The sequence below is a fragment of the Rhineura floridana genome, chromosome 3 (assembly GCF_030035675.1).
Source record: "Rhineura floridana isolate rRhiFlo1 chromosome 3, rRhiFlo1.hap2, whole genome shotgun sequence".
Classification (NCBI taxonomy): domain Eukaryota; kingdom Metazoa; phylum Chordata; class Lepidosauria; order Squamata; family Rhineuridae; genus Rhineura; species Rhineura floridana.
Window position 1 is genome coordinate 104563121 of NC_084482.1, and position 72089 is coordinate 104635209.

The window sequence follows — 72089 nt, forward strand, 5'->3', positions numbered from 1 at the left end:
TATGTTTAATGTGGAACTTCAGCTTAGAGCATTTCATCAATCAGTTTACAGGTTACACAGCATTTTGTATCACTATACAGCAGTACGGAGCATGACTACTCAAGCTAAGACTTGTTGCAACAACTAGACATGCTCCATGACACTCTTTAAGAAGGCTCAGGGCAGGCTCTCTATTTGCGTGAGAAAGGTGTCTCTGAATGGGATTGAGTTAGCAAGCTGGCACTCCTATGAACAGGGAAAAGAGTGGGTGCTAACTGCCTGTCTGCACATCAGCCAATGTGTCCTTGGTGATGGCTGGCAGAGGCAGCTCAGGCCGATCTTCCTGAGACACTGTCTGTGGTCCACCCTCTGATTCCCCCCACCCCAAGCAGAGGTGGTGGCAGCTGGTGCAACAAAGTAGGGGAAAGAGGAGGAAAAGGGGTCAGCTCATTGTCAGACATCAGCATTTCTTCAGCTGGAATTGAAACTAATAGGTCAGAGCAGTCAGTGTTTAAAGTGCTGAAGCCTTCTCCTATTTCAGCCTCCTGCCTCTGAAACCCCCTGGATTCCTCCCCTGGGTCCCAGATGTCCATTCCTGTGGAAAGACCACTCCAGGAACTCTAGGAATGTTCACTCTAGGAGCACTCCACAGAGCCCATGACACAAGCTACCCAAAAAGCTTTTTGGATAGGTTTAGCTTTGCAGCTCTTTGTCAGAAGACATTGTATTTAAATTCATACGGCCGTCAATATACACCAGACTCATTTCTGGAATTCGCTGTAGCATGGAAGAACTCAAACACAGCAGCAGCACTTATGGGCAACATTTCAAAAGATAAGCAATCTAATTTTTAGAACTCAGAGGGTTAATACAATGCTAAATTGTTCAGGGTTGTTAAAGCAAAAAGGGATTGTGAAGAGCTCCAAAAAGACCTCTCCAAACTGAGTGAATGGGCGGAAAAATGGCAAATGCAATTCAATATAAAAAAGTGTAAAATTATGCATATTGGAGCAAAAAATCTGAATTTCACATATACGCTCATGGGGTCTGAACTGGCGGTGACCGACCAGGAGAGAGATCTCGGGGTTGTAGTGGACAGCACGATGAAAACGTCAACCCAGTGTGTGGCAGCTGTGAAAAAGGCAAATTCCATGCTAGCGATAATTAGGAAAGGTATTGAAAATAAAACAGCCGATATCATAATGCCGTTGTATAAATCTATGGTGCGGCCGCATTTGGAATACTGTGTACAGTTCTGGTCGCCTCATCTCAAAAAGGATATTATAGAGTTGGAAAAGGTTCAGAAGAGGGCAACCAGAATGATCAAGGGGATGGAGCGACTCCCTTATGAGGAAAGGTTGCAGCATTTGGGGCTTTTTAGTTTAGAGAAAAGGCGGGTCAGAGGAGACATGATAGAAGTGTATAAAATTATGCATGGCATTGAGAAAGTGGATAGAGAAAATTTTTTCTCCCTCTCTCATAATACTAGAACTCGTGGACATTCCAAGAAGCTGAATGTTGGAAGATTCAGGACAGACAAAAGGAAGTACTTCTTTACTCAGCGCATAGTTAAACTATGGAATTTGCTCCCATAGGACGCAGTAATGGCCACCAGCTTGGATGGCTTTAAAAGAAGATTAGACAAATTCATGGAGGACAGGGCTATCAATGGCTACTAGCCGTGATGGCTGTGCTCTGCCACGCTAGTCAGAGGCAGCATGCTTCTGAAAACCAGTTGCCAGAAGCCTCAGGAGGGGAGAACGTTCTTGCACTCAGGTCCTGCTTGCGGGCTTCCCCCAGGCACCTGGTTGGCCACTGTGAGAACAGGATGCTGGACTAGATGGGCCACTGGCCTGATCCAGCAGGCTCTTCTTGTGTTCTTATGTTCTTGTAATGACCACTGTTAACTTTGTAATAACAATTCATACAAACCATTGAATGATTTATGTGCACGCTTGCCTAAAAATATAACAGGATCTATTGTTACATGAGAACCAGTGTAGTGTAGTGGTTAAGGTGTTGGACTACGACGTGGGAGACCAGGTTCGAATCCCCACACAGCCATGAAGCACACTGGGTGACCTTGGGCCAGTCACTGCCTCTCAGCCTCAGAGGAAGGCAATGGTAAACCCCTTCTGAATACGGCTTACCGTGAAAACCCTATTCATAGGGTCGCTTTAAGTGGGAATCGACTTGAAGGCAGACCATCCATCTATCATCTATTGTTACTGTGATTTATAGATTGAAGGAAGGGTTGTCCAAAACCATTAGCACACACTGTTAGTACTCTTAGATTGTGGAATTTACTTTACTAGGCCAATATGCAATCTTTACACTCTCCATATAAGAGCCAGCTGGGTTGTCCAGAATTCTTTGTCGCTGTTTGCAGGCAGTGGGGTGGGGATGCTTGGATGGTATTCTTGGTTATCAAAGGCACGTACAAAGACCTATCACCATTCATCTGATCCAGTTCATTCTTGGATATGCCAAATGACTGATTACTTCTTAGACTTATCCAATATGCAATAAACAGGTAGAAACCAAAGAGAAGCATCACCACTCTCTTGAAATGTTTTAAGTAGGTAGTACATAATGGTCTGTTCCTTATGCGAACTCCCTGTACATAGCACAAAATATACTCCTTGTACCGGATAACTGACTCATAGCCTGTACGTGATGTTCTTACTTTCATGAAAGGGCTAGAGTTCTAAAACCTTAGTTCTATAGATTGGCTAATGATGATCTAGGATTGTGTGTGCATGGCTAACACTCTTTCATAATAGGAACACTCATATTTTCAGTGTATGGCAGTGGCATATCCAGAATATATATCATCTAATACTCAGGACTGCATACCAACTATACCTATTTTACTGTATGCTATCTGATTTTATCAGAAACTGTATCCTAATTTGGCTAGCATGTACTCAGATTTGAAACTGTATGTTTTAGAAGGTTGGGTGGATGAGATATGACAAATTGTATATGGGATCATAGGAATCAGTCTTGTACTGAATCAGGCCATTGGTCTGTCTAGCTCAGCATTGTCAACACTGACTGGCTGCGGCTCTCCATGGTTTCAGACAGGGGACTCTCCCAGCCTTACCTAAAAATGCTGGGAATTGAACCTGAGACCCTTTGCATATAAAACATGTGCTCTATCACTAAGGCACTCCTTTCCCAATCCTCATCCATATGTATGATATGACCCATGGAGACAAGGACAAGCCACAAGCCAAGTATTATAGCCTGCAGGATAACCTCCCCTATTTTTTTTCAGTCCTAAGCAAGCAGAAGATTATAAGTAGGACTACCTATTCAGAATAAACAGTAGGCTGTTCCATTTTGTTCACAGTATATCATGGAGAGTAGAAAAAAGATAAATTGCACAGAAAACCTAGCTTCTTGATCTTCTGTCAGTGTGTGTAAGAGGTCATGGTGGCTAAAACATTGTCTTAACACTTACTTGATGTGTTAAAGGCTTCATCTTCATGGTGATGTAATGAAATATTAGTCCTGCTAATTTTGTTAATGGAAGTTCAGTATTGTGGTACTTTAATTCATTGTACCATCTGCTTTTTATTTCTGCCAGGAGAGCTTTGAAATATTCTAATGGTTTTGCATTGTCCTTCACTAATTCATTATAAACGTTTTTGCAAGGAGGAATGTAATCATTCATTACAGAGTTATTTAACTCCAACCTTAAGATCAAAACTTCTCTTATTGTCCCAGAGGGCTCTTCCAGCATTCTTTCAGATGACCCATTTCTCACCTCTTTCCCACAAATACTCACCTGAAGGCTAATATATCTCTGTATCCTCTTTCTCAAGATTGATGCTTCCTGAAGCCAGCAGGTGTTCACCAGTACCATCTGAACCCAATTAGCCCATCTGAACCCAATTAGCCCAGGCAATAAATGAAAGTGCTCTCATACTATCACTTGAGGATAAACTGGACCAAGTCTACCTGACCATCATCTAAGGTTTTTCCACCAACTCTAAAAAAAACTCCAACCCAGGGTCATCCAATGAAGCTGAATAGGGAGAGACTCATGACAGACCAAAAGGAAGTACTTTACACAGTGCCTAGTTCAGCTATGGAATCTGTTACCACAAGATGTAGTTATGATCACTAGAATAATAGAGTTGGAAGGGGCCTATAAGGCCATTGAGCCAACCCCTGCTCAATGCTGGAATCCAGCTTAAAGTATAGTTGACAGGTGGCTGTCCAGCTGCCTCTTGAATGTCTCCAGTATCAGATAGCTCACCACCTCCCTAAGTAACTGGTTCCATTGTTGTACCGTTATAACAGTTAGGAAGTTTTCCCTGATGTTCAAGCAAAATCCAGCTTCCTATCACTTTAGCCCATCATTCCATGTCCTGCACTCTGGGATGATTGAGAACAGATCCTGGCTCACTGTGAAGGAACTGGACTTTGCTGTCCTGGACTGTTACTATGAACTATGTTTTTTAGGGAAAGCTGTGTATAATATGAGAATGCATGTTTTTACATGTTTGTTCATCAGGGATTATAGGATTAATTTGCTCCAAAGACATGGTCTGGCTGTTCAAATCACCTGGACTTGAGAGACAACTACCCAGGTAGTGTAAACACCACTGCATATGTGTGGAAAGTCACATCTCTGTCTGATGGATTCCTGTGACCTACTGGGGTGGGTGTATGATTGACAAGGTGAATCTATAACTACAGGTGGTCTGTCTGGATTATCTTTAGTTCAAGGTGGGACTCTGAGATAACAAAGCCTTTAGACCAAGGCACATCTCAGTGTGATAAGGAGAAGCTTGGTAAATGTAGGAGGGAGGAAAAACCACGAGGAAAGACTGCCATTTGAGAGTAAGATTCTCTAGAGACCCTGGTGAGTTAAGTGGGTTTTTTAGTTAGGGGAAGTGGATGGTGTTTTTGTCTACTTTATTTTGTGATTTTGCTCCAATGGGGAATATACTGACTTTCTACAATTTAGGAGGTTTGCATTTCTTTCTCCAAACTTTTGCATATCTTAAACTCCACATTTTTTCTGTCTTAATGAGCTTTTAATTTCTTCATAAACCTGGTGTGGTCTCTCATTTTCACCGCTCACATCTAAAGGCATAATGTTGCCCTACCTCAAGAGGCTTCAGAGAAACCTCAGGGAAATTTGGAGGCTATTTTATAAAGGACAGCCTTGTGAAAGTATTTAAATCTTTATCTGGAGGTACCTCAAATGGGATAAGGTAAGTCACAAGAGGGAGGTACACTCTGTTGTGGCAAGATCTGTCTTCCTGAGGCATCCAGGAACCCAGAGTGTCAGGGTGGCTGTCACAGCCACCAGCTTAGATGACTTTAAATGGTTGTAGACAAATACAAAATAGATACGGCTATTTATAGCTGCTAGCAATGATGGCGATGTTGAAGACTGTATGCCTCTGAACACCAGTTCCTGGGAATCTCAAGCAGGGTGAGTGCTATTGTGCTCAGGGCCTGCATTCATGCTTCCCAGAGGCATCTAGTTGGCCACTGTGGGCCTTTGGCCTGATCTATCCAGGCTCTTTTGTTTTAAATTAATGTCTATATCAGCTATGTTCATCTAAATGTACTTTATGAAATTGCTTTCCTACAGATATTACTAATATTTTAATTCATTATCTTAGTATTTCTCACACTGATTATGGTACTACTCTTCTTGTTGGTCTTCCCATTTCTACTCTTAAGCTTCTCCACTCTGCTCTAAATACTCATCTGATATTTTCTGTTTGCCATTTCAGTTATGTTACTCATCTGCTTTCCACTGGCTTCTCCCACTTCTCATCTTCACTGTAAGTTTCTTGTACTTAATTTCAAATATTACCATAGTCTTGCTCCTCTAGATCTAACCATTATCATAAATTCTAGCCACAGTGTACAAGTACAAGTAGAGCATTATTTTGGATAGTGAGCTGTGGCTTGCTTTGGTCCATCACCATTCATATCAACATCCTTGAAAACTTGGATAAACTCATATGCACACTGATTCTACTATCTTATTCTAGAGACATCCTGGACGTTCCTGTGGTTCTCTAGCATTAACCACAACAATTTGGATTCTAGTTGATAATAGTACCTATATGACGTGTGTCACAGCATTCACACCAGTCACGATAATACATACACACTTAAGATATGGAGTTTATTGCTACATAGAAATTATGGTGTGAATAGGCCCTCATCCCACTGAAATTGCTTTAAATTCTAATACATCCATGTAAGTGAGTGGTAATGGCTAATGTTAGTCCTTGCATAGTATCTGGTCGGATCCACAAAGAATGTTTCAGTTGCAGTACATACATTGGGGGAGACCATTTCAAAAGTTATGCACATGCATGAGTCTATCTTGTAGTAGAAAGCACTAGTTTTTTGATAAAATAATGGTTTTCTTCCCTCATTACTATATTTTGTGAGAAGCTTGAAGTATAGATTTCACATAGAAGAAAATTAATGATCTCCCTTCAAAGAGAGATTCATACAAGAACCAATAAAATGAAGCAGATGTTATAGCATGATCTGGGTTTTGTGTATCAAATACAAACTTATATCCATATATTTTAAAATAAGATGATAATAATAGGAGCCTTTGTTTAAAAAAAGGACCTAAGCCAGAAAGGCTGTCACAGCTGGCCAGAGAGAAAGATTTTGCCCATTATTCTGTCCTGAAGAAAAACAGCTGGAAAAAAGTTGATTTACGATAACCATGTTTTAAAAGGAACAAGAGGGCACTTGATATATTTCAATAGGTGCTCCATTCTTCCATGAGTTTTTTTTGGGGGGGGGGTTGCTTCCTGCCAAATGCGTATTTTGTAAATAATTGATGACTTGCTTGTTGTAAGCTGTAGTGGCTGGGAGCTGGGGGGACTTGCAGTCCAACAACATCTGGAGGCTCACACGTTCCCCACCCCCAAGAAAAAGCTATGTGCATGTTCTGTTCTAGATAAAAGGATCAATAATGAAAAGCACACTTTATAAGGTAATGTGACAATCATTACTGATCTTCTCCTATAGTGTGAAGTTATAGGAGTGTTGAGCATATTTAGTTTGTGAAGAATAATAGTGAGGCCATATTGACAGTCCCTGAGAGAAGTCAGGGCAGTCATCAGCAGCTTGCATTCTAGGTCTGCTGAGGTTCGAGGACCCTGGCAAGGATTACCAGCACTGCTGTGTACTGGACAGATGGGTCTGTGAGCAGTCATTTTAATGTACCACAGCATCACTCCAGAGCATTGTGTGAAATTACAATGGTGGTTCCTAGTTGCCCTCAGAATGCTGTTGCTGATACCCCAGCCAGGCAAGCCTGAGAGAAGCCATTGATTTAGGTGGAAGCTCACCAGAAGACATTTTCTCCAAGGCAACCCTCAGACCTGAAGCCAGCCCTGGCAGCCGTACTAAGAATGTACCCAAGAACATGTACCAGAACATTCTGCCACGTATAGGGCTTACATGGCAGACAGATAATGGTTAATTGCCTGATGAATCAGAATAAAAAGTGTCTTATGAGAAATTTGAAAGCTACTGTTGCAGGTTAACGATACCTCATTTATTAATCCTTTCTTAATGTGATTGATGGGCAACCTCCAGCCCATGTGCCTAATTAGGCCTGCAAGGCCTTGGAAGTTGGCCCACCAAGCCATTCTGGGTGAGCCATGCCTGATGTCATGTAATTCAAACTGTGGCTTGAAACTTCAAGCCACAGCTAAAGAAGAACTATCCTTTACATCATCAGCTTCGGTTTAAGCTGGGGATGCGAAGGAAGAATTGGGAGCACACTCTGTGTGTGCTCTTGTTTCTTCCTTTGCAGGCAAAATAGAAGGCTTTTTGAATTTGGTACCTTCTGTCACTTTGGAGGGCACAGAGTCCACCCCAATTCTTTCTCTGCATCCCTAGCTTACGTTCCAACCATTGCAGCTGCCGCTTGAACTTTCAATGACCTGACATAATATGATGTCAGGTGATTGACAGGTAGGTAGCGATGGGGGAGAAATTCAGTTCAGTTCACATTTAAAGCTGAATTTATCAAATCTGCACTTTCCAAAACAATATGAGAACTGAAGCACAGCTGACCTTCAAAACGTGCATTTTCCCAAATTTTGCAGTGCCATTCTCCAACCAAACCATGTTTACATAAATGCATACATTAGGGGGAAATGTACATAAAAATGAATATTAGTGAAAGTTACATACAAAAGTGCATATTAGGAGAAATTGCTTGCAAAAATGTGTACATTAGTCAAAACTGCATGCAAAAATGTGTTTATTAATGACAAATTAGCACTAAAATTTTCATGATGATTTTTTAAATATAAATTTCCAAATTACCACAGAAATGTGGAGAAATTAATTTAATATTGGAAAAAATGAAAATGGAGAGAACTGAAACAGACAAATCTTTCCATCCCTATAAATGGGTGGCCTACCCACCTGTCAAAGTGGCCCACAGAGTGTTGGCCACTACTGGATCAGATCCTCTGGCCCAAGGTGATTCCCTACCCTTGTTTTATATAGTTTATCTTCTAGATTTTCATCCATGTAGTTCTCCCCTGAATATTATTCTAGTCTATTAACATCCTTCTTGAACCTGAGACTAAAAGTGTAGACTAGAAGTACATTTTTTGATCTCACACATTTAGTATCCAAATCTGATTGGAATGGCATGGCAGTGTCTTCAAGTTCATTGCATGATCTTCAGTTAGTCACGATTGCTCTATGAAGGAGGGAAACATTTTAAGATTTTAAACTTTTATGATATTATAATGATTTTAATAATAATAATAATAAAATTTTATTTATGAGTCGCCTATCTGGCCGAATTAACAGCCACTCTAGGCAATGTACATCAATACAATAAAATACAATATAAAACAATGAGAGCCACAATCAATAATTAGACTAAACACTACAATTCTGATTAATAACAGTATTAAAAGCTAACCCACCCCAGGGATCCCATAGGCCTGCCTGAACAGCCAGGTCTTCAAGGCTCGGCGGAAACCTATCAGGGAGGGGGCATGGCGAAGGTCGAAAGGAAGGGAATTCCAGAGGGTGGGGGCCACAATCGAGAATGCCCTCTCTCTAGTCCGCACCAGCCTCGCTATTTTAACTGGTGGGACTGAGAGAAGGTCTTGTGTGGCTGATCTCGTCAGGCGGCATAATTGGTGATGCTGGAGGCGCTCCTTCAGATAAACTGGGCTGAAACCGTATAGGGCTTTATAGGTCAACACCAACACCTTGAATTGGGCCTGGTAAACAACTGGCAGCCAGTGTAGATCTACTAACACCGGAGTGATATGATCACGGCGACGGCTGTTCTTAATCAATCGTGCCGCCGCATTCTGTATCAGTTGTAATTTCCGGACCATTTTCAAGGGTAACCCCATGTAGAGTGCATTACAGTAGTCTAAGCGGGAGGAGACCAGGGCATGTATCACCTGGGGGAGCAGATGGACAGGAAGGTAGGTTTGCAGCCTCCTTATCAGATGTAATTGATACCAAGCTGCCCGGCTCACTGCTGAAACCTGAGCCTCCATGGACAGTTGGGAGTCAAGAATGACCTTGAGGCTGCGGACCTGGTCTTTCAGGGGTAATCTTACCCCATTAAACACCAGGTCTATATCTCCTAACCTTCTCTTGTCTCCCATGAGCAACACCTCGGTGTTATCGGGGTTTAGTTTCAGCCTATTCCTTCCCATCCATCCACTTACGGATTCCAGGCACTTGGAAATGGTGTCCACAGCCAACTCTGGTGAGGACTTAAATGAGAGATAGAGCTGAGTGTCATCCGCATATTGGTGGCACTGCAGCCCAGATCTCCTGATGATGGCCCCCAGCAGCTTTACATAGATGTTGAATAGCATGGGGGAGAGGATAGAACCCCGTGGCACTCCACAATTGAGAGGCCAAGGGTCTGAAACCTCCTCCCCCAATGCCACCCATTGATGTCTGTCTGAGAGATAGGAACGGAGCCACCGTAAAACGGTGCCTCCTATTCCCAATCCCACCAGGCGATCTAAAAGGATACCGTGGTCGACGGTATCGAAAGCCGCTGAGAGATCGAGAAGGACGAGGAAGGTATATTCTCCCCTATCCAATGCCCTCCTCATATCATCCACCAGGGCGACCAAGGCTGTTTCAGTTCCATGTCCAGTCCTGAAGCCCGATTGGAATGGATCTAGATAATCTGCTTCATCCAAGTGTGTCTGTAACTGTTTGGCCACCACTCGTTCAATCACCTTGCCCAAGAATGGTAAATTAGAGACTGGGCAGAAGTTATTTAACTCTTGGGGATCCAAGGAAGACTTTTTCAAGATGGGCTTTATTACTGCTTCCTTGAGGGCTGATGGCATTACACCCTCTTCCAAGGATGCATTTACCACTGCCTTGATCCCTTCACTCAGTCTCTCTTTACAGCTCATAATGAGCCATGAAGGGCAAGGATCCAACAGACAGGTGGTTGGCTTCACAGTAGAGAGCACCTTGTCCATGTCCTCAGAGAGAAGAGGCTGAAACCAATCCCACCGGACCGGAATGCAACTGGCCGACTGGCTCACTTCCTGTGTCCACAGCGTATGGAATCGTGCTCTTCAGGCGCTCGATTTTATCGGCAAAGTGTTTAGCAAGTATGTCACAGGAGGCTTTAGAGTGCTCCATGGGTTCCTGAACAACTGGACCGACCAGGTTTCGGACCACTTGGAACAACCTCCTGGGACAACACTCTGCGGACGCAATAGAGGCAGCAAAAAATTCCCTCTTTGTTGCCTTTGTTGCCACCTGGTAGGCAGCTATTGCTGCTCTAACCAGTGTCCGATCGCCTTCAGAGCGAGATTTCCGCCACCGGCGCTCTAGTCGTCTCACCTCCTGTCTCAGACCCCGGAGCTGTGGTGTATACCAGGGTGCTATCTGAGTTCTATTCAGGGGGAGAGGACGTTTCGGAGCCACCCGGTCTACTGCCCTAGTGATCTCCCTATTCCACTCCACCACCAGGGTTTCGACCAGGCGCCCTTCAGCCGGCTCCAAATCTCCCAGCACATTCAGGAATCCTTTAGGATCCATCAGGCATCTGGGGCGGACCATCCTAATAGGTCCTTGTCCCCTGCGGAGGGTGTGTGGCATTGAGAGGTCTATATTCACCAGGTAGTGATCTAACCATGACACGGGGTTAGAAAGAACAGTCCCCATTTTCAGAGCACTTCCCTCCCCTCCCGAGACAAACACAAGGTCAAGAGCATGACCAACTACATGGGTGGGCCCTCTATTACTAAGGTGCAGTTCCCAGGAAGTCATGGTTTCCATGAAATCCCGAGGGGCTCCAGTGAGGACGGCCTCGGCATGCACGCTGAAGTCCCCCAAAACCAATAGGTTGGGGGAGAGCATCCGTACAGCCGAGACCACCTTGAGCACCTCGGCCAGGGAGTCTGCTGTGCAGCGGGGTGGGCGATACACAAGTAGAATCCCTAAACTGCCCTTAGGGCCCAACCTCCAGTACATGCAGTCAACAAACTTGGTCTCATGGAGAGGAGGTCTGGCAAAAACCAAGGACCCCCGGTAGATGACTGCCACTCCCCCTCCCCGCCTACCAACCCTCGGCTGGTGTGCGTATTGGAAACCGGCTGGACACATGGCCCCCAGTGTAGGCGCTGAGGCCTCATCCAGCCAGGTCTCCATAATACACACCAGGTCTGCGCTCTCATCCAGGATCATATCATGGATGAGCGTTGTCTTTTGCGCCACAGACCTGGCATTACACAACAACAGTCGAAGGTCGGATGGAGTCCTGCATCCCACAGTTATCTTCTGGTTATGGACAGGCCCGGAACAAGGGATGGATATTATGCATCTATCCCTTGTTCCCCTAAACTGGTACGGCCTGCCACCCACACCTTTCCAGGATCTGCCGCCTAGCCTTTTAATATCCTGACTCCCTTTCCCCCCACAGTACCCCCCTCTGGTCTGCACATGCCCCACTCCTAGTCTGCCATTAGGCAGCCCCCCTCCCCTTAAACTACTATCCTCTACAATTCCTGGGTGGCTCCGGGAAGAGGGGGCCGCTCCCCCACGCTAACCACTGGAGCTCTCTGTGGGGCAACCGTAGCCTTTATGGCTCCTCACTGAGCAACAGATGTACTCCACCGGCAATTTTATTGTTCACTGCCTTGATAGTTTTGAGTTGTCAGTTATAAATATTCTTAAAAGTAAATAAATAATCTATCAGAAAGAGCTCATGAGGACTGTATACCTTGTGGTTTTTTCCGGAGAATATTTCTGCATAAATAATTTTGTAAGCTGCCTCTGATCCTGAAACTAGTTTACTTCCAGGTGTTTCCAATCCCCCACCCCAACCAAAATAAAGCCAAAGTATTTCTGCAACTCTCCTTGGACATTGCAAGACGTGCTCACCACTAGCAATTCAGACTTGTCATCAAATTCTCCAGTAAGCCTGGTATCTCACTAAAGTGATCCAGCTTTTTTGAACTGCTCACAGTGATGTTCCAGGATTTGTAATAAAGAACACGATGCCATTCAGAAAACAGACTTGCATTGGGTCCTCATCCATTTGCTGTTGCCGCTTATGTATGTGCATTAGTCTTCATCACCTCAGCCAAGGGCCTTACAGGTAAAGCAAAACGTACTGAGATGCAGATTTGATAAATGCCAGAATATATTGACAGATAATTTGTTTTAAAAAGATGTCAAACTCCTATTTAATTTAATTCATGCAAGTTCCCTCCTCCCCTTTCTAGCATTTTCTGACAGAAATCAGGCAGTTGTCTCCTAGTGCAGAAATCATCTGTTTTCTAGACTTTGATCTTCAGTACTTTGTTCACAACCTGGTTGTTTCTCTTTGATGTTTGACATATGCTTATTTGTAAATTTAAAGAGGGCCACGTGGTTTTAGCCCAAACTAATATCCAGTTTTAGTCAATAGGGAGCTGGGATTTTTCAGCCAGCTGTGAACACAGATGGAATAGCTTGGAATTTATTTCTAAACATAAATCTGGCAGTTACAATGAGAAAAAATGAGACTCTGCTGTTGACCAGGATAATATTAAAGTATTATGTTCTTGCAATGGATTTATTCACATGAAAACTTTTCCACAGACTAGTGAGCCTTTCAGTCACACATGGAACTTCTACATCTGAAAGTTAATGATCAAGTTAATGATCTATACACTAACAACACCATGTAAAGTTTTCTTCCCTCCCAGAAGATTCCGGTCCAGTTGCAGCTTTGAACTGGTTGGACCTTATATGCGATCCAATAAGAATAAAGCTCAAATTGCTGAATGGAGGAGGGAAGCTTTATCTGTCCAACCAATTCAGGGATAGTGCAGAACAGGCGCTGCACAACTGTGCATGAATTGCACTGGCATGATGAATGAGAAGTTGCATATGGTACTCCAGCTGACACCCAGCATTCTTACATAGTGCTATCACTACTTTAAGCATGCACTTCCTGAGGACTGAATATTGCCCACAATCCAATAGACCAGCCTTTCCCAACCTTTGGGTCCCAAGATGTTGATGGACTACAGTTCCTATCATTCCTGACCATTGACCAGTCAGTCAATCAGTCAATGTTATCGCTTGACCCATAGGCCATTGCAAATACAGAACAAAATTGAAGGATACTTGATGGGTCTGGTGGGAATTGTAGTCCAACAACATCTGGGGACTCAAAGACTGGGAAAGACTGTAATAGAAAAAGGTCTACTATACTGAAAATATATTTCTTATAGTTATATCTTAAAATATTGGCCTAATGTCTTTTTCTGAATGTGTTGTGTTTAAGAGTACACTATGCATAACATTGAACATAAGCCAAAAGGCAATGGTTGCTTTTTATTACTTATTTTAAAACATGCACTAGAACAACAGTTTTCAGAGTTCTAGTAAAAACTTTTCTCTTGAACAAACATGTCAAGCACTAGTTCCAGAAAAAATTTTAAGCTTAACTGCACTTTTTACATTGCTGGTGAATGTGGAGTGGTCAGACAAGAGGTGTGTGTGGGGGGAAGGCAATCTTCTGACCTTCTTCTGGCACTCACTGTGGCTGGTCTTGTTAGAATCCTCAGGGAATCTTACTTATGACCTCATCAAAGAGACAGAGCAAACTGCCTCTTTGATGTCATGTTGAATCTTTCTACTGTTCATAGGTCTGTGGTTTGACAGAAGGTAAGATATGAAAAGGAGAAAGCTGAACATATATTTAAATCCCTTAAAAATCTCTCTCTCTCTCTCTCTCTCTCTCTCTCTCTCACACACACACACACACACACACACACACACACACACTTTATTGACATACTTTTGAGGTACATAATTAGGGGTTGTCTAAAGAAATAAAAGAAGCAATATTACCAGAATTCTTCCCCCCCCCAGTGATTCTAGCTTATCTTAAAATGTGTCGACTTTCGCTGCACCCTGTGAAGTCTTTATAGGATGTCCTCAAAGAAGCAGCCCTCAAAGTAGCCCTCAAAGAAACATTTCTTGGAGAACAATAGTTGGCCTGAAAAAGAAGAAGAATCCACTTGGAAGTTGGTGTGGGTGAAAAAAATCTTCAAACACCAGATCAAAAACAGCCCTTACGAAAATGTTACTTTCTTTTTAAGCATTGGTGTATTTTAACTACTGGTGAAATTCATTGTAGTTGTTCAGAACTGTTAAAAAATGAATAGAAGACAATAGAAAAGCTTTCATTTGTTGCAGTGGCGTATTGACAGCGTGTGCCAGCCCTGTGCCCAGTAGGAATAGAACCAGCCGAAAGATATCCACACACAGACCATTACTTGTTAAGAGTCTTTACTGACAGGATTTTCTCTCACAGATACAGACACGAATACTTTCCTAGCTCTTCTAACACCCCACACCCCCACACCTTGAAGTTTCTCTTTCAAGGCTTTATAGATGTTCTGTTTCATGCCAGCTGCAGTCTCTGACCTTGAGCTGCTGCACAGTGTTTGACTCATTACATGTCTTCTTATTTCTGTCTTTCTGGAAAACTAGACACATAGACTCCTCAGCAGCCTACAGCTTCCACCTTTTCCATAAAGACATGAGTACATACATTTCATAGCTTTCCCCCCACAATTACAGTTTGTTTTCGTTACCGTTATGTCAATCTTTATTTAATACATTCGAGGTACAGTGTTTCACCATCATCCATTACTTTGCACCTGTTTGTTTCTTGGCTTGTTACTGTGCCAATCTGAAACCTTTCAGGTGGTTTACCCAGATTTGCTCTTTCAGAGCGTCTTAATGTTACCTGAGGCTCTGTTTCCTCTTTGCCTCTCTCATCCTCACTAGCAAGAGGTCGTTCTTCTTCCTCTTGTTTTATCCCTTGTTCTGGTTCATGTTCTGTGGTTGCATCATGCTCATGTGAATTGCCTAGTTCCGCATACTCAATGTTCTCCCAATCCTGTTCCTGACTTTAATGCTCCTGCTTAGTACCACCCTTCTCTGATTTGGTATCCAGACACGATAGTAAGCATTTTGAAATCCCAGTACATTCCCTTTCTGTGCTCTGGGAGCTAACTTCCCATGTCGTTTTCCTTTGGGAACGTGTACCCAGCACTTTGCTCCAAATCTAACAATATGCTGCAGTCTTGGTTTCTTTCCATTGAGTTTCTCATATGGTGTCATTTGAATTGCTCTATGATACAGCCTATTTTGAATGTAATTGGCATATAACATACACTCTCTCCAAAACGCATTTGGTAACTCAGAGTCCCTTAACATGGCTCTAATTGCATCCTGAAGGGTTCTATTTTTTCTCTCCGCTAATCCATTCTGAAACGGAGAAAATGGGGCAGTGAAATTCTGTTCTATCCCTTTCTTTGACAAATACTGCTCTAACGATTTACCAGTGAACTCTCCCCCTTGATCAGAGCGTATCCTTTGGATTGTGACACCGTGTTGTACTTCAATCTTTTTCACAAACTGTTTCAGTTTCCCCTCTGCTTCGTCTTTTGCATGTAACAAATAAACGGTACAAAACCTGGTATAGTCATCTACAATCACCAGAAAATACTTGGTACCACCTTGTGAACCTTGAAACGGTCCTGCTAAATCAATATGAATCATTTGATATGGTGCATTTGTGCTACTCTCTGCCTCTTTACATACAGGAGCAACCGTGGCTTTGGTTTGATTACATACATCACATTCCACATACTGGTTACACTCTTTCAGTGTCACATCCACATTATTACTGGGTGTTTTCATGATTGTTCCAAAACTAGCGTGACCTAGTTTTCTATGCCATAGATGAATACATCAGTCATGAGGCTTCTTGTTTGCACACATAGTAGCACATCTTGTGGGTTTGAATTGTATGTAAAACAGTGAATTCCTAAGATATCCCTTCATACAGAGTTTGTCCCCTTTCTTTATCTCACATGTCCCTTGCCTAAACGTGACAACATATCCCATTGCATTCAGTTTCTTAACAGACATGATATTGCATTCTAAGCTTGGTACAAACGATACATCAGTCATTATGGTGTTCATTTCGCATAACTTTACAGTTCCCCTCCCCAATACCTGTCTGTGCGTGCCATCTGCAAGCACAACATCCTCTTTCGTGGGAAGTGTAGTTTTGAACAAAGTTATGTCCTTCACCATACTGTGGGTAGCGCCTGAGTCTACCACCCATACAGTACTGTCTCTGTCTTTGCTGCTTTTAGTTTTGCAGTTGTCAGCACTCACCAGCTGCACACATGACGGCTTCCTGCCTCGTCCTTTTCACTTCGCTTCACAGTCTCTTTGAAGATGAGTAGTAGCACCACAGAAGTAACAGGCTTTTAGTCCAAATGATCTTGCTTCTGTGTCTTTGAAGTTTGTCTTTCTGCATTCTCTTTTCTCAGTTCTCTCTCTTCCATCGGCTTCCTTGCGTCTGTCCCACTCCTGGAGCAGTTTGCCCGAAACTTACTCAACTGTCAGACCCTCATCTGGCATAGCTTCCAGCGAGCTCACGATTGGATCCCAAGACGAATTCAGTGAAGAGAGGATGATGTACACTTGCTGCAACTGTGTGTGCTCCACATTCCTTTCTTGCAGCTCTGCAAACAACTTCTTTATTTCCAACAAATGAGCAGACATAGTCCCGTCCTCAGCCAGCTTCATCTGATAGAGTCTTCGTGCTAAGTGAATTTTGCTGCTGGCCGTCTTTCGCACATGCACTTCATTTAATGCAGTCCATATAAGCCTCGCCGTCGGCTTTTGTATAAAGAGCAACTGAGAATCATCAACCGCCAAGATGATTAACGCCTTCACTTTCTCATCCATTCGAATCCACGGAGCCGGTTGCGGATCCGCCGGTGGGTCGGTCACAATTACCTGCCATAAATCTTCCTTGGTAAGGAACGCTTGCATCCTTAATCTCCAACTGGAATAGTTTCGTTCAGTGAGCCTTTCCAAAGGCATCCCGGCTGAAAGTGAAACTGCCATGCCTGCAGCTGCTTCTTCTGCACACGGCTAAACACTATTCCTTCGCCCGACTTGCTTCCACGATTAAGCACTCTTCCTCAGCACTCTGGCAGACTTACTGAGTAGACAGGTCGCTAGGCTGGTAGGCTGGTAGGCTGGTCGTCTTGGCTGGGTTGCTAGGCTGGGCCGCTAGGCTGGACCCATAACCCCTGTTGCAGCGGTGTATTGACAGCGTGTGCCAGCCCTGTGCCCATACATAAAGTTGTTGTGAGCACTGTGGTCTTGCTTGTCCTTCCAGAGCACATGCCTTACACGCAGAAGGTCTCAGGTTCAGCTCTTGACATCTCAAAGCAGCACTGGGAAATAACTATGTTGGAGACCCTGAAGAACAGTTGCTAGTCACGGCAGACAATGCTGAGCTTTATGGACCAATGTTCTGACTCGGTATAAGGCATATATCCTCACACAGACACAAGACACAATCAAATCCAAATCCAGCACTTTCAACATTTTTAGTGAGATCATCAAGAACATGCATAAATTTCTCCCACTGAAATCAATGGGAGTGTTTTAATTTTGACTGGATCACACCCAGTAGTAGGCGACAGGGTGGCAGCACTCCCCTGACTTTTCATCTCCCATGTTGTTGCTACTTACCAGGAGGTAGAGAGGGAGGAAATGATGTGGAGCAAATGCCAGTCACTATTGATTGTGGTAGTCTACCACACACACATTATGTGATTTCCCTGCTTTCCCCTTCAGGATATGTGAAGGTCAGTCCTGGGAATGGGAGCATACAATAATATAGGAAGCACTTGCTATGTCAGGCCAGTGACCCATGTAGTCCAGCATCCTGTTCTCACAAATGCCTATGGGAAGCCCACAAGCAGGATCTGAGTGCAACAGCAAGCTCCCCACTTGTGGTTCCCAGCAACTGATATTCAGAGGCATACTCCCTCTAACAGTGGAGGCAGAACATAGCCATTGTAGCTAGTAACCATTGATAACCTTATCCTCTTATGTGGTTAACTGAACAAACATAGGAAGGGCTATCAAGAGGTATACACGGGCGTTCTGTTCCCTATAGTGGCCTAGTGTGGTGCCTATATTTGTTGATTATGTTTTCACCCCACACTTATTCCCATAGGAACCCATGGTGGCATATACATAGGAAACAACAGCAATCCAGATGTTAAACAACCATACAAAAATACAATTAGAAAAACAGTGTAAATGCACAATATAGCCGGCGAGGAATAATAGCACCAAAAATCTATATGCACAAACAAGTGCATTTTTAACTTGTCTGGCAAAGTGACATCAATGTGCATTTTTTTAAAATGCAGAGAGGGAACAGAAAGAGAAATGTGTTATGCCCTGCTGGGACTGAATTGAGTCATGTTGTCTATATCTCCCAGAGTTAGAACAGGGAAGAGCGGCAACAACAAAAATGGGAAGGTGAAATGAATCCAAAGTTTACCAAGGTTCTACAATCGAGGCTTTTGTTTCACAAAACTAACTAGGACGTAGGGTGATGCAGCTGATAATAACAAATGAGAAAACAAAGTCTGCTCTGGGAAATTAAATGGGTTAAATTTTTTCACTTCTTTTTATATAACATATGAATGATGGAAGATCAGATAAAATAAACAGGCAGCTCAATTAATATAAAAGGAAGAAACTTTTAAAATAGTGCAAAGCGTAGTTGTAAGACTCTTTGTGAAAGGGTGCAGTGAAGCCCCATAGGAAGATGGGGTTCAGAATACAGGCATATCAATTGTTTCCCATCAGGTGGATTGAAAGTACAAAGCAAAAAAAAAAAGCTGTTTGTGCTGAGTTTGGATATGCAAGATCTGGGTTCCAGCTGGATAGGGATTTGGCCATGATTGCCATTGGTTCCATGTGGACCAATCTCTTAGGGCATTTCCAGATGACCTGTTTATTGAGTATTCATCCTGATTTGTTTGCAGGCAGGTTATATGACACTGCATTAAGTGATTATTATCCCATGCTTCCCCGTGCATTTTTCCAGCATTGTTCTTACTGCAAAAAATCCAACTTTTTTTTTTTTTGGAAGGGGGTTTATTACACAAGAGCATCAAATCCACTTTAACTGCACAACCTGAATGTGCCAGTATCCAGCTAAATCCCACCTACAGTGACAATCTGGAAGTCCCCTATAAATCAGCCTAATCTCCTCTACAGTTCCCTTAAAGCTAAAATGAAGGGGGGGTTGTATGTGGTAAAAGTGTCACTCAGAACTAGGTGTAGATTAGATAGCATTACTTCAGTTCATGTGCATCTCATAATGAGCCATCACAGCAACAGACTCCACAGCTGGGGGACAGGGGGTTAACAAGAAGACTTAAGAACTGCTCCAGTAATTAGTCACCAAGCAAAATAGGCGAAGTATTCTGATTTCTTATCTGACCTAGAAGAAATACTAAGCAGCATTTGAATTTCTGTAACCTTTTTTTAGTGTGCAAAGTACTCTGCAAAGTTTCTCACTAACCTTTGCATAGAGATGGATCAATCTGCCAATTTTAGTTTCTCTCAGTTTCTCATCTTTTCCATCTTAAATACAGTTTGCCACATTTTCACATCAATCTTAATTTTTTTTTAAAAGGTGTCATTAAAATTTCTAATATAATGCATTTTTGTATCTTACTTTCATGGATATATGCATTTTTATGCACACTTTCTTCTCAGCTCTTTTTGGAAGGGAGAGCAGGATACAAATTTAATAACTAAATAATCTACATAATTTTATGTCCCTTTTTTGGTTGGAGAGCTGCATCACAGAATTCAGAGAAGTGCACATGCCAAAGGATAGCTGTGTTTCAGTTCATGTGTTGTTTGGGGAAGCACAAAATAATAAACTGGACTGAATTTCTCCCCATCTCTATCCTCACAATAACTCAGAAGCAGATTGGGCCAAAAGACATTATCTTTCTCACGAAAACTAACTCTATATTCCTGATTTGCTTTCTTGAAATAATGCAACATACTTATGAAGGTCTTAGAGTCTTTTGTCATTATTGAGAGACAGAATAAGGATATCCACATGGATGGCCACCATTATCAGTGTCTATACTACCAATTGTAGCATTGCATCCCTGACCTTCCTGCACAATCTTCAGAAAGGCACCAGGGACTAGAGATGGGGGAGGAATTCAATTCAGTTCACATTTAAAGCTGAATTTCCAGAACAGTTTGAGAACTGAAGCACAGCCAGAGCTTGGAAGTAATACGTTACAAATAACGAATTACTTGTAATTCATTACTTTTTTGAGGAAGAAGTGGGCAATTCCTTTACATTTTGATTGTAATATAACTAGGAGTAATTTTATTACTTTTGTGGAGTAATTGTAATGTTTCCAGCATTACTTTGGGGCATTACTTGGGGGGGAAGCAGGGGAAGTCTTCTGCTCCTCTGATTTGTGGATGAAAATCACGTCTCTCAAGCTGGGCTTCTGTGCAGCATGGCTCTTCCCTCATACTCTGTGGGTGGGTAGGAGGCAACGAGGGAGGAGGTGGAGAGCAAGATGGGGTGGAGTGGAGACAACAATTGTTTAAAAAAATGGATGGTGGTGGTGAAGAATGGGATGGAGGGGGAAAGGAGCGAGAGGGAAGAACATGGATAAAGGAGAAGGATGCAGCAGCAGAATGGAGATAAAGAACTGTGGAGGTAAAAGATGACAACGTATGTGTATGCATGTGAATACTGTGTTTGCACTTGGCACACAAAGTGGCCTCCACCACCCTCTCTGGCTACTGTGCTGCATTTGCAGTATTGTAACTTTTTTGCATCTCAGGGGAAAATGTTTGCTTGAGTGAGTTTCCCTTAGTTGGTGGCAGGGCAGGGTCCGGGAGGTGGTTAAGTGAGAGAGATTATGCTTGCTGGCTGGTTGGGGGGGTTGCACTCCGTTTGACATGCAAAGATCTGAGTAGTGGCCTCTGCCTCCCTCCCCACCACCTTTACCAGTGGAGAGACCACCATTGCTATCTTATGGATAAAAAGAATTATTCTACTACCTCTGTATGTTTGTGTTTATTTTTAGGCTACTTAGACATGCAGCAGCCAAGAACAGCACCTTGTAGGCGTTTTTTTAAAAAAGTAACTGAAATTAATTGTAGTGATTACTTTTCAGAAAAAGTAATCAGTTACTTTCAGAGCAATTGTAATTGTAATGGCAATTTACTTTAATTTTAAGTAATTTAATTTACTTTTTTGGCCATGTAATTGTAACTGTAATTTATTAATTTTTAAAAGGTATCTTCCAAGCTCTGAGCCAGCTGTCAGAATGTGCACTTTCTCAAATTTTGCGATGCTGTTCTCCAACCAAAATGCACATAATCGGGGGAAATGTGCATAAAACGAATATATTAGTGATAGTAACATTAAAAAGTGCATTATGTTAGGAGAAATTGCTTGCAAAAATGTATACATTACTCAAAACTGCAAACAAAAATGTTTATTATGAGATATTTGCATGAAAATGCTGAAGAATGTTCATGAGGATTTTTTAAAAAAAATATGTCAAAGTGGAGAACTGAATCTAAGATTGGCAAAATGAGAAACTGAGAGAACTGAAACTGACAGATCCTTCCATCGCTTTGTTGTTGTTATATGCCTTCAAGTCAATTACGATTTGTGGTGACCCTATGAATCAGTGACCTCCAAGAGCATCTGTCATGAACCACCCTGTTCAGATCTTGTAAGTTCAGGTCTGTGGCTTCCTTTATGGAATCAATCCATCTCTTGTTTGGCCTTCTTCTTTTTCTACTTCCTTCTGTTTTTCCCAGCATTATTGTCTTTTCTAATGAATCATGTCTTCTCATTATGTGTCCACAGTATGATAACCTCAGTTTCATCATTTTAGCTTCTAGTGATAGTTCTGGTTGAATTTGTTCTAACACCCAATTATTTGTCTTTTTCGCAGTCCATGGTATGCACAAAACTCTCCTCCAATACCACATTTCAAATGAGTTGATTTTGCTCTTATCCACAGTTTTCACTGTCCAACTCTCACATCCATACATAGAAATCAGGAATACCATGGCGTGAATGATTCTGACTTTAGTGTTCAGTGATACATCTTTACATTTGAGGACCTTTTCTAGTTCTCTCACAGCTGCCCTCCCCAGTCCTAGCCTTCTAATTTCTTGACTATTGTCTCCATTTTGGTTAATGACTGTGCCAAGGTATTGATAATCCTTGACAAGTTCAATGTCCTCAACAAAAATCTTTTCTGCCTTGCTAATAGGCAAATGTGTGTTGCAGCCCCCTGGGAACCACTGAGGGCTGCAGCACTTCTATTACTGCAAACCCAGTGTTTTGCCAAAGGTTTTTTCCCTTCCCTGTGGCAAGAAAGTTCGAGATCTGAATGAACATGAAACACACTGATGAGGAAAGAAAATTTAGTGTTTTATTGAAGCAAAAGCTATTGGTTGCAGCAGGCAGGCGCTAAAACACTTACAGCAACTAATGATGAGCACACCTTTTATCTCACTTTCTCTGTTTTCCCTGATGGAAGCCCCAGTCATCAGACAGGTGGAGATATCTCATGTTACGGCCCTGTTTGGATTTACACCATGCCGCTCTTCCCTGGAGGCTGGTGTCTAGGCTTCTGGCCAATGTTAAGGCTTATCTGCTCAGATTGAGGGTCCTTTATTTATACCCAAATGATCCTCAGGGAGGGGGCATAAGTGGCACCTATACCTGTGAGATTTTCATCTTTCCCAGGGGCAAGTGTCTTTAGATCTCATATTTCTGACAATCGTTTATCTTACAGTGACCTTGAAGTTGTGCTCGCAAGAGCAGAGAACGCAGCTGTGGAACTTTTCTCCTGCCTGATGAGTTCATTGTTTTGACTATTAAGCAGTCTTTGCCAGCCTCTGCTGTCAGCATCGGCCAAGACAAACAAGCTTCTTCCTACACAGGGTCAGCAAGCCTGTAAATTCTTGACCAGAGCTTTGTGCTTGAAGTAGAACTCCAGTACTAGGCAAGCAGTTTACAAAAGCAGTAAGCACCCAATAAATCAGGTGCGAGACAAGAATTATGGGACGGGGAAATGGGGCATGCCACACTAAGCTCCTTGCTTATATGTAGATGTCTTCTGGAATTGTTTTGCCCCTACACCAGGTGATCAAGAAAGTCCTTGCCATGCTTGACTGTCCTCATTTCTTTCCTTGTTGGCTACTAGCCTCTTACCCATCGTATAGACTTGCTAGTTCACTAGAAATACTTCTTAGTGTAATATCCTGACTGTGCTTTTATGGCTATTAGAGTCTGATTTTGGTGTCTAAATTTGTGGAGTACACTGTAAGTTGACTTTTTTTTTGCATGTTTCTGTCTTACAGCTACAGAAGATGAAAAAGGAGGACAATTTAGAAACTAATGTAATCCAGTATGAAAAGAGTTATAAGCAGAAAACATATTGCAGATTAATGAAGAAACAACAGAAAAATGGGATTTCACCCTGGAAGAACACAGGGAAGATAAAGAAAGGGTTACAATCAAATGAGGTATTGCTATTTGTAATTCAGTGACAAAAGTGTGAGCACTCTCCAGAACCTCGCCCTTCCATCTCTCTGTATTGCCAGTTTACCAATCAATATATCAAATCCCAGGCTGCTGATTTCTACACTGCCTTCCGCTTGACTCCTCAAGTACTGCTCAGTCTCACAGGAGCCTTCATCAACCTTTTTGATATGCTCTTCCCATATATGCCCTTTTTCTTAAAAAAAAAAAAAACTATTTGACCCAAGCTATAATCATGGCACGTAATTAATAGATGAACTGTCATGCTAATTTTTGAATAAGGTATTTTAGAGAGAAAAATCTTAAATATTAACTTCTAGCCACTTACAAATTGATGAAAAAATGGAATATTTCAGATAGAAGCTCTACTGTTCTCCGGTTTGTTATGAATATATGTTCAATTCCAGTTTCTCTTCCATCAGTCCTTTTGTATTTGTTTGTATGTATGTATGGTGCTATCGATGCAAATAGTTCTTTATAAGATAGATGCTTGCCTCATTTAGCTTAATCTGAACCAGGGAAATATGTGGCCCTCTAGATGTTGTTGGATGCCAACTCCCTTCAGCCCCTGCCAGCATTGCTAATCACTCCTACTGACCACTCTTAGCCAAAAGAATGTGCTTTTTATATGGGCTCATCCAGGAGTGACTGGCATGGCAAGGCAGTGCTGCACTGTGGCACTGCCACTCTCCCATCACCACTGCCTCATATTGTGATAATCTGGGGATGGTGCAGGTTGGTAGTAATGTCTGGGCTGCTCATATGCACCAGAGGGACCACCAGATTGGCTCCAGCAGTGCTCTGGCACATCTCCAACTTCACTGCTGCCCTGCCCTGCTCCAATATTGTCTAGATAAGCGGCAGCCATTCTTGGGTATGTGACCCAGATTGTCATGTGATATGTGTGTAGGATAAGTTTGGAAGCACAAAAATATGTAATGTATTTTCTATAGATCAGGCCAGTCAAGGAATCCAACAGTCATACATGGATTCAGATTATGAAAATTTCAAAAATTTCTAAAGTTCATTGCTGTCATGTGGAATTTCAGGCCAACATACTCAAGACATTCTAAAATAACAAAGAGCATAAAAAGAGCCCTGCTGGATAGCCCACCTAGTCCAGCATCCTATTCTTACAGTGGCCAACCAGATTCCTAAGGGAAGCCTGCAAAAATAAACAATGTAGTCAGTGAAGTCAGAGGGATATGAAGTGCAGACGGTACAGACTATGCTAATTGCATGATTATTTTACATGTATTGCATTTACAAAGCAGTATTGATAGTGATAACATAAACATCCTAGCATTGGTTAAATTAATTAAAACCTGTAGGAGGATGTAAATTCATACCCGAATTAATAGACCTGACCTTCTTGATAAGTTAAAATTCAGCTGTTTCTTACTTGAGTCTTTCTTTGAATTTCTTCAGGTATGATGTTGAGGTCAGCAACAGAGTGCCCAGTGAGACTGAAATGTTCTCCCACTGGTTTCTGAATATTGCCCTTCCTAATGTCAATTTCAACATCCTTTTATTGTTTTGTGTGGAGACTGACTAGTTTAAGAACATAAGAAGAGCCTGCTGGATCAGGCCAGTGGCCCATCTAGTTCAGCATCCTGTTCTCACAGTGGCCAACCAGGTGCCTGGGGGAAGCTCGCAAACAGGACCTGAGTGCAAGAACACTCTCCCCTCCTGAGGCTTCCAGCAACTGGTTTTCAGAAGCATACTGCCTCTGACTAGGGTAGCAGAGCACAGCCATCATGGCTAGTAGCCATTGATAGCCCTGTCCTCCATGAATTTGTCTAATCTTCTTTTAAAGCCATCCAAGCTGGTGGCCATTACTGCGTCCTATGGGAGCAAATTCCATAGTTTAACTATGCGCTGAGTAAAGAAGTACTTCCTTTTGTCTGTCCTGAATCTTCCAACATTCAGCTTCTTGGAATGTCCACGAGTTCTAGTAATATGAGAGGAGAAAAACTTTTCTCTATCCACTTTCTCAATGCCATGCATAATTTTATACACTTCTATCATGTCTCCTATGACTCGCCTTTTCTCTAAACTAAAAAGCCCCAAATGCTGCAACCTTTCCTCGTAAGGGAGTCATTCCATCCCCTTGATCATTCTGGTTGCCTTCTTCTGAACCTTTTCCAACTCTATAATATCCTTTTTGAGATGAGGCGACTAGAACTGTACACAGTATTCCAAATGCGGCTGCACCATAGATTTATACAACGGCATTATGATATCGGCTGTTTTATTTTCAATTCCTTTCCTAATTATCCCCAGCATGGAATTTGCCTTTCTCACAGCTGCCGCACACTGGGTCGACATTTTCATTGTGCTGTCCAATACAACCCCGAGGTCTCTCTCCTGGTCGGTCACCGCCAGTTCAGACTCCATGAGGATATATGTGAAATTCAGATTTTTTTGCTCCAATATGCATAATTTTACACTTGTTTATATTGAATTGCATTTGCCATTTTTCTGCCCATTCACTCAGTTTGGAGAGGTCTTTTTGGAGCTCTTCGCAATCCCTTTTTGCTTTAACAACCCTGAACAATTTAGTGTCGTCAGCAAACTTGGCCACTTCACTGCTCACTCCTAATTCTAGGTCATTAATGAACAAGTTGAAAAGTACAGGTCCCAATACCGATCCTTGAGGGACTCCACTTTCTACAGTCCTCCATTGGGAGAACTGTCCGTTTATTCCTACTCTCTGCTTTCTGCTTCTTAACCAATTCCTTATCCACAAGAGGACCTCTCCTCTTATTCCATGACTGCTAAGCTTCCTCAGAAGTCTTTGGTGAAGTACCTCGTCAAACGCTTTTTGAAAGTCTAAGTACACTATGTCCACTGGATCACCTCTATCTATATGCTTGTTGACACTCTCAAAGAATTCTAATAGGTTACTGAGACAGGGCTTTCCCTTGCAGAAGCCATGCTGACTCTGCTTCAGCAAGGCTTGTTCTTCTATGTGCCTAGTTAATCTAGCTTTAATAATACTTTCTACTAGTTTTCCAGGAACAGAAGTTAAGCTAACTGGCCTGTAATTTCCAGGATCCCCTCTGGATCCCTTTTTGAAGATTGGCGTTACATTTGCCACTTTCCAGTCCTCAGGCATGGAGGAGGACCTGAGGGACAAGTTACATATTTTAGTTAGCAGATCAGCATTTTCACATTTGAGTTCTTTGAGAACTCTCGGGTGGATGCCATCCAGGCCTGGTAATTTGTCAGTTTTTATAGCCTAGAACTTCCTCTCTCGTTACCACTATTTGTCTCAGTTCCTCAGAATCCCTTCCTGCAACTGTTAGTTCAGGTTCCGGGATCTGCCCTATATCTTCCACTGTGAACACAGATGCAAAAAATTCATTTAGCTTCTCCGCAATCTCCTTATCTTTCTTTAGTACACCTTTGACTCCCTTTTCATCCAAGGGTCCAATAGCCTCCCTAGATGGTCTCCTGCTTTGAATGTATTTATAGAATTTTTTGTTGTTGGCTTTTATGTTCTTAGCAATGTGCTCCTCAAATTCTTTTTTTAGCATCCCTTATTGTTTTCTTGCATTTCTTTTGCCAGAGTTTGTGTTCCTTTTTATTTTCTTCATTCGGACAAGACTTCCATTTTCTGAAGGAAGACTTTTTGCCTCTAAGAGCTTCCTTGACTTTGCTCGTTAACCATGCTGGCATCTTCTTGGCCCTGGCGGTACTTTTTCTGATCTGCGGTATGCACTCCAGTTGAGCTTCTAATATAGTGTTTTTAAAGAACTTCCAAGCATTTTTGAGTGATGTGACCCTCTGGACTTTGTTTTTCAGCTTTCTTTTTACCAATCCCCTCTTTTTTGTGAAGTTTCCTCTTTTGAAGTCAAATGTGACCGTGTTGGATTTTCTTGGCAATTGGCCATTTACATGTATGTTTAATTTAATAGCACTATGGTCACTGCTCCCAATCGGTTCGACAACACTTACATCTCGCACCAGGTCCTGGTCCCCATTGAGGACTAAGTCCAGGGTTGCCGTCCCTCTGGTCGGTTCCATGTCCAACTGGTCTAGGGAATAGTCATTTAGAATATCTAGAAATTTTGCTTCTTTGTTATGACTGGAACACATATACGGCCACTCTATGTCCGGGTAGTTGAAGTCACCCATTACTACCACATTTCCTAGTTTGGATGCTTCCTCAATTTCATATCTCATCTCCAGGTCTCCCTGAGCATTTTGATCAGGGGGATGATAGATCATCCCAGTATTAAATCACTCCTGGGGCATGGTATCACCACCCACAACCATTCTGTGAGGAGTCTGCCACTTCTCTGTTTCGAGCTTGCTGTTGTTTCTTCTATTGTAGAATGCAGAAGGGCATTGCCAGCAAATGATGGCACACATCACATTGGAAGATGAGCAGATAAATGAACCCTTGACATTGTGGCTGACATTATTAGGTCCTGTAGTGTTTCCTGAGTAGATATGGGGAGAGAGTTGGCATGTGAGTTTGTTGCAGAGTCTGGTGCCTTGTGTTTGTGTCTCTGCTAGGTGACTGGTGGTTGGTGGTGAGTACCTGCCACCAAAGATAACATTTCATGCATCTGATGTAGTGGACTGTGGTCTATGAAAGCTTGTGCCATAATAAATTGATTAGTCATTCAGGTGCCACAATTCTCTGCCCTTATTGCAATTGACTAACATAGCTCAGTCTCTCAAAGGAGTTACAGTGAAGACATTCTAGAATCTGTGACTCATGGCTAGGGAGATGGTAGAAAAGCTACCACAGCAATCATCTTTCTTTGAGGCCAGAGTCCATACCAGTGATCAGGCCCAGCATTAGCTCCTGGCATCCTAGGGCAACTAAGAACATAGGCCTGCTGGATCAGGCCAGTGGCCCATCTAGTCCAGCATCCTGTTCTCACAGTGGCCAACCAGATGCCTGTGGGAAACCCGTAAGCAGCACCTGAGTGCAAGAGCACTCTTCCCTCCTGTGGTTTGCAGCAACTAGTATTCAGAAGCAGACTGCCTCTAACTGTGCTCCAGCATGGTCCACAAGTAGTGACACCTGTCCTGAGCCTTCCACACTGGGAAATGAGGTCTGCAGGCCTTCATTTTAATTCCCCAATGCTCCAGAGTGACACTACATGGGACAGTCTAAAACGTGTGGGAAATTAAAATGTCAGCTCTCAGTCACCCTTGGAGCACTGTTCCCCCTACCAAATTCTGAGGGGACCAATCAACATAAGAAGGGGCTAGCAGGATGCACTTTGCCCCAGGCAAAGCTGGAACTACCCCTGCCAGCGAACCAGATAGGCTTACACTTGCAGTGTAAATTAGGTTTGAATCCAGAACTTCAAAATTTGTTATAGGTGCCTTAACTTCTTTTTCACCATGCTTATATCTGGTGCTTGTATGTAAAATCAATCACTGTTATTAGAGGATGGATCATTGGTGTCTGACATCATGATAGTGGACTATTCAGTAGCTTGACCCTTTGTCATTTTTTTCCAGAGCAGCCAACAAAGTTTGGAGGAAAAGAATGAAACTGCATCACCTTTCTCCTGTCGAGAAACCTCCAAGCCCCCATCATTGTCAACTGAAGATAGTGCTGAGGATTTCAATATTGAGCTGACTATTTTTAATGATTTGATGGCCTCAAGTGACCTGATACCCTGTAATGAGTATATACCTTATTATAGGACATATGCAAACCTTGTGGAAAACCCTCTGCAGATAAATACAGAACTGAACCATGAGAACATAGAAAGAGAAGACATTCAAAGCAATGGGTGTGTCTTTAAGCTTAAACATGAAGATGAGCCCCTAAATGACATGGATCTCACCAATGGATATTTCCCATATTATAGAACATATGAGGAGTACTTTGACAGCTCAGATCTTTCCACTGAAGTACACAGCAGAACAGAGAGTGAAGAGGGTGAGACAAATGAAGAGGAAATTGAGAGTAAAATTGACTGTGAAATTGAGGAAGTCTATGAAGATACAGTAAGTTACAACAGAAATTCCAACTTTTACTCACATTGAATGCAATATCATGTGACCACTCCCTTTACATAGAACTTTAAGGATGGCAGAAAACCATTTTGTTCCTCATTTATTCATCATCATCATCATCAATTTCTTTCCCACCCTTCCTCCCAGAATGAGCCCAGGGCAGCAAACAAGGGGCAAAACACTAAAAAAAAAATTCAAAAACAAAACATCTTAAAAATAAAAGTTTTTTTAAAAAAATATTTTAAAATATATTTAAAAGCAAACTAACTATGAAATTTAGGCTCTAACTAAATGTCACATAGAAACACATGTATTAAAATACCAGTATTCTTTTTGAAAAAGAGAAAAACCAATGTAGAAGCGGGCAATTTAGAGCAGTGAGGTGGTGGTGGGAGATAGTTTAAACACACCCTGGGAACTGGAACTCCATTGTATGAATTATCCAGAATTATGTTTTTAACAGATTAATTGCTATTTTGGAATTTATTTTTTTTAAAGTTCAGCATTTGTTACACTGTTGTAATCATTTCAATGTAATGGATATTACAGATCCATAAAAAAAGAGCAGTTTTCTGCCTACATAGATCTAACATCCATAGTTCATAGATCTGATGGATTGATATCCATAGGTTTCTGAAGGAGTCTTCCAAAGTAGTTTGCAGATATCAGGAACTAGCTCTTGGTTCATGCAATCCATATATCCATATACCTGAAAGATCATCTTACCCATTATATACCCAGATGATCACTGCACTCTGCAGGTGAGGGCCTCCTGCAGATACCATCTCATCTCATCAAGAGGTCCATTCTGCACAACATAGAAAACAGACCTTTAATGTTGTGACATCTACCCTTTGAAATTCCCTCCCCTTAAATATTAGATAGGCACCATCTCTGTTGTCTTTTCAGTGCCTATTGAAGACCTTCCTCTTTCAACAAGCCTTTTAAGTAGAGGCCTAATCCCAGTCTGCATCTGTGATGGAATTGTGCTCGATTTTTTAAAAAGATGTTTTAAAGATTTATTCTTAAATATGTTTCAAATATGTTTTTAAAGATATTTTGTTTTTAAGATGTTTTAAATTTGTTTTTAGTATTTTTGTTTGCCACCCTGGGCTCCTTCTGGGAGGAAGGGTGGGATATAATAACAATAATAACAATAATAATAATAATAATAATAAACTTTTGACCAAGTGCCCATTTTTTTCAGGTTACTCAGGAAAATTGGGAAACCAATGAAGATACCAGCCAATACCTTGAGAGTCTTAAGTACACTGAAACCCAGATATTAACTGACTCCATCATTGAGTTCTGTGATTCTGAGATGTCTCTCTTTGATGAAATTTTAAGTCTGAACCAATCACCTTCTGCCAGTGGTTATTTTCCATATTACAGAACATATGGAAAATTGTTTCTCAGCCCAGTAGCCTCAAGTAATGTATTCTATAGCAGTGGAGATGCATTGGAAGTGTTTGGTATGGCAAATGAAGGAACTTTAGAGGGAACTAGGGATTACAGCAATGGCTGTTCAGTGTGCTGACCTCACTGGAATCACAGGCATGGTTTTAAGGACTGTCACCATTACACAGGCCTAGTAATAATTTATATTTAAATCTTTTTATAACAAATTATTATGCATATTAAGTGGATCTGTTGAAAGCACTGGGAGAAATTTCCAACTAGCTCTGGCTTGAACTTGAAGAAACTGAGCATCTCTGGCAGAAGACAATGAGGAAAAAGGAGAAGATGAAAAAGATATCTTTTCTTTATTGCTGACCCTACAGAGCAGATGATCACCAGACCCTCAAACTGCTGTGGGAAAGAAGAACTTTGTCATGATCAAGGCAAGTTCCCAAAATAAGTTTTAATTTTTAAGAAATCTCTATTAAAAACAATAAATTACTAATCAGGGGGTTGAAAACGAACCTTTCTCTACCACAAATATTCAAGTCGTACAAAGCTGGGTTAAGATGTCTTTTTACAACCAAATAGTTCAACAGCAAACTGTGTGGAACTTGGAGACTGCGCCATGGAAGATGATACACTGCAGATAAAAGCTATATGCATGCTATACTTAATTCAATAAGCAATCATATCTGGTTGATATTGCTTATGATGCCCCCTACTGTTGCAGAAGAAAGATAAGGGCAGCCTGGCTGAATCTCCATCCCGGCCAACACCCTAACAAAGATGCAGTATGTAACAGAGGCATCTCTGATCAAGGTCAGTAACCTTCAGTCTGCAAGTCTGAGAGGTGAATTCTTCACTGCAATCTTTATCAACTGATTCTATGGCAGATTTTAGAAAATTCCAGAAGAGAGGGTGGATATGGAGCCACTGAGCATGATTTAGCTAGTAAAAAGTCTTCAGATACTGCTATGAATGCTGATTAAACATCTATCAAGCAATACTATTTTTCTCTGTGATAAAAAATAGACAAAACAATAACAGTTCCTGTATTTTGTTATGTTTCATATCAGTTATGGATAGGAAGGAATTATTTTGTAAAACAAAAACCTTAATAAATAACATCTATATGTTAATGCACACAAGTGTTAAAATGTGTGCCTTGTTTAGTTTTCTTCAAGACTGTTACAAGTAACCACATAGATACAATCAACTACATATAATTCCTCCCAGAATCCAAAGCAGCTTACATATAGCCTTGGACTGTCTTCCATCCAAGCATCTTATAGGACCAGACCTGCTTCAAGTGGCATCATGTGCTGTAAGCAAGTCTCTAGGCATAAACAATAAGCCCAACTGGTTTTGGTGATGCTAAAAAAAAATCCCGTGGTAACTAGAACTACAGGCAGAACTGGGAAAGCATAATGGAATTTGAGTTGGTATTGCCACGCATTCTCTTTCAAATACTGATTCAAAAGTCCTGGCAGCTGTTCCAAAGCCCAACACATTTACAGATCATGAGTACATGAACAAGCATTATATATTTTTACAATATATTTTTACAACTTTTTTGGGCTCAAATATTTGCACTATCGTAATGTGGTAACTATTTTCAGCAACTCGTTGGTGGTCTTGCAATATTTTAATCCTTTCTTATGATATTATTTTTCCTGCAAGCAAAACATGTATGCATGAGAACAACTATTTAGGCAGTCACTAAAATGTATGCATGACAATATTGTGAGTGCTTAAATTGAAGCTATTGAGGATACTGAAGGAAAGATAGCACAGGTGGAACTAGCCAACATTTATTTGCGTTTACTGGAAAATTACTAGAAAACTAGGGCTATGAACTCATGCTTGATGGCAAACAAGTGATCAGGATAGAGTCACACTTCTCAGTTGTAAACCTATGTAGTTATTATGACTAACTGTTTGATTACTACATTTAAATAACAAAACCAGGAGGATTTGGGTAAACTGACCTTCGTCCAGCCATTTTTTACTGCATGCACCAGGGGTAGCCAAAGTGGTGCTCTCCAGAAGTTGTTGGAGTCTCAAGTCCCATCTGTTCCAGCCAGCATGGCCTATGTCCAGTGTTGCTAGGAGCTGTAATCCAACAACCTCTGGAAGGCTTGATGTTGGCTACTCCATGGCAAAACTATAGCAGTGTTTTCCAAACTGGTCAACAAGAAATGGCTATGCTATGAAATAACATTTACACAGACTGTTATACCATCTTAAAAATGTTGGCACTGCTGTTATTGTTGTAAAAACTGCAGTTAAGCCATTGTGATGCTATGCAAGAAGTTTAATGGATTGCAGAGCACCAAGATGTAGATACAGCTTAAGAAAAAGGCAACTGTTTTCCTTGCCCCTGAGGCATGAAGAATTGCAGTGTATCTTATCCTTACCAAATATGTCACCTCTTTGGAGCTTCACAAAGATTTGGCAAACCACATCCCTTTTTCTCTTTTTCTTTTTCTTTTAAAGTTGGCAGACCTCCTTGTTTTCAAAATGTACTTGTGTTTGTCTGGACATTTTCATACTTTTGCTAATCATAATAAGCAATTATGTGGCTGTATCAGTACATACAAGAAACTCTTGAAAAATCTGCAGTTGGATTCATTCTTTTTTGACACACTGATTTGAGAAGGAAGACGTAAAGATTTTTATGAACGCACAGCGAACCATAAAACAAGTTAGCTATAGTGAGTTTACACAAGATAAAAGAGATCCAAAGATCAAGATCTCTCCCTGTTTGACTTCATAGGCATTGAGTTTATATAGCCATAGTTCTCAATATGTGTGTAGTGATGGGGGTTGTTTGCAAAATCTATTAAAAAATTGAGGTTCCTTACAGAAGCAATGTAAAGAGAAGGCTTTATTGAAGTGTTTTTACAAAGCTTGACTCCAAGCCATGGAGGACAGGGAAGAGATTGAAATCAGGCTGCTAGTTTTTACCAATCAGGATAACATGCTGTACATGTTCACAGCTCTCAGTGAACATCCATAAGGAAGTGGAAGTAAAAAAATAGAGGAAGGAGCCTCTCCTATTTCCATCACTATTTTTGTCAGCTGGTATGTCAGATGACAGGACTGATCTTTCTCCTTCTATTCATATAACACTGGCATGACTGTAAATGGCAAAGGATAACTCAATCCCCCATTACTCCAGACTAATAATTCAGGGCTACAATTCAGGGAAGTGGTTTCTGTCATTTTCTTCTGCACAGGATTAAAACCTGTGGCAAGGTGGCACTGTGATGCGCCCTTCCCTGGCTCTCCCTGTCAGGTTCCTACCTGCTCGTGGTTACTGCCTGTCTCTAGGCACCACCAGGGACTCCACCAGTCCGGACCGCACTCTCTTATGGTTTACCTATCCGCTCTAGCACAGATCTCAACAGATCCCCCTGCTAGGCAACCACCAGTAACGTCCCGATACTAGTATTCCCAGAGACTCTGAATACTGGTATTGTTATTCTCTTCACCGCTGCCACCATTTGTTACAGTTCCCCTTCAGCCTTGGTCATTACCTTACCCTCCCTTCTGGTCTGTGAAACCCCAGCCAAGGATCAGGCCTTTGGTAAACCAAATTAAGTATTTATTAAAGATAACAAAGCTAACAAGATTAACAAGATTTCTTCTTAAGGCACATAAGCATATGGTTTTACTCAATACTAATCCCTCCCTCCTTCTTCACGCTCTCCTGTCAAACAACTCTCTAAACCCCACCAAGCAATCCACTCTTTCTCTTCTCCCCCCTGATTCCACTCTCACTCTTCCTTTTATACATTCAGCCATTTTAAACACTGAGCCAATCATCTCGCATTCTACTGCCCATTCACTCCCCCTCCTCTTTCACTCCACTTACCATGTATCTTCTAAAACAACAACACTTACCATATATACATTAATATAGGAACATCACAGGCACCATTGCCCAGAACAGTATCTTCTTTTCCTTTATGTGATATGCCAGTGTTTGAAGATAAGGTATCCAAAGGCTCAGAAATATTTCCCTGCATTGTTCCACAGCTAGAAGGAATAAGGCTGCTGTCTACTGAACAGCCCTGATTGCCCTTGGGACATTGTATCATATTCAAAACAGTACATGTCTAAGATTAGATATACATCCAATTTAAGGTTGATCCAGGTAGGCATAGAAAAACTGGGAGAAATCTAACCTGTAAAATAGACAAAAGAAGGTGGGACCCACATTGAAATGTTGCAGGATATCATTAGTCTCTAACAGGAACTCTCCTGCTTAGGGTTCCAACCAGTCATGCCCTCCCTCTATAAGCTATAAGGGGCTTGAGTGGGCATATCCCCACTTCCTCCAGCTTTCTGCTTTTCTTTTTGAAGAAACACTCAGCCTCCTATAGCACCTGCAGGACAATGAATATGTTCAGTTCTCATTGGGCTGCTTTTGCCACCCTTCGGCTTTCTTGTGGAGTCTTTCCTCTTGTTTCTCAGTGACTCCATTTTGGCTCCAATCCCATCAATACTCAACTACCTGAGTTTCCTATTAGAGGAATTTATGCTGAAGAAATGGACCAAAAACAATGAAGATTATCATGAAGCTTAATTTTTGCATTTCTAGCTTGCATTTCTAAACATTCAAGGGATCAAATAAAGCCCTCATTTCTAGCTATAAGATGTATCTAAAATTAGCTCCTCTATACTGGCTGTTTTGTACGATTTATGTGAAAAGCGTATCTAAGAAATCAAGAATTTTGGCGACAAGTGTGTTACAGGCTTTCTAGATTACAAAGCAAAATCTGAAGCAAAATCATTACTGCACTTCACATTATCAAAGGCCCAATAGAGATAACAAACAAAAATACAAACTGTAGTTTCCTTGGGTATAATGTTTATAATATTTGTTCTATGTGGTCTGTTAACTTCTATGGAGTTAACTTCTAAGGAGAATTAATTTCTCAAAACTTTCTCCATATATCAACATTGCATAGGAAAAGGGCACGGTATAGCTCTTCCCCAAGGAAAATGCCTCATTTGGGAATGACAAATATTTCAGTAAAGGCTTGGCAGACTGGAGCATATTTACTTTTATCTTTCAACTTGAAAATCCGTAATTATTGCTCTGAGACCTCAATATTTCAATATTATTAGTGGTTCTTTCAAGTTTGTAAAACAATCCACAATTACTCAGAAACACACCATGTGGCTTCCATTGATCTCATATAATCCTTTAATCTCATGAATCCACAAAGATGATTTTTAAAAACAAGCCTCAACAAAATGCTTTATTTTAATAATGAAAATTGGAGGGGGTATATTGGTGAATCTTCAGGGACCTCATAAGAGACTGGATCAGCCTCCATTTCAAACTAAATCAAAAAAGCATCCATCATCACACCTTTTGTTTCCCTGTCATGGTTTTGATGGCCACCAAATGTATGGTGGGGCTTTGTTTTGTGTGGCCCAGTTATTATCTCTCAGGCTAGCCTCCAACCTTGAACGGTTTTCAAAGGATACGCTTGTTAGGAAGAAAACAACCTCTGGGCCCACAATGGGCTCGGAGGCACTTGCGAGGCTTTGTGAACCAAAGTTGCAAAGCACGATGGAACACTGAATATCGGGTGGGGAAGCGCAGCTGCTCTAAATTTCGTTTCCTTTCCTGGGAACTTAGCCCTGAAGGTGCCTACCAGTCCACAACAATGTTTTGAGAAGATAAGCACTCGGCTGTCCTTGACTGTTTTACATCAAGTGCCTTGTACTTTATTCACACTAATGCATCTGTCTTGTAAATAATCAAAGGCTTGTATTGCTTTCTGAATTCTCTCTGTATACTCCCTTAGAGAAGTAGTAATAGGATCATAGGGTTACTGATGAGTGACCTTTTTTAGGCTACATGTGTTTTCCTGTGTATATGTTCTCTTGTTTTATGACCCCAAAGTGCCAAAACATCCCCTCTCCCAGGCCCTTATCTTAGAACATATTGCTCATGAGTCCAAATCCAAAGGAAGGACATCCTGACATCTGATATGTAGCAAGTGATATGTGGCCTGGGTCTGTTGCTTGTCTCATATGTTATGTTACATTCTGTTTATTGATGATTATTGATGTTTTGCTTATAGAACCTATATATTGGCATTAGTAAAAATAAACGAGGTCTTTATTTCTCGCCTGGCTGTTGTGCCTGTGTGAGTTTGAGGCCACTTTTTGATCAAGAAGTTGTGTGTGTGTCTTTACTTGGTATCTGGCCGAAATCCCAGCAGCCAATCAGGTTCTCCTCAGCTCGCACTTCCACTCGGGAATTGAGGTGAGCAACACACCGCTTTGGCGGGTGCTAAAAATAGCCTCAACACGCTGAACCCTTCAGACAGAGTAGGAAAGAAATCAAAATTAATAAATCATTCTGCCAGAGGAAGAAACTTTGGGTCCAGGCTGAAAAGTGATGACACAGTAGATATCTACAGACCCAGAGTCAGCAGATTACTCATGAGTAAGGGGTCTACTTGTGAGTAAGCAATCTCTGATACTTCTTCACTGCCATAAGCTGTGGTTAGGGCAGCCTTTCCCAACCAGTATGCCTCCAGATGCTGTTGGACCACAACTCCCATCAGCCTTAGCCAGCATTGCCAATGGTCAGGAAAGATGGTCAGGAAAGATGGTCAGGAAAGATACCCACCGGGGTATTTGGTTCAGCATCATGGCAGATCTGAGGGTCAGGGAGGTGGGGTTGCTGTGGTCTATAAAAGTTCCATCTCACTCACCAAGCACCATGTCCATGCAGTTACGGGTCTGGAGTGTTTGCACCTTGTGTTGGGCCAGAGGGACAGACTGGGAATCCTTTTGGTGTACCGCCCACCTTGCTGCCCAATGGCTTCCCTAACTGAGCTGACGGAAGTGGTCTCGGAGGTATTGTTGAGATCCCCCAGACTATTAGTACTGGGGGATGTCAACATCCATGCCGAGGCTTCTTTGTCTGGGGCAGCTCAGGACTTCATGGACGCCATGACAACCATGGGGCTGTCTCAACGTATTAGTGGCCCAACACATACATCGGGGCATACTCTCGACCTTGTTTTTACTGCTGGACATGGGGATAGTAATCTGGATGTGGGGAGTCTTACATCTCTCCCTTTGTCATGGTCAGATCACTGCTTGCTGAAGTTTAGACTTTCAGTGGCCTTTTCCCTCTGCAAGGGTGGGGGACCTATTAAAATGGTCCGCCCCCGGAGACTAATGAATCCTGATGGTTTTCTAAGGGCTCTGGGGGATTTTCCGGCTGATAGGACTGGCACTCCTGTCGAAGCCCTGGCTAATCTGTGGAATGCAGAGATGACCCAGGCAGTGGACACGATCGCTCCTGCGCGCCCTCTCCTTTGTAGAGCTCATACAGCTCCTTGGTATACTCTGGAGCAAAGAGCGATGAAGCAAGATAGGAGACGGCTTGAGCGGAGTTGGAGACGAACTCCCGACGAATGCAATTATGCGCTGGTTTGTGCTTCTACCAAACGGTATGTAGGAGCGGTGAGGGCGGCGAAGAAACAACATTTTGCCGCCACTATTAAGGCATCTCTCTCCCGCCCAGCGGAGCTTTTTAGAGTTGTCCGAGGGCTACTCCATTCTGGCCACAGGACATGGCAGATACATGGGTAGCCCGCTGTAATGAGTTTGCTGAGCACTTCCAGCATAAGATCTTATGCATTCGTCGGGACCTAGATTCCCATTTTATGACAGCTAGTCCTAATGAGGTGTCTGGAGCACAGTCTAGTCATGTTTTGTTGGATGAGTTTCAGTCGGTTCAGTTCGAGGACGTGGACAAGGTGCTTGGACAGGTACGTGCAACCACTTCGGTACTTGATCCTTGCCCCTCTTGGCTTATAAAAACTAGCAAGGATGGAACAGCCAGCTGGGCCAAGGAAGTGATAAATGCCTCTTTACGAGAGGGAGTGGTCCCTGGCTGTCTGAAAGAAGCGGCGGTGAGACCACTCCTGAAAAAACCTTCGTTGGACCCAGAGGACTTTAACAACTATAGACCAGTGGCAAATGTTCCATTCTTGGGCAGGGTCCTGGAACGAGTGGTTGCTGACCAGCTCCAGGCGCTATTGGATGAAACCGATTATCTAGATCCATTTCAGTCGGGTTTCAGACCCGGTTTCGGCACTGAGACGGCCTTGGTCGCCCTGTGTGATGACCTATGTCGGGAGAGAGACAGAGGGAGTGTAACTCTGTTGATTCTCCTTGATCTCTCAGCGGCTTTTGATACCATCGACCATGGTATCCTTCTGGAGAGGCTTGCGGAGTTGGGTGTTGGAGGCACTGCTTGGCAGTGGTTCCGCTCCTACTTGGTGGGCCGTCTCCAGAAGATAATACTTGGGGAACATTGCTCGACCCCGTGGGTTCTCCAATATGGGGTCCCGCAGGGTTCGGTCTTGTCTCCCATGCTTTTTAACATCTATATGAAGCCGTTAGGTGCGGTCATCCGGAGTTTTGGAGTGCGTTGTCATCAGTACACTGATGACACGCAGCTCTACTTCTCCTTTTCATCTTCTTCAGGTGAGGCGGTCGATGTGCTGAACCCTTGTCTGGACGCGACAATGGACTGGATGAGAACTAACAAACTGAAACTCAATCCTGATAAGACTGAGATGCTGCTGGTGGATGGTTTCTCTGGTCAGATGGTGGATACATACCCTGTCCTGGACGGGGTTACACTCCCCCTAAAGGATCAGGTTCGTAGTTTGGGAGTCGTTTTAGACTCTTCTCTGTCACTTGAGGCCCATGTAGCCTCGGTGGCACGGAATGCGTTCTACCAACTTCGGTTGGTAGCCCAGCTACGTCCCTATCTGAGTAAGGAGGACCTTACATCAGTGGTTCATGCTCTGGTAACCTCACGTTTGGACTACTGCAACGCGCTCTACGTAGGGCTACCTTTGAAGACGGTTCGGAAGCTACAGCTAGTGCAAAATACGGCGGCCAGACTGCTAACAAGAACTAAGCGGTCTGAGCATATAACACCTGTTCTGGCTCGCTTGCACTGGCTTCCAATATGCTACCGGGCCAGATTCAAAGTGTTGGTTTTAACCTATAAAGCCTTATACGGCACGGGACCACGATACCTGCAGTAACGCCTCTCCCGTTACGAACCGGCTCGTACACTACGGTCTACTACGAAGCCCCTCCTCCGGGTCCCGACCCATAGGGAGGCCCGGAGGGTAGTAACAAGATCTAGGGCCTTCTCAGTGGTGGCCCCCAAATTGTGGAATAGTCTCCCCGAGGAGGTACGCCTAGCGCCGACACTATTATCCTTTCGGCGCCAGGTTAAAACTTTTCTCTTCTCTGAGGCATTTTAATCTAAGTTATTTATGTAAATGCTGTAATTTCTATTTTAGATGGTGTATTTTTATATTTGTTATACTGACTTTGTAATTTTATTATTGTATATGTTGCTATGTTTGCCACCCAGAGAGCTGTTTGCTAGTCGGGCGGGATATAAGCTGAATAAATAAAATAAATAAATAAATAAATAAAGGCTGGGTTAGGGTATGAGCTATCCAGTTACTGGAAACAGCATTGATGGCCTTGATTTACCATTAAATCATTTGGAGGTCCACTTTAGGCTGAACTCTGTAAAAATACCTAAGATATCAGTCGTTAGAGCACACCTTTATTTGTTCTGTATCTTACATAGAACTGATTATTGACTATGTGCCATTGTTCTCTCTTTGATTTGTACATGTTCTATATTTGTATCTTTTAAAACTAATAAAAATATTTAAAGAAAAACCTGAGAGCAGCCAGCAGTGGTCTCCAGCTTTGTTCTGTGTGCCTGACTCTAATTAGTCCTTGCTGAAATTGACTAATTAGTCCTGTGAAATTGACCTTGGACTGTGTTTTGAGCTTGCTTCTGGATCAAGTTTTGACATATGGATTGCTTGTGTTTGACCTTGGTTTGTTTGGACTGCGCTGCACCAGGAGCCCTGACAGGCTAATATTTCTGAGACCTTAGCCCCTGAGCCCCCCCCCTCGTGTGACATACGTGTGCCCTCTGGAACATCAGGCCTGGAATCCTTCTCTAAGAGTAGAGGCTCTCCAACACTCTGTTCTCAGACTGTATGCGTTATACTTTTAAAGGCAAGGCAAATGTTTTTCCCCAAAGAATCCTGGTAACTGTACTTCATAAGGGGTGCTGGGGACTGTAGCTCTCTAAGGGGTAAACTCCTGTTTCCAATATTCTTTAGGGGGGAAATGTGTTTTTAAAAGTATGGTATACACTCAGCCTGTCTCTTTTACTCTGCTTTAAATCCAGCTTTAATCCTGGGTTAGAGGCATATAATGTCCATCCATGTCTTGTTTACTCTAGGCATAGTCAATCATACCACAGGTGTGTGAGCTTAAAATGCAAGCTGCATGATATATCACTTGTTTCAACAACTGCCCCAAATGATGTTGTATGTGTAGATGGTTCCCAGTGGATGTGCCAGGAAGCAGGACAGAATAATGACAGGCTGGACCTCGTTGAAAGCAATAAGCCAGACAAGCACTAGGTTTTAAGAGTCACTTTACTGACAAGAAGGTTTTTCTGAATACAAGCAAGCTCTCTTCCATCAAAACTCCTTTTCCCCCACTCTCGACCGGTGACTTCATGCCAAATATATACTGATAAGGCAGCAGCTGCCAGGGCCTTGGTTGCTTGGCAACATGTCCTTGGGATTGGCACGAACACCTACTTTCGCTCTTCTGGCCTTGTAGCTCCCTTATGGAAATTTAACTCTTACCAGAACTTTAACAGCCAACAAATGAATCTCTCTCCTCTTATTGGTTGGTGTGATGCCTGCAAGAAACAACATAACATGTCCACTGCAATGGAATCATGTTCCTCATGACTGATGCATAAAAAGTTAATGGCAAGATTCTTGCTGATACAAGCAGTTTTTGAAACCATCCTCTGCAAGAGCTATTTAGTAAAATAACTGATTGTTTTCCTGGAAGTGTTGGTGCTAGCATCCGTTGCTTCAGTGAGCTTTTCTCAAGCCCCAGTGTTTTAAAAATGAAAGCACAAAGCAAATTGCAGAAAACTACACTAAGGACTAACAGAGTCTATTTTAAGGCAGTTTAGTTGACTAAACAGATACCCTGAAACACATCCCCAATACATCTAAGCTCTTGCCTCTCCCTGTAAATCTGACTTAATAACTTAGCTTTGAACTCCTATTAGAAACTTAAGCTTTTTGGCATGTTACACTTATCACAGAGCAACAGAACTTGACATTCAACAAAAGAGGCAATAGAGTTTTCTCCCTTCCATTTCATATAAAAATGGAAATGATTCTTTATTACGAAGCTGCTATGCTCCCATTCGGATATTCCTGTTGTTGGGGTGGTTTAAAAAGCAGCACCTTGGCCTGGTTGTGCTTTATACACATACAGCACTAAACTAGCTATATCCAGGACATTTCCCCACTATGTGAACTAAGGAGATTTTGACTTGGTCAAAATCTTGGGTTTTGTATAGATCTGTATGTTCACTTGGGGTCTGCATAGATCTGCATGTTCCTCAAAACCTCAACTTATAACTTGATTTGCATTTGAGATTCTGATTCACATGATTTGTTCGAACTTCACAAGTGGAGAGTTGTTGTGGTTCAAGCCAAGCAATTATGTTGCTGAACCATGCCGCAAATTTGGCTGTGGGCACACTAGGTGCTTCAAGTCAGCCAGAATGGTTTTTCTGGCTGTGTTTTGAAGTGACTCTGCTGACCACACCTCTCTTCCCCACTGTCTACTTCAAACCTTTCAGGACCGCCCATAGCAAAGTCAGTCAGTGTCTCTGTCTGAGTCTGCAGCAAAGTGTGCCCACTGATCATACCTGGAAGACAAACTGGTTGATCTACCAATCAGTTATGAAATCTGCCTGAAAATGAATTTTAAAAAACTGAACTGGAGCTGATCCAACCAGGGTTTTGGAGTAAAAAGAGGTGGAGTTTGACTAGTGTCGTGTGCCCCTATTTTCAGAGAAGAGAGGTGGTGACACACTGGAACCAGCAAAACAGTAAAGGTGTCTCTACCCTACATCTGTGTAGGAAACTCTTGTCTAATTCCCAAGGAATTTTTAGAAGATAAAATGGTGATAAAATGAATAAAATGAAAACACATTCAGGTCAAAACAAACACTCAAGGAGGATGCAAAGCAGGGCCAATGAGAGCTGTAGCTTGGGAGGAAAGAATGTAGCTTGAGGTGGTGGTTGAGGGCCAGATAGAGAGTCCTGGAGTCCTGCTTTTGGCTCCTAAGCAGAGCTTAGAAAAGTTACTTTTTTGAACTACAACTCCCATCTCCCCAGCCAGCATGGCCACTGGATTGGGCTGATGGGAGTTGTAGTTCAAAAAAAGTAACTTGCTCTGCTCCTAAGCCTGTGGTTTTCCCTCCCTGTGATAGATGTTACAATTTATTATTTCCCTGGGATGACCAACTGGTGTCCAGTTATGTTATAACTGGTAGCAGCTGAGGAACTTATCTCCCTATATAATATTTTTGTATAATATATAACAGATAATATTTTTGTAAGTGTCACTCTACCACGTTTCTATGCAGACGCAAGCCCACGCAGAAGTGAGGCGAGGAGGAGTGGTGGTGGGGCTGCCGCTCACTTGAGTTGCTGGGTGGCAGCAGCAGGGGCGAGTCACACTGGTTGTGTGGTGGTGGCAATGCCACAGTGAGCAGCTGAGTGAGTGATCTGTTTACCTTTCAAACATGCCTGGTTCTTGGTCAGCTGTCAAACAGAGCATAAGGTCAGCTGTCAAAGAGAGTACAGTAGGGCCCCACTCATACGGCGGGTTATGTTCCAGACCCCTGCTGAAAAGCAAAACCCGCCAAAAACAGAACTCCATCAATAAAATGGCGCCCAACACCCAAAAAACGCCGTAAAAGCGGCACAAGTGCCATATGAGTGGGGCCTTACTCTAATTGAGTCTAACTGAGACCACTGCATTAGCGGAATGCTGAAAAGCGGGCCACCGAAAAGCGGGGCCCTATTGTATAAATAAAGGTTTTGATACAGTATCAATGGTGGCAGAAGAGTTTACCTCAGCAAAACAGTAGCAGGTTAAGGTCACAGCCCAAGGCTGTAATCTTTAAAAAGGCACAAAGACGCAGAGGGGGGTGAGGCTTGCCTGTAAACCTGGTTGTTCATTGCAAGGGCTGAGGGAAAAGCAGAGTCCCTAGTAGTAGGATTGCTATAAGAATGTGTTGGGTAATAACGTGTCCCCCATCTGCTACAGATGGTGTGGTGGCCAGTAAGGGCATGACAGTTTCCAAAAGCATCATCGCTTTATTTCTTCACTAGCCAACTTCTACAAATCTACTTTAATGCAGAATAAGGAATGATGAATTCTCCCCAGTGGAGTGGGAGCCATAGCCCATCACGTGGATCTCTAGGCAGGTCTAAGAAAGACTCCTGTGTGAAACCTTGGAAAGCTGCTGCCTGTCAGTGTGTACCAAGGCCTTATTTAGTGTAAGACAACTTCCTGTGTTTCAAGGCTACAATTTCATACACACTTAACTAGGAGTATGTCCCTCTGAACTCAGTGAGGATTACTTCCAAGCAGAAATATACAAGACTGCACCGTAAAATACACTGTACAAGATATTCTTGATTTTTAAAACTTGGCATCATCTTCTGGCCCTGAGAATAAAGACTTGGATGAAGCAAAATCCTTCTTCCTGAGAGAATGATTGTTCAATATCCACTTTGACTAGTTGCAACAGCTGTTGAGAGGTTCAGAAGTTCTGCCTATGTTGCAGCAGTGCATCTTCCTGTCTTTCAGGACTAGGATATTTCATATCAGACTTGACTTCCAGTGTGATGTGATGGATAGAATGTTGGGTTTCAATGTAGAAAACCCAGGTTCAGATAGAAGATGATGACTGAAGATAGAATCAAATGGGGGGGGGAATACACCAGCCATGGCATAGTTTGGGGAAATTCTACTAAAATTACTTTTTCCTTCATAGGCAAAATGTCAATTTTTAAAAAAATTGGTAATGTCTAGCAGTGGAGAATATAGTATGGCACAGACCAGGGGCCGCCAGCCTTTTTAGTCCCATAGGCACATTTGCAAAGTGCAGAAACTGTAATGGGTACCACTCACACATTGCCACATATTCTATTGGCTACAAAATATAATACTTCTTTCAAGCCTAATTTCAGCAGGGTGACAGTTTTTTGGGGGGAGTAAGAGCCACTGAACTCGATTTCCTTCTGAGTAGACATGTATAGAATTTGCACTGTTACTCCCCTTGAGGATATTTTCTTACCAAAAAAATTATTAGGCTGCAATTGTATTTCCCCTTTCCTGGAGGTAAGCCCCAATGAACTCAATGGGGCTTACCTCTGAGTACATATGTATAAGATTATGCTGTGATGGAATCCCACAAGTGTCTGATTCCAAATGACCTTAGCTAGCATCTGATAGTTTATGATGAGAAATGATTAATGAACTTTACTCTTTCTTCCCTGTTTTCCTTTCATAAATACTTGTATCTGGCAGATGTATTCCCACAGGACTCTTTCAGCTATTAAGTCTTAGTCATCAACGCACAGCTGAAATATTATGCAACAACCTAGAGGACACTTTTCAAAACAGCCACATGTTGTGTGCAATTGTATCTTTACATCATTTTTACAACACTGTTACACAAAAATGTTTTTTACATTCAGTTGTCCAATCTGATAACAATCAAATATTTAAAAAGTATGATGAGTGAACTAAAGATATGACATTGAATGTTTAACTAATTAGCAATTAGGGAGAGCTAGTTACATCACCACACACAGTCAAGACCACAGAATATAATTTAAAGAGCCTTTAAAGTTGATGGGCTTTCGACTTACGGAATTATACAGTTACAAGAGTGGCTGTATACTACAGCCAGTGTGGATTTTTCACATTCCACTATGTTAAATTAAAAATACCCCATGCCATTCTGATGCTTCCCATAAGCTCATTTCAAAACAAAACCTTATGAAATGTATAGTCCTGAACTCAGAAACACTTGCTTAACAATCCTCTCAATTTTCATGGCGATACACAAAACAGTCAGAGAGAATCAAGAGTTCAAAGTTTAAAAAGAGAGAGAAAAAACCCAGAGCCCTTTTGGACTTTTTTCTGTCAGAGTTCTCCTAATCTGTTCAAATTCATTAAAAATCAGCCATGTTCACAGAGTACCTGTAATCCTATTAATGACCTTGCCCCATACCCTGATCTTCATCTTCTGCAGTTTAAAAGTTAAAAAAAATGCTGGCTGATTTTTAATTAATTTAAGAAATTTTACATGGAACTCAATGATAATGTCGGGCATGCTCAGTAAGAACCAAAAGTCAGTGTTCTAAAAGCCAGACTCACAGTTGCTTGGCTTGCCTAGTCAGGGTGCCACACCCACACCAGACTTATTTCACTTTAGACAGTCATGGCTTCCCCCAAAGAATCCTGAGAAGTGTAGTTTGTGAAGGGTGCTGAGAAGAGATTCCTATTCCCCCGACAGAACTCCAGTGGCCAGAGTGATTTAACAGTCAGCTGCTCTGACTGAAGGTCTGTGAGGGGAACAGGGCATCTCCTAGCAACTCTCAGCACTCTTCACTAACTACACTTCTCAGGATTCTTTGGGAGAAGCCATGACTGCCTAAAGTGAAATAAAGGTTTGGTGTGGATGTGGCCAGTGACAGCTTTGGTTTAAATTTGGGTGGGAGGCTACATGTGCCTGCTGTAGAATAAAAAGGTGGGGGAGGCGCTGAAAAGCAATGATACTGTTCACAATGTTTTCCTTCTGGAAAGGAAAGTGTCTTCCCCTCTGCCCAGTGCCCACCCACCCAATATCCTCCCCTCCTGCCCCTCCCGCAGGCCAGTTTCATCTATCCTAAACATGATTAAACAGAAATAAATCCCATTGAACTCAAAAGGTGTGCAAATGATCAAACCCACCCTCCATTGTCCTCCCACCTTCCCACCCCCCTCTTGCCCCTTCCCTCCCCCTTCCCTCCCCCTTCCTTTACCCCTCCCTTCCCCTCCACCCCCTTCCTATCTCCTCCTTTCCCCTCCCCCTTCTCCTCCTCCCCCCATGGTCAGTTTTACCTATCTTAAGCATGATTGCATGGGAATAAATCCCATTGAACTCAAAAAGCATGCAAATAATCAAACCTTCCCTCCCCTCCTCCTTCATCCCATAACCTCCCATTTGCCCCTTCCCTTCCCCTCCCTTTGCCCCTCCCCTTCCAATCCTTCTCCCTCCCTCTCCTTCCGCTCCCCTCTCCCCTCCCTTTCTCCTTCCCCCTCTTCCCTTCCCCTTCTCCCCCACGGTTAGTTTTATCTATCCTAACCATGACTGCATGGGAGTAAATCCATTGAACTCAATAAGCATGCAAATGATCAGACCTGCCTTTCCCCTCTCCTCTCCCTTCCTCCTCCCTTCCCCTATTCCTTCTTCCTCCTGCCCTGCCCACTCCAGCCCTCGCTCCCTCCCCCCAGTCAGTTTTATCTATCCTAAGCATGATTGCATGGGAGTAGATCCCACTGAACTCAATAAACATGCAAATTATCAAACCTGCCCTTCTCCTTCCCTCCCCCTCCTGCCTGCTCCCCTTCCTCCTTCTCCCTTCTGCCCTTCCTCCCCTCCCTCCTCTTCCTCCTCCTCCCCTGTGGTCAGTTTCACCTATCCTAAGCATGATTTCAGGGGAGTAAATCCCAATGAACTCAATAAGCATGCAAATGATCAATCCATTCTCAGCAAACTTGCACAGGATCCCATTTCTTACCTTCCGGATTAAAAAGCGGAGAAATTCACTAATAGGCAAAAAACCTTGTGGTTTAAGAACGTACCTATAGCCCACAGATATTTCTATCAAACTTTAAAAAGCAGGGACATTGGGCAGCTATAGTGAATGCACCAGGGAAGCAGGTCTGACCTCCGCTCTGAGATATTCTACTGCCTTACAAATTTGTAAAAATGCAACCTCAATTTGCATTGGTCTTTCATAGTCCAATCCAGTCCAATCCACTTCCTGTGTAGCTTGGGAGTTTTTGGTAACATGTGCCTCTGAGCATATCGTGAGCGGTGGTCAGAGATATATGTTACCCAATTCTTTTTCTCCTATTCAGCGAATGAATGAATTCCCTCCTGTATTCAGGCAAAATATATTTCTTCACACACACCTCTCACGAGGAGATAATTGGTATGTCTCTGTGTGTATTACACATACATACGTTCTACTGTAATACAGTCTCATGCGCTAAAATTTGGGTCCAAAATGTAGCATGACATTGATACTTCTCGAAAGGTTGTGCTGCCAAGCAATTCAGCAGGAGGTTGAAGCAATAAAATGTCAGTCCCAGACAAAAATGAGCAGTGATCCTTCCTGGCCAAACCTACAGATGCAATATGAATGACCTTGATAGCAGGAGCAGGCATTCGCTCAAACCAAGGGCCAAACTATACCTGTGATGTTCAATGCATCTTTGCATCTTACGTGCAGGTTATTTACGTATAAGAGTTCTGTGCCACCAAGACAAAAAATCTTTATAATGTGACTCACAAAACACAACCAACAATGGAAAATGTGAAACACAACAGCATTCAGACCAGTAGTGATGCAATTAAAATTCTGTCCAATTGAAAAGCTCAGTTTAGAGGGCAGTTTTAAAAGTGCAAGTTTAGAAAAGTTTAGGTTTATAATTAGTCAGAACCCTGCATTCCCTGATGGTCTTCCCTGATGGCCACTCATTGTCCAATTCTCTGTTCATAGGGTTTTCATGGTAAGAGGTATTCAGAGGTGGTTTACCATTGCCTTCCTCTGAGTCTGGATGCACCTTAGTTTGACCATTCTGCCTTGGGTGCCCCTGCTAGGAGTCTAGCCTCTTGGTCTAGACTCCTGACGGCACTGCTCTCAGCTTCTTCGACACTCTGAAACCCCCTCACCACATTAAGGAAGCCACAGACCTGAACTTACAAGATCTGAACAGGGTGGTTTATAACACGTGCTATTGGAGGTCGCCGATTCATAGGGTTGCCAAAGTCAAAATCGACTTGAAGGAACATAACAACAACATTGTCTAATCAACTGGGAGAGGTCACCATTCCCAAAAGTCTCAGCCGACCTACATCCCTCTCTTTAAATTTCCACCCACTGAAGACTGGTGAAGCTTGGTAGTTGATTCATTCCCCCTTATTTTAAACAAGGTCTTCTAAATCTATTTGGCTATAGCAAAAGTTGTGGGAAACTAGCCAGGAGCATATAAATAAGGAAGACTTTCAAAGAAGCCTAGCTTTGTGAGGGCAAAAGGAACCTTAATGCACAAAGCTCCTTTATGGGAGAAAGGCAGAACAGAACTGTAATACATTAAAAGAAATCAATCCATATATAGTATTTGTCCATGTGGTGGGCCATTCACATGTAACAGCTTACCCTTTATGCCACTCCAAAATGGTTTTTGACTTGGGGATAAATCTGTATTTGCAGATATACACCACCAATTAATTATATAGGGTGGTATTCCATACTCAGAGTAGACCCACTGGATTTAATAGACATGACTAACTTTGGTTCAGTGGGTCTACCCGAAGCCTCATTTAAAAAAAGAAAAGAAGAAGTCCACAAGTATGTTCAGTTGATGTTTTAATTACATTAAACAATCAAAACTTAAGGAGGTCATGATTTTAGATCAGGATTTATTTTCTATGTTTGGATCATAAAAAATAATAGGGTTGTGCCCCCCAGCTGGCCCATGGCTCTGATCGGGGAGGGGGCTTCAGGCTGACCCACCCTTGGTTGACCTGGGGACCACCATCTGCCACCCTGCACCAGATCCTGCACGTTTCTTTTAGGAAAGGTACTTGAGGATCATCACCTGCACCCTGAAGAATTGCCAAAGGATTGAACCTGGGGATGGGGGGAGGTGGCATGTAGGCAGAAAGGAAGCTGGACCTACCTTCTCCCTGAAGACACAGTTGTGGAACCAAGGTAGGTCTTGGCCTTTTCATGGGGTTTTCCCACCTTGCCTGGCTCTCCTTCTTCCCTGATACCCCACCCCCTGACAGCCACAGTCTGCTCTGGGTTATTCAAGCCGACTCATAGCTTTCCTTGGCTATCTGAACCTGACTCATCCAATGCCTGAGTACCTCCAAATATTTCATCAACTGAACATACTTGTGGACTTCTTTTTTTTTTAAATGAGGCTTAGGGTAGACCCACTGAACCAAAGTTAGTCATGTCTGTTAAATCCAGTGGGTCTACTCTGAGTAGGACTAGTACAGAATACCACCCTATATAATTAATTGGTGGTGTATATCTGTAAATACAGATTTATCCCCAAGTCAAAAACCATTTTGGAGTGGCATAAAGTGTAAGCTGTTACATGTGAATGGCCCACCACATGGATTTGGCTTGGGCCTTGGCCGAATCCAGTGCAGAGCCCTAAAAAACTATATTTCTAGTAGTGTACTGTATTACATTATTCCTTGTGATCTTGCTCAGTAGTGTTTATTCTCTCAAACTTGCTACTAAAATACTTAGGGTTGGGCACAAACAATCCCCATTCAGCATAACTGCACTATACATGGAGGAATTCTTATATAGGATCAATAGAGTGCTGCTGTGTCTTCATGCCACCTCAAGCTGGAACATTAGAAGCAACCGCCCAGAGAGCTTCGGCTATGGGGCGGTATACAAATGCAATAAATAAATAAATAATAAATAAGCAGGAAACGTTACACAGGTCCCATATCCTTGTCCAGTCTTATCTCATTCTGTCTCTCTCAGGCAAACCAAAGGCCTACCTGGTCCAGTACCCTTTTTTCCACAGTGGCCAACTACATGCTTAAGAGAAGTCCAGGAGTAGGATATGAAGGTCATAGCCCTATACGGCTCTTGTCCCCCAGCAAATAGCATTCAAATGCATGCTGCCTCTGCTTCTGGAAATGCCATACAGTCATCATGAGTGGTAGCCACTTCTGCAATGCACTACTTTTTTGTAGTAAGTTATTTGTACACTGGTTAGAGGCGATTGTAATTAAGTGGTATCTAAATTGTTGCAATAAATAAATGAAATATTCTTCATGAATTTGTCTAATACTGTCTTAAACCATCTAACTTGGTGGCCATCAACACATCTCAAATTCCATAGTTTTAACTATGTGCTGTGTGAAGAGGTACTTCCTTTTGTCTGTCCTGAATCTCCCAACATTCAGTTTCATAGGACACCACTGGGTTCTAGGATTATGAGAGAAGAAAAAGGAACTTCTTTCACAGGCATCTGGCAGGCCAAAGTGAGAATAGGATGTTGGACTAGATAGTCCTTTGATCTGATCCAGCAGGACTCTTAGGTTGTTCTGTTCCTGTACACTGTCTCTACACTACGCATAATTTGATACACCTCTTCCATGGCTCCACTCCTTTGCCTTTTCTTTTTTTCTCAATGAAAACAGCTCAAACATTGTAACATTTCTACATAGGAAAAATGCTCCAGTCCCCTGACCATTTCGGTTGACCTTTCTGCACCTATTCTTACTCAAGATCTGAATCATTTGCATGGATCTTCAGTTTCCCATAATGCTTTGACACACACAGAAGTAGGGGAGCAGGAGAGAGAAACATATAGCCATACAGATGCCTCTGTATTTGCAAGCACTGCTTTGTTTCATGGGAAATAATTTGCTCCTAATCTTCTGAGATCTATAAAACAACGTTTGTTATGGTTTTAGAATCAATGGTTGGTTCAAATTCTTTGCTCTGATCACTTGTACACCAAGAGAACCAAGCATGAGATCAAACTGACTCTCAGTGCAACTTTGGTTTGCATTAGGAAGGCTTGAAGGGGACTTCCCAGGAGGATCCCTCTGCCTGTGCTGCCTCTGAGACGGGCTCCCGTCTTGGATGAAACTTTTTCAGTTTTAAATCCAGTCAGAAGGGGGTTTTTTTGACTGGGGATAATTTCTTCCGGATAAGGAAGAAACGTGAGATTTCCCACACAGCTTTGTTGTGTTTGTTGGAGACTGGAATTAATTAGAATTGTCTGTGAAAGAAGGTCTTCCAGCAGCTCGGACGGAGCTAGGATTTCTAGCTAGCTCAGCTGAATAAGTGAGCCGTTTTTTTTCTTCAAAGAAAAATGGATTAACAGGCAAGTTTTCTCCTGTCTATGCTCATTATTTTGTTATCTATATAGCTAAAGAGATTTGTCAAAGAACCAGCAATTAAGAAAACCTGGGTGAGTCAAAACCTTCTCTTTTACTCACGGAACTAAGGGGGAAGAAAATAAAAATAGCCTATCTTTTTTTTTTATTGCAAAAAACTGGCATGGAAATCAGCATTATAAAGATTACAACGGATGAGGGGTTTCTGATTGGATTTTTTTTTATTTATAAGGCTTTTGTGTAATATATGTCTGGGACTATTTTTTCTGGTCTACTTTTTTTTTGATGAATCTGCTCATTCTTTCTGCTACTAGTTATTTGGATGCTGTGAACTAAAGCTGTTTTTGCACTTCTGGGCATATAAGAGATAAGGAAATCCGTGCTGTTTAGAGTGTGACGTCAGTTGGTTTGAAAGATTAACTCCTTTGTAACTGGATAAAGAAATAAACTGCTCTTTGCTTGGGACATTGAAAATTGAAGGAGTTTTGTTCCTTTGGCTTTAAGAATGACAATTAAGAAGATCATGGATGTACAAGAAGGGACTTTATCTTTAGATATGTTTCAGAAAATAATGAATGGGATTAAGTCAATAAAACAAGAACTGAGAAATAATAGACAAGCGTTGAGAATTGAATTTGACGAAATGAGACAGGAGCTGAAAGAAATTCAGGATTCTATGAGAAAGGAGAATAAAGATAGATCTGGAAAACCAAAAAAGGATGAAAGAAAAATTAAAGGCAAGGTTCAAACTATGGAGATTGGATTAAATATGGACTTGGAAAAAGATTTGGATTTCCTGGCTGTGATGGATCCTGGAGACAAATATTATGGTTTGGAACTCAGCGTTGTCCCTGAAGGAATTGATGAAGAGATTGGAGATAAAGATATTATCGGTTCGAAAAAATTCCTGGACTGGAAGGATTTGATGGAACTTGAAATGGAGAAAGTAAACAGAATTAATCCCTGTTTTGTGTCAATGGAAAAACCTTCAAGAGATGTGCTAGTGTATTCTGTAAAAAAGAGGAACAGAGATGCGACTTTGCAACAATACTTCAGTGATACGTTCGGAATTGATGGCAAGGAAATATCTGTGATAAAGGAAATTCCTATCAGACTCTTATTATATGACTATGACAGCAAGATTACTGGGTGCGTAAAGATGGAAGATGGAACCAACACGGATAATGGAAGAAGAGCGATTTGAAATTACTGGACTTAGTAGACTTGATGAGTTGGATTAATTGACATGTTTATCTAGAAAAAAAATTGATGAACATATAACTCAAGGATTGGAAACTTCTCTTTGACTTTTTGTGGAAGAATAAAATGATATGATGTTAATGAGATTTGATACCAACTAATATAACAGCTGGAGGAAGGTGATTTTATAATCTATTAAGAGACAGGCTTGTTATATATTATAGACTTATAGCTGAACTACGACAAATCGGAAGTCAATATTTTTTTTCTTTTTTTATTGTATTAGTTATTGATTTGTGTTTTTTCTTTTTGTATTGTTTTGGTTTTGAAAATTTGAATAAAAATTAATTGAAAAAAAAAGGAAGGCTTGAAGGACACACTAGTCAGGAAGCTTGACAAGAATTTTATTGTCTTTCTCAATCAAGAGCAGAAAAAAATTGAGGAAACTCCTGTCACTACCCAAGTACAACTAAGTCCAGTGCTACCTAGTAACTAGACTATATAATGGCACTATCCACACAGGAAGAATTAATGATTTAAAGATTAATACAGACTATAGTTAAAATAATACTTTAAAAAAAAGCATCATGTGCCCTTGCTTTTCACTTAATTTGCAGTACATTGTCTCCAAATGCTTTGCACGCAATGCTAAGTGTTTCAGCCTGCAATAATCCTCTGTGCACATGCTATGCACTGCTTTGAGAAATGTCCTTTTGTTTTTGAAACACTCATGGCAGGAGTATTTTCTGTTAGAATTTCACAACAACACAATTAATGGCATGATAGGTAGACTCCTTTACACATCAGCAGCCAGAGAAAAGATACTGTGTCATAGTGATGCACAGCATTAAATAACAAAATAATAGGTGTTTATAGTTTGAGATAACATTGTTACTCTGGTAACAAAGAAGGTATGTGATTATTTGTGGTAATCATCTGTTTCTGTGGATATAGGTGACACACAATTTATGATTGCATAACAACTGTGGCTAAAGGGAAAATTTGGGAGCACCAGTTGAAAGGAAAGGAACATATGAATAGAAAAAGATTTGTAATTAGACATTGAATTTTTTGAGAACTGAACTATGGACTGCTATGGAGGAGGCATTTTGCAAGAAAAATGTTTCCACTTATCTCCTGACTTTTCACTGACGGTTGGTTAATTTGTGAAAGCAATCATGGGCAACATCAGAAGTGTCTCTAAATAATCGGCTACATTCTTCTCCCTCTCTCCTTTTAAAAGAGAGAGCTTTGGCTATGGGGCAGTATATAAATGTAATAAATAAATAAATAAAATTCCAATATGTCAAATCTCACATACTACCACCTTTGCCCTGCGTTCCAACCTGCAGCAGGTGAAAAGATGAATTAAAAAATCAATTTGAGCTGCAGCATGTGGATAATACGAGATACCATTAGAAGGAAAGGTTGCACCTTGGCGACAGAGCACCTGCTTTGCAAGGAAACGGTGCCAGGTTCAGTCCCACTCCACAACATCTCCAGGTAGGACTGGGGGAGACTCCTGTCTGAAACCTGGGAGAGCCTGTGCCCATCAGTATAGTCCAGGGTTGGAAAACCTCCGGCCTGGGGACTGAATACAGCCCTCCAGGCCTTTTTGTATCTTGCCCTCAGGACTCTGCCCTCCCAGTCTACACCACTTACCAGACCTATGCCACATCCTCCTCATGTGGCTTTGCCTTGCTGAAACGTGCCCTTGTCATGCGATCATGCCTCTTGGTTGCCTAGATAGAAAGAGATGTATGGTGTGTGTGTAAAAAACAAAACAAAAACCTCCCTCCCTCTGACCTCTACATAGCTGGAATGTAGTCTACAAAAGTAAGAGTTGCATCCACTGCTCCTCCCACTTTATCTCTGGCCCCACCCACCACTGGCATGCTGCCCCCTCAAAGTCTCCCCAAGAAAATGAGGCTTTCAAACTGAAAAAAGGTTCCCCATTCTGGTGTAGACAATTCTGAGCTAAATGAGCCAATGGTCTGACTTGATATAAAGCAGTTCCCTGCTGCTTATGAAGGCATGGCTAGCTCTATAGTAGACATGCTTCACTTGCCATGGGATGCAAACTGTAGTTAGCACCCTGGAGCACCTTTGTACCTTACAAGTTAACTAGCCTCAAAAATAGTCACTGACTGAGTATTTGCATCTAAACAGCTGCCATTTTAAAAGTGGTGACCATAATTGTACAGTCATTCATTACCATGGTGCAGTAAGACCTGGGAGGCACTAGCTATTCCCTCAAAACAAAATTTACTTTTATGGATCAGGCCCAAGTCCAGTCTAGAAGAGATGCCAAGGGTCAAGTCTGGATATACCACCATCTGATATGAAAGCCCTTTCCCCTAGTATCTGGTATGTGGATTGTTCTCTGATGTTCCTCACTGGCAATGGAAATACACGGCTTCTGCTTATGGGCACTTACTTCATAAGTTCTGCAGCTGAGCCATGGAAAACCCTGAGACAAATTCAGACCCACCTCCAGTTCATTCACTAGAAAAGACAATAATGCTGGGGAAAACAGAAGGGAGTAGAAAAAGAGGAAGTCCAAACAAGAGATGGATTAATTCCATAAAGGAAGCCACAGACCTGAACTTACAAGATCTGAGCAGGGTGGTTCATGAGAGATGCTCTTGGAGGTAGCTGATTCATAGGGTTGCCATAAGTCGTAATCAACTTGAAGGCACATAACAACAACAACAAAACCAGTTCAACAGTGGATAGCCAAGTGACCCTGGCCCAATGATGCATGTTGTATTTGTTACCCACTCTCTGTTTCTCCTCAGCACTGAGAAATTCAACTGGCAGTGGTACTTGGGTTTTGCTTCCCTCTGGAGTAGAGGCAGAACTAGTGATCTGTAGCATTCTCATAATACTTTGTATATCTAGGTGGAATCAAGCAACATACACACACGCATACCAGACAGCAGATTAACTATCCCACATCAGATCTCCACAGAGAAACCTACAAACCCGAGGTGCCTTCAGTTCACACTTCTTCCTCTCTTTCTTCTGACACTGTTGGAGAACTGCTGTTTCTGTGTTCACAATGGGGGAAATTGCCTATATATAATATGCAAGTGGTTGCTCCTGTTTCTTCCCTCCCCATATTTCTCCATGCAGCTGTGTACTGTGGCCATGATCTTATGGAGAGCAATGGCCGCTTCTCTTGAGGCTTCAATCCTATATTCACTTACTTGGGAGGAAGTTCAAGTGAACTCAGTAGGACTCCATTCTGAGTCAGCATGCTTAGGAATTGAAAATGGAGACTTTTTAAAAAATACTTTGAAAAATATTTTGTTTGCAATGATTTGCTTTGGGAATCTTGCAACCTTTTCTTCATTTCCCAAATAAAAAAGGTAACTATAGAAAAGAAAGGGATGTAACTCTGTGAGAAACCAGGGAATTAATGGGGCTGAAATGGGACAGTGGATGTAGAGATGGAGTCATGTCTGAGAATAAATAAGAATAAGACAATGTGAGTTTTTCCCCAAATAGTAATGGCCTTGCTCTGTCTACTTCAGTGTTTCCTTTCTTCATTAAAATTTCTCAGCACTATTCAGGTCTTTTCATAAGTCTCTAGGAAATCTTTTTTTAAAAAAACACACTGCCTTGTGATTTCCCTGTAGCACTGTATTTCCCCCCATTACTGTTTGCCAATATGTCTGTGGGTAAACAGAAACATTTGCCTTTAAAACAAGCCAGCTTCTCCTTCCTAAACTATGACCTCAGGCTGCCATTGAGCCACATGTTGGCACAAACACAATCCCATCCATGGAAAGCAAACAGAGTAAGAAGGGTGGAAGAATGCTTGGAGAGGCAAACATGGATGAAGCTATATTTAGCTCCAACAAATTCCCACAAACCTGTATAGTTCCTCAATGTAATATTTCAACCATTTAAAAATGGGGCTTGCTTTGGTATTTGGAAGGCTTATCTCCTAAGGTTGTGAATATGAAGATACTTTGCCAGCAAAAATCAAGCCCACTTCAGTTTGTTTTTTAACTGAGACACAGCGAGTGCTTCCAGACTCACAGGTGTTAGTGGCACTAGAGTTGCTTCCAGATTACCTGTGTACTGAGTACTCATCCTGATTTATTTCCACAAGGTTTGTGGGGAGGTTAGATGACATCAACTATTTACTGGGCATTCATTTTTGATTTGTTTGTGGGGAAGTTATATGGCACTGTGTCAAGAAATAGTTACCACACTCTTTCCAGGCTATTTTCCCATCACTTTCCATATTGCAAAAAAAAAAAAAAACAGTTTTGAAGGGGGGTGGGCTTATTGCACAAGAGCAGCAAATCACCTTTAACTGAGCAACCTGAATTTGCCAGTATATGATTGCAGCCCACCTGACAATGTAGAAGCACCCCAAACCACTCCTTCAAACCACAAGTAGAATAGCAACTCTGCGCCCAAGCCTACTGCTGGGTAGACAGTGCCTCTTTCCACATCCTCAAATGTGGGGTGGGTTTATTGTTGTCAGAGCCATCATTTGGGAGAAATGGGTTACACACTAAATAACCACTTTCAGTAATATAGTGGCAAATTCAGAAGTGCAGGGTCCCTTTATGATAGTCATCCAGCCATGCCCCTTCTAAGCTTATACAGCCTTCTAAGATGATTGAATGATCTGTCTTGGCTTGAATACTGCTTTTTGCTTCTGTGTCACTATCACCATTTGACTCTCCTTTCTCACTGTCGGAGCTATTGCTTGAATTTTTGAATTCAGTGTCTACGCATTTATCTCCTGCTGCTACCAAACTGCTTGATGATATAGATGGGATGTTGTCCCCAGGATTCACTGTCTCTTCTGCAATTCCAGAATTCTCACTCTCCACAACCTTTCTCGGCTTTTTGAAGCAGGAACTAATAAAGGCTTTCTTGCAATTGACACTCATTGGGGCCTGACTCAGAAAGCTATACAGCAATAGAGAAAAACACCAACTTTTTTAAAAAAAAACTGCTGTGTGCATAGGCTCACCCACTCTTTCTCTGTGGGTTTTTTTTTTGCTGCTGGGGTTAAGGCAAAGCCTGTTTTTCCTAAATGAAGGAATTCACACCCTCAAAGTAGACCAGGCACTCATTTTACATAAGAATTTACAGTATAACCTTTTGAACTTTGCCATCTTCTAGAAGGTAGGAAAGGATTTTTCCACCCCCTTCTCCTATATCCCTGTGTCATCCTTCCACACATACCTAGAATGTTAGAAAATGATAGAGTTTTTAGCCCATTCAGGCAATTTTTAATTCTTCTCCTTCTTCTTCTTAGGACATATGAACATAGAAAGCTGCCTTATACTAATCTAGACTATTGGTCTAACTAGCGCAGTATTGTCTACACTGACTGGCAGTAGCCCTCCAGGATTTTAGACAGGAGACTCTCTCAGCCCTACCCAGAGCACCCAGGGATTGAACTTGGGACCTTTGGCATGCAAGGCAGATGTTCTACCACTGAGCTACGGCCCTTCCTCTTCCTCTTTTATTCTTCTTCTTCTGTTTCTGCTGCTGCTGCTGCTGCAAGGAAAACAACTTTCTTTGCTGAGTGTTCCTTATTGGCTGCCGTAATAAGACTCAGAGTAACTGTATTTGGGCAGAGCTTATGAGTTTTAGGGGGAAACATAAGCATAGAAATCCCTGTTCCTAACCTCTGGTTTTAGCTGCACCACACACACGTTCTTAGATATATTCATTTGCATTTCACCTTACCATGCACAGCATACACACACATATACACAACATCGTTAAAACCTGAAACAGCATCATGCACACAAACATCCTCCCCCTCTCCCCTTGAACATATTTTTTGTCTCTTTTCCTTCCCTACTCCTGGCTTTGGGAGAGAACAAAACCACACATTTCCCCCCTCACCTCTCTTTTTGCTGCTGGGTTGGGAATGAGATCCTTGTTAATGCCTTCTCCCAGAACAACAGATGTCCCTAGGAGCCAGTCAACATGAAAGAAGTGTGTGTTAGCTACTAAAAAGAGTCTTCTCAGCGGCTAACTCACCTCCTTGCACTCTGGTTGGCTCCAATCAGCAGGAAAGGACAAAGGAAGCTTTCACACAGGGGGCTTAATGTGTCAGATTTGCAGATTAAAATAGTGCATTTCTGTTCCAATTTCTAAAAATCCTTTTACACTGCAGTATCTGTTGCATTAAGGAACCAGGGACCCCGGAACTGTTTTCAAGGTGGGAGAGGCTCAAGACTGGTGGGCAGGTCATGTCATGATGCCCTACTTGCAGGTGCATTTTTTACATCTGCTTATTTAATGGGTTAAATAAATAATATGACATCTGTCATATTCTAGCACTGTCACAATCATAAATACACTTGCAAGGTCTTTTGTAAAGCCATAGAAACTTTCCATTTCTTACTGGAACTTCATGTAACACCTTTAAAATAAAGAAGTATGAAATGAAAAATGAAATGGACTGCCTTCAAGTTGATTCTGACTTATGGTGACCCTACAAATAGATTTTCATGGGAAGTGGTATTCAGAGGTGGTTTTACCATTGCCTTCCTCTGAGGCTGAGAGGCAGTGACTGGCCCAAGGTCACCCAGTGAGCTTCATGGCTGTGTGGGGATTCGAAGCCTGGTCTTATTTTATTTTATCTTAAAATAAATTAATTAAAAGTACAATAAATTAAAATAAATAAAAAGATCATAGAATACATTTTAAATTAAAGAACAATAAAATAAATAAAAAGATCTCATAAAATGTAATAAATAAATAAAATAAATATTTTAATATAAATAGTATAGTTGTGTTTCTTGTATTCTGTTATTTATAACATGGATATCATAATAGGCATGTATCATACTTAATAACAACAAACCTTAAAGATAGGTTCAGAAGGGGTAGCCATGTTAGTCTGAGATATGAAAACACAAACAAGGGGTCTGTGGCATCTTAAATTTGTGAGTCTTTAAGTCTTTGTGAGTCTTTAAGGTGCCATAGACTCCTTGTTTGTGTATTAATAAACCATAAACATTACTATGGCACACTTAAGACAAAGGTGGCTTGGCGTTCAGCAGTTCTGGTGATAAATTCATTCATAATGTTTTCCAAAGGAATTTTTGCTTGTGCACGTGAAGAAGAAACAGATGTGTAAGGTGCCTCTGTGTCATGCAATTACGCAGGTATGTCTTTATTCTTCTCAGAGCACTGAAAGAATGTTCTTCTGATGCTGATGATGCAAGTATGGTGTGTAAGAGCTGTACCAGCATAACATGGTCTAAGAGATTTCCGACTGGCTAAGGCGGTCATCTCAACGATTGTGAGATGTCTTCAATAGTCTTTACTTCAGCAGTTGGAATGACTGTTGGAAGGAGTGACAGCTGTGCCAGAAGCCTGTTCAGATCAAAGTCACAGCTGTGAACTCCAAGGGCCTCTCTGAGCTCTTCTGTGCTGCTGAAATGCCTTCCACATGAAGCAGTCACTAAAGCATTTGCCAGGGTCACTAGTTGGTCCATTGCACTTCTGTTTTACTGAGATCAAGATCATGGTTGTTTCATCCTTAACAGTACTTACTGCATCACCAACCATGTCACAGCTGTGGGCAACCTCTTGCAGAGCCAAATCTAGTGAGTGGTTGCTGCAGTGTATGTAAACTGACTTGGGTTGAATATCAGTAATCTCTTTTTGAACACCAGAGAAACGCCCAGACATATTAGCTGCACCATCAAAGCAGTGTCCACACAAAGCATGGAAATCAAGCCCCAGTCGAATGATCATGTCTTTCACAGCAGTGAAGAGAGTACAAGCTGTAGAGTCAGGAGGGTTATAAACACCAAGGTATTCTTCTCATATGTTCAGGCCTGGCTATGGGACGGAGACGGCTTTGGTCGCCTTGGTGGACGACTACGCAAAGAACTGGACAGGGGGAGTGTGTCCCTGTTGGTTCTGCTGGACCTCTCAGCGGCTTTTGATACCATCGACCATGGTATCCTTCTGGGCCACCTTGCTGGGATGGGACTTGGGGGCACTGTTTTACAGTGGCTCCGTTCCTTCCTGGAGGGACGAACCCAGAAAGTGGTGCTGGGGGATTCCTATTAAACTCCTTGGCCGTTGGCTTGTGGGGTCCCTCAGGGCTCAGTTTTGTCCCCCATGTTATTTAACATCTACATGAAACCACTGGGAGAGGTTGAACGGGGGTTTGGGGTTCGGTGCCATCAGTATGCTGATGACACCCAACTCTACTTCTCCTTTCCACCTAACTCCAAGGAAGCTGTCTTGGTTTTAAACCAGTGTCTGTCAGCAGTGGTGGACTGGATGAGGGCGGACAAATTGAAGCTTAATCCAGACAAGACAGACGTGCTCCTGGTCAGTCGAAAGGCAAATCAGGGAATAGGGATTCAGCCTGTGCTGGATGGGGTTACACTCCCCCTGAAGATGCAGGTTCGCAGTTTGGGTGTGCTCCTGGACTCAGCTTTAAATTTGGAGGCCCAGGTTTCTGCGGTGGCCAGGAGTGCTTTTGCACAATTAAGATTAGTGCACCAACTGCGCCCGTTCCTTGAGCTGTCTGATCTGGGCATGGTGACACATGCCTTAGTTACATCCCATTTAGATTACTGTAACGTGCTCTACGTGGGGCTGCCTCTGAAGTCTGTTTGGAAACTTCAGTTGGTGCAACGTGCTGCAGCCAGAATGTTAACTGGGGCTGGTTACGGGGACCATACGACTCCCATGTTACAAAAGCTCCACTGGTTGCCACTCTGTTTCCGGACACAATTCAAAGTGCTGGTGATGGCCTATAAAGCCCTATATGGCTTAGGTCCAGGCTATCCGTCAGACCGTATCTCCCTATATGAGCCTGCCCAGGCCCTGAGATCCTCAGGAGAGGCCCTTCTCTCAATACCTATGTCCTCACACGCATGACTAGTGGAGACTCGAGACAGGGCCTTTTCGGGGCTGCCCTAAGGCTTTGGAACTCCCTTCCTAGGGAAGCAAGAATGGCCCCCTCCTTGCAGTCCTTCTGTCGGCAAGCAAAGACTTTTTTATTTCAACAAGCCTTTGGAACTGAAAGCTGTTAAGGACAGGACTTGAAGGGTGCTGCATTGCTATTGTCTAATTGTATTATTTTAAACTGAGTTTGAATTATTTTAACTGTATGTATGAATGGTTTTAATACTGTAAATAGTTTAATTCGATTTTAATCTAGACTTTTGTATGTTTTTAATTATATGTGTGCTTTTATCTGGAAGCCGCCATGAGTTCCAGTTTTAGGGAAAGGGCGGGGTCAAAATAATGATAATAAATAAATAAATAAATAAATAAATAATTCACTCTCTACCCAACGCAGACACAATGTAAACTGCTCGTCTCCAGTCACATCTGTTGTCCCATCAGCAATAATTCCCAAAAAATGGCTTGATTTCACCTCTTTAAAGATGTCACGTTTCACTCTTTGAGTCATAATTTCAAGTAGCTCATTTTGGATATCAGCACTCAGCCCTTTGGCTCTTCATGTCAGCTATCTTGTAAGAGCAGGTACATTTTTTGAGTGTTCCTCCAAAAGGTCAATCAAGTTACCATCTTTTTGGTATGCCCCTGCAATGTTTGACCTGTACGGCAGAGGTAGCACACAGAACTAATGATAGCGCATAGTGCTTCTCGAGCCTCCTGCTTACTTGAATGCTTTGTAAGGAGCATAACAATATCCATACTTTTCTCTTTTGTTAGATAGTATCTCTCAGAATCAATGTGGTAAATGCTCTTTTCATGAGACTGGAATTGTTCAACAGCATGTTTCCAATTTGAGAAAACTTTTAGAATAAAATTCACTTCTACATTTGAAGAATCCTTCTTCTCTATAAATGCTCTGTAGCAATCATGGCAAAGAACCACATCACGATCCACATCATAACAAAGCCAGGTGAACTTCTCAAACCATTTCAGCTGACAAAACCTATTACCCTTACTTTTTGGAAATTTATAGGATTTTGTTGGCACAAATCTGGTGGTCAAATATGGCGGTCCATCTCTTTCTTGAGGATCAACCTCAAGGTGTTGATCATCTTCATTCAGCTTACTAAATTGATATGGGCCTCTAGGTAATTCTTCTGAGGCAGAAGCTGTTTTCTTTGATGGCAGCAGCCAGGCATCAAGCAATGGCCTTTTTTGGACATTGTCCTGCAACCACTCAGAAAAAACAACCAATTTTTTCTTTCTGTTTGTGTGTGCATTATTTATTTATTTATTGTATTTATATACCGCCCCATAGCCGAAGCTCTCTGGGCGGTTTACAGTACCTAAAAACATTAAAAACAAATATACAAATTTAAAACACATCTTTTAAAAACAATTTAAAACACAATTTAAACATTTAAAACAATTTAAAAACACATGCTAAAATGCCTGGGAGAAGAGGAAAGTCTTGACCTGGCGCTGAAAAGATAACAGTGATGGCACCAGGCACACCTTGTCAAAAAGATCATTCCATAATTTGGGGGCCACCACTGAGAAGGCCCTCTCCCTTGTTGCCACCCTCCGAGCTTCCCACGGAGGAGGCACCCGGAGGAGGGCCTTAGATGTTGAGCGTAGTGTATGGGTGGGTTCATATTGGGAGAGGTGTTCCATCAGGTATTGTGGTCCCAAGCCATGTAAGGCTTTATAGGTCAAAACCAGCACCTTGAATCGAGCTCAGAAATATACAGGCAGCCAATGCAAGCGGGCCAGAATTGGTTTTATATGTTCAGACAGTCTGATCCCTGTACCAATCTGGCCGCTGCATTTTGCACAAGCTGCAGTTTCCGAACCGTCTTCAAAGGCAGCCCCACGTAGAGTGCATTGCAGTAATCTAACTTGGAGGTTACCAGAGCATGGACAACTGAAGCCAGGTTATCCCTGTCCAGATAGGGGTGCAGCTGGGCCACCAACCGAAGTTGGTAGAAGGCATTCCATGCCACCGAGGCTACCTGAGCCTCAAGTGACAGAGATGGTTCTAGGAGAACCCCCAAGCTATGAACCTGCTCCTTCAGGGGGAGTGCAACCCCATGTATTGAATATTACTGTATGCTGCAAAGAAGCCATGCTGTCACTGTGGCTCTAGAACAAAAAATGAATTTCTAATTTTTTTTACAGAATTCCTGAACGTACCGGGAAAGCTTCTCCCCAGTAGGAATTCCATCTTGGGAATCATAGAATCATAGAATAGTAGAGTTGAAAGGGGCCTATAAGGCCATCAAGTCCAACCCCCTCTCAATGCAGGAATCCAAATCAAAGCATTCCCGACAGATGGCTGTCCAGCTGCCTCTTGAATGCCTCCAGTGTTGGAGAGCCCACTACCTCTCTAGGTAATTGGTTCCATTGTTGTATAGTTCTAACAGTTAGGAAGTTTTTCCTGATGTCCAGTCAAAATCTGGCTTCCTGCAACTTGAGCCCATTATTCCATGTCCTGCACTCTGGGACGATTGAGAAGAGATCCCGGCCCTCTTCTATGTGACAACCTTTCATGTACTTGAAGAGTGCTATCATATCTCCCTTCAGTCTAAACTAGCCCAGTTCTTTCAGTCTCTCCTCATAGGGCTTTGTTTCAAGTCCCCTGATCATCCTTGTCGCCCTTCTCTGAACCTGTTCCAGTTTGTCTGCATCCTTCTTGAAGTGCAGAGACCAGAACTGGATGCAGTACTCAAAATGAGGCATAACCAGCGCTGAATAGAGGGGAGCTAATACTTCACGCGATTTGGAAACTACACTTCTGTTAATGTGGCCTAATATAGCATTTGCCTTTTTTGCCGCCCCATCGCACTGTTGGCTCATATTCAGCTTGTGACCAACAACAATTCCAAGATCCTTCTCACATGTAGTATTGCTGAACCAAGTATCCCCCATCTTATAACTGTGCATTTGGTTTCTTTTTCCTAAGTGTAGAACTTTGCATTTATCCCTGTTGAATTTCATTCTGTTGTTTTCAGCCCAATGCTCCAGCTTATCAAGGTCCCTTTGAATTTTGTTTCTGTCTTCTGGAATTGTGGCTTAAACAGCTACTCCCTAAGTACATTTACCTTGGAGTAAATTTCATAACTCAATGGACTTCTGTGTAAACACACATACAAATTGGGCTGCATAGCTTGTTTTTGCATCCCTTATTTATTCATGCCACAACTATTAGCTAAAATCTATTTTGATGCTAAATAGGATTTGTTTTCTATGCAGGTTAGCTAAACTATTTAGGGGTTCACACCATGTCTGAGCTGAGAACAAAAAAAATTAACAATAACTTGTCTGCTCTCGTCAACGTAACCATACGTAAGGTACAATCTCTACTTATGAAACTAATTGCATTAAATTAGTGAACCTGCTTATGTTAAACTGTTTGAAAGTTTGAGAATCCTGTATATTTGATTTTTTATTACAATTTCAACTGTAATTAAAGAGCAGCATTTAGCTCAAACTGATATTTATAAAACATTATACTCACTCAAGAACGATCTTGAGTCACTGTGTTGCAGGTCTTTGTTCTTAATCTTCAGTAGGGCTCCAACATTCAGATTAAAAATGGCTGCTGCAAAGCTCTCCTCCCTGAGTTCTCCCAGCTCCAAGAAGCAGTGCCTCTGTTAGCTCAAGGGAAGTACATTGAAAGAGAAAGTGTTCCTTTCTAAGGTGTGTGAGCCCTTTTTATGAACAAAATAATGAGACAGAAATCTGGAGGGAATAAATGCAAATGCCCCAGCAGAGATCTCTAGGCCACTGGGTGAAGGTGTAGTATTCTGAGTAGTTTAAGTGTGTTCCCACCTAGGGGCCAAAGAGCAGATGTATTACTATAGCAAAGGGAGATTGAGCATGCTCTAGTTTGTTGGCTGGAACTGCTCCTAAAATGGCTGCCAGAGTGCCAGGCAAAGGCCTTGATGAAAACAGAACAAAATTAACACAGTAATCTGTTAGTATTCCTGGCGTGGTCTCCATAGATTACAGAAGGAATGCTCATGCTCTGGAGACCTGTTTGTAGTGGCAGTGCGGGAAACAATTTTTTGCCAGAACTTAAGAATCACTATCAATTTTGTCTGGTCATTTTGAGGGGGGGCTCAGCCCACCCAAGCTAGTCCTAGGGGGGCTTAAGCCCCCCCTGCCCCCCTGTTCCAAGGTCCATGTAAGGAACCATGGCTTTTTTGGCAACTATACCAGCATTTTGCACAAATGTGTTTCACACTGGTGCAACAAACAACATGCTGTTTTCATCCCTCTCCTGTTACACACATGTGCGCTGTAGTTCCCCCATAATTCACTGAGCTAGTTGGTGTCTGGACACAGAGGTGTGTGTGGATAAAGAAGGAAGGGGAAGCTGGTACCAGTGGCTACGCCAGAATACTGGTACAAATTTTGTCAGGCAAAAAAAATGATGCATGCCTAAATGGCAGGAACTCATTGCATACTGGTATGTCTGTTACATGAGCAGCTGCAGCTAGCACAAAACACCTGTGATTTTCCAGGTTCCATTTTATTCCACTAGACTTCCAGAACTAGCTTTACGTCATGTGAAAGATCAAATAAAATGTGCAAGTTCCCAGGTAAGAAATTGTTGGAATAATGGAATAAAGTGCAGTGTGAAAGCAGCCAAGGAAGCATGTTAGAAGACTCTTCTCAGTGCCTAACACACTCCCCTTTCATGCTGATTGGCTTGTAGGATGCTGGAGACATAGGAACCCTGCTAGGACCTTGCTCCCAAAAAAAGTAACGGGTCTAAGACCCCAGATGACTACACACCTACACTTGCAGCAGTCTTGGTTGCCTCCCCACCCCGGCAGCATTGGGGGGGAGAGAGAAACCAGTGCTTGGAATGAACTAGTTCCGTTTAATAAAGTTCACTGATTTAGTTCAAAAATCTCTGAACTATACCTGAAAGTAGTTCCCATAAGTGCCGAGTGAAGTGAACAACAGTATTCAGGATGTTACAAGCTGCTGTATTTCAGCAGCTTGTAACATCCTAAATACTAATTTCCTTCCCCCGAGGATCATTTGGGTAAACTTGAATTCAACTGTGAACTGAAAGTAAACCAAACTAGTTTATTTTGTAAAGAGACAAATGTGAATTGGAATTAGTTCCTTTTGGGAGATCTTGATTTTGAACTAGTTCCTTTTTAGAATGAACTTCCTAAGCTCTGAGGGGAATGGGGGGCTGATGGAAAGGGAAGGACTAAAGTGAGATCATCTATTCCTAGAGGGGACCGATGGATCACAGGGACAGGAAATTTCTAGAGCAGGCCATGCAGACAATTCTGTCTTGGTGCATTAGACATTCTTGCAGTTGCTTTAGCCTTCTGAGAGGTAGAACCCAGATTTTATGAGGTCCAGTGATCTAATAAAGGCTGATTGATGCTGATACAGTTGATAGATGTGAAGAGTGAACTTTTTATATCAGCATCTTTAGTGGTAATGTTGCAGCTAACCCCACAGAGGGCTTACTTGTGGACAAATGAAGCATAACTTTTTGGAGTGTCCTTAGTCCTGTTTCAACAACAAACCAGGGATTGAATCCATACAGTGGGACAGGAAGGGATCGTTGTTCTCCTGGGTTGATCCTGATAACTAACGCCAATCTCCCCCATGATAGCTACACTGACATCAAAGAACCAAGGGGTGGCCGACAGCAACTCAAATCAGCAAAGGGATTGGGGTGATGAAAGGAGCTTCCAGTTCATCAGCTTTAAAGTGTCCCCCTCTACACAGATAGGCATTGGAGATACCTGAGAGCAGGTGTCAGCAGGCAAACAAAGGCAGACCAGTGGAGCGTACCCTGGAGCCGGAGTCCAGCTGTTTCACTCCCACCCCCTCAGGCTTTTCCCCATGATTGATCTCAACCTTAAGAGATTTAAGCTTAAGAAAGCACATCTCTAGGCATGTCTGTAGAAGGAATGGCAGTACATTCTCATCCATGTGGGAACAAATGATACTGCCAAGCGGAGCTATAAAGAAATCAAGTCAGACTTTGAAGGTCTGGGAAGGAAACTCAAGGACTTTGGAGCCCAGATAGTCTTCTCATCCCTCCTTCCAGTACTTAGAAGAGGAGTAGAAAGGGAAAGAAAAATACTCCATGTGAATGACTGCTTACAAAGGTGGTGCAGACACGAAATATTTGGATTCTGGGATCATAGGCTACACTTCCTGGAAAATGGACTGCTGGCAAGGGATGGGCTGCACCTCACAAGGATTGGGAAGAATGTGCTTGGCCACAGCATGAATAACTTCATCAGAAGGGCTTTAAACTGAATCCTAAGGGGAAGGGAGACGTAAACTTGGAGGTAACAATTGACAAAAGCTTATGCACAAGAACTGAAAGAATGGCTCTAATGGGGCCCAATAATTGTCTTCATAAAAATGCAGGAAGGATGCCAGACCATAAATCATATGGTCTTTGATGTATGTATACTAATGCCTAGCATATGGGAAACAAACAGGATGACCTTGAACTCTTAATATGGCACTGTACGTACGACTTGATAGGTATAACTGAAATTTGGTGGGATGACTCTCATGACTGAAACGCAGCAATGGACGGATATAACTTGTTCAAAAAGAACAGAAGGAATAGAAAGGGAGGCAGAGTCACACTGTATGTAAATATATATATATCCCTGCACAGAAATACAGGAGGATAAGCCCCACCAAGAGTATCTGGATTTTAAAAAATGGAGCAAGGAATAAAATGAACATGGTGGTTGGAGTTTACTACCGACCAGCCAATCAAGGAGGAAAAGAGGATGAAACTTTTGAAAAGCAAATGGCCAATTTTCCAAGCAGGCATGATGTAGTAGTAATGGGGGCTTCAATTATCCCAATATATGTTGGGAGACAAATTCTCCTAGCACGGCTCCTCAAAAAAATCCCTGACTTGTGTTGGAGATAACTTTCTCCTACAGAAGGTGGAGGAAGCAACTAGAGAATCAGCTATCCTTGACTTGATTCTAACCCATAGAGATGACTTAGTGGATGAAGTGGCAGTTGCAGGAACTCTGGGGGAAAATGACAATGTTATACTTAAGTTCTTGATTTTAAAGAAAGCAAAAGCTGAGAGAAGCCATAAGCGTACCCTGGACTTCAGGACAGCCGATTTTAACAAACTCAGAACAATGATGTGTAAGGTTCCATGGCAAGCAACCCTAATGAGAAAAGGAGTCCAAGATGTGTGGGAGCTTCCAAAAATGGAAGTTCCAAAGGCACAACTGCAAACAATTCCAACAAGTAAAAAAGGAGGAAGACAGCAGAAGAAGCCAATGTGTCTTCACAAAAAGCATAGAGATGACCTGAAAACAGAAAAGGACATATACAGGAAGTGGAAGGAAGGCTGGGCCACAAAGAACAGTACAGACAGGTAGCATGGAATTGCAGGGACAGCATTAGGAAACCTAAAACTGAGAATGAGCTGAGGTTAGTGAGGGATGTTAAAAGCAACAAAAAAGCTTTCTTCAGGTACATGCATAGTAAAAGACAGAGAAAAGAAATGGTAGTACTGCTGCTCAATGAGGATGACAAAATGATTGTTGTTGTTATGTGCCTCCAAGTCGACCACGACTTATGGCGACCCTATGAATAAGTGACCTCCAAGAGCTCCCTTCTGTTTTTCCCAGCATTATTATCTTTTCTAATGAATCCTGTCTTCTCATTATGTGTCGAAAGTATGATAACCTCAGTTTCATCATTTTAGCTTCTAGTGACAGTTCTGGTTTAATTTGTTCTAACACCCAATTATTTTTCTTTTTCGCAGTCCATGGTATGCGCAAAGCTCTCCTCCAACACCACATTTCAAATGAGTTGATTTTTCTCTTATCTGCTTTTTTTACTGTCCAGCTTTCACATCCATACATAGAGATCGGGAATACCACGGTCTGAATGATCCTGACTTTGGTGTTCAGTGATACATCTTTGCATTTGAGGACCTTCTCTAGTTCTCTCATAGCTGCCCTCCCCAGTCCTAGCCGCATTCTGATTTCTTGACTGTTGTCTCCATTTTGGTTAATGACTGATGACAAAGAAAAGGCAGAAGTGCTCAATTCCTACTTTGGCTCAGTCTTCTCCCAAAAGAAGGTTTATGACCGACTGGCAAATGTGAAGCAGAAGGGGCAGGATTGCAGCTTTAGACTGATAGACAATGGTCAAAGAATACCTAATTATTGTGAATAAGTTCAAATCTTCAGGGCCGGATAAACGGCATCCTAGAGTATTGAAGGAACTGACTGAAGAACTCTCAGAACAGCTGTCTATTATCTTTGCAAAATCGTGGAGGATGGGTGAAGTGCTGGATTACTGGAGAAGGGTTAATGTTGTCCCAATCTTCAAAAAGGGCAAAAAGGAGGAACATGGGAACTACAGACCAGTCAGTCTGACATGAATTCCTGGGAAAATTCTCGATCATCCCAGAGTACAGGACATGGAAAAGGGAACTGAATTTACAGGAAGCCAGATTTCAACTAAACATCAGGAAAAGCTTTCTGTTAAAGCGGTATGACAATGGAACCAATTACCTAGGGAGGCGATGGGCTCTCCAACACTGAAGGCATTCAAAAGGCAGGGTATGCTTTAACTTGGATTCCTGCATTGAGCAGGGGTTGGACTCTATGGCCTTATAGGCCCCTTCCACTATACTATTCTGTGATTCTACAATAAAAAAGTAGCCAGAGTCAGTGTACCCAGATTATTCTAGTGGAATAACTAAGTCCTTTCAGTCTGCTGTTAAGGTGTTGGACTACGACCTGGGAGACCAGGGTTCGAATCCCCACACAGCCATGAAGCCTAACCTTTGGGCCAGTCACTGCCTCTCAGCCTCAGAGGGAGGCAATGGTAAGCCCCCTCCAAATGCTGCTTGCCATGAAAACCCTATTCATAGGGCCGCCATAAGTTGGAATTGACTTGAAGGCAGTCCATTTCCATTTTTTTCTTTTTCCCCCTCTTTGGTCATCAGTAAGAGAAGAGTTGTTGCTGCTCTATGAGACTGCTTGATCAGATTGCTTATAATGAGCCCCAGCTGGACAGCAGAGGCCGCCACCAGTGGGTCAACTCTGAAGGGGTGACACCAAAAGGGAGTTTCCCAGACTGGATGTATATCTGTTTCTTGGTGAGACAGTGTGGAAGGAAAGTTGTTGCACACCAGGTGAGGTGAGAGCCCACAATAATGTGTATGATGTGTATAAGGCCCCTCTGGGTAACAGTGTCTACACTAACGCCAGGTGAGAAATGGGATGGGGTATTTGGATGTTTAAAGTTCCTAGATACTGGATACAGGTGCATCTCTTGAAAATGGTGATGCTGTGTATACTACTATTCTATTTTTTGTGTCGGGATTATTCTCTCTTCTTTTTGGTTTAACCTATTAAATTAGGTTACCTTATTTGTGTTGTTTCTATCTATCTTATATAATAATGT

General features: G+C 42.2%; 1 protein-coding gene across 6 annotated transcripts; it reads left to right on the plus strand.

The window, feature by feature from the left end:
• Positions 1-3929: 3929 nt before the first annotated feature.
• Positions 3930-32446, plus strand: LOC133382242 (uncharacterized). 6 transcript variants are annotated; one of them, XM_061621923.1, is made up of 6 exons: positions 3930-3961; positions 4505-4580; positions 5742-5792; positions 23788-23952; positions 29456-29950; positions 31167-32446. In XM_061621923.1, the coding sequence occupies exons 4-6, from the start codon at positions 23797-23799 to the stop codon at positions 31494-31496; spliced, it is 981 nt and encodes a 326-aa protein (XP_061477907.1). In that variant the 5' UTR covers positions 3930-3961; positions 4505-4580; positions 5742-5792; positions 23788-23796; the 3' UTR covers positions 31497-32446. The 6 variants fall into 6 exon arrangements, with proteins under 6 accessions (XP_061477907.1, XP_061477912.1, XP_061477906.1 ...); XM_061621928.1 differs by lacking the exon at positions 5742-5792 and having other exon boundaries at positions 3942-4580; positions 29456-29733; positions 29812-29950; XM_061621925.1 differs by lacking the exons at positions 3930-3961; positions 4505-4580 and adding an exon at positions 4737-4855.
• Positions 32447-72089: the final 39643 nt, after the last annotated feature.

Coding starts and splice junctions, on each gene's coding strand:
- LOC133382242 (XM_061621923.1), top strand. CDS start 23,797: ATGAAAAAGGAGGACAATTTAGAAACTAATGTAATCCAGTATGAAAAG. Junction 23,953..29,455: donor AAGGGTTACAATCAAATGAG/GTATTGCTATTT, acceptor ATTTTTTTCCAG/AGCAGCCAACAAAGTTTGGA. Junction 29,951..31,166: donor AGGAAGTCTATGAAGATACA/GTAAGTTACAAC, acceptor CATTTTTTTCAG/GTTACTCAGGAAAATTGGGA.